General features: G+C 34.0%; 2 protein-coding genes across 2 annotated transcripts in view; both read right to left on the reverse strand.

Moving 5' to 3' along the window:
* Positions 1–4885: 4885 nt before the first annotated feature.
* Positions 4886–47708, reverse strand: LOC124368202 (cathepsin L-like proteinase). Its single transcript, XM_046825481.1, has 11 exons — positions 47475–47708; positions 45872–46021; positions 44452–44609; positions 41787–41882; positions 41273–41399; positions 20001–20205; positions 13767–13993; positions 12416–12516; positions 10696–10827; positions 7671–7857; positions 4886–5193 (listed from the first exon to the last, which is right to left on the reverse strand). The coding sequence occupies exons 1-11, from the start codon at positions 47527–47529 to the stop codon at positions 5015–5017; spliced, it is 1617 nt and encodes a 538-aa protein (XP_046681437.1). The 5' UTR covers positions 47530–47708; the 3' UTR covers positions 4886–5014.
* Positions 47709–70497: 22789 nt separating this feature from the next.
* LOC124368221 (exosome complex component RRP41) overlaps positions 70498–72089 on the reverse strand; it is a 25724-nt gene continuing 24132 nt past the window's right edge. The window contains exon 4 of the mRNA XM_046825500.1: positions 70498–70761. Within this exon, the coding sequence (XP_046681456.1) occupies positions 70546–70761 (216 nt within the window). The 3' untranslated portion in view covers positions 70498–70545. The remainder of the gene's footprint in view (positions 70762–72089) is intronic.

Here is a 72089-nt window from a genome sequence, read left to right on the forward strand (position 1 = left end):
GAATTAATATGGGTGACAATTTAGGCTCAAGTGAAATTGACAAGGAACTGAATGAGTTTCCTTCTGAAATCAGCGAACTACGATAGTGACAATGATACGGAATATATTCCGACAGACAATTCTGATAGTGAGCAGGATGTACCCTTTTCTGATCATGAGTTGGAGGATGCAATCTCTTGAGTTACCAGCAGCATCATCAGTCCTTCCTGCTGCATCAGTAACATGTAATAATGTAACTTCTGTGACATGGAGAAAGATAAGTGATACTTTTCTACCAAGAAAAAAGAAACCTGAAAAAAGGCGTCCAATAATACTAGCAAATGTTGATTGAGGTTCAAGCGAACAGGAAATTTTCTTTCAAGTTTTTCCTAAAAGCCTATTCATGTTTATTTCTCACTGCACTAACCAGAGACTAGACTTGTTACAGAAAAAAATAAAAATAAAAGTAGAAATGGCAAATTTTATATGATATTATGCTTTTAGTGGGATGTATTCTGGTCATGTGCTACAACCATAGGTAGATGGCCTCTCAGATTATTGGTCAACTCATGACTCAATGGGTAATAAAGCAATCAAACTTGCTATTTCAAGGCAACAATTTCAGCTATTAATTTCTAAAATGTATTTCAATTTGCCTGAGCAACCCGATAATGCTTCAAAGACATGTTGACATATCGATGAAATTATATCATGTTTGAAATTTACCTTTCGTAAAGCAAGAAGTGAAGCAAGTTATCAAAGCATAGATGAGTCTATGGCAAAGTTCAAGGGAAGATCTTCCCTCAAACAATATTTACCTTTAAAACCAATAAAAAGAGGCATCAAACTGTGGGAAAGGTGTGACGCTGAGATTGGGTACTGTTATGATTTGAATGTTTATGCTGGGAAGGAGACGGAGAATGTCGATGGTACTCTAGGCGAAAGAGTTATAGAAAAACTTTCGTCTAGCATTCGAGGCGATAAAGAAAACGTTGCACTATCGTTTGATTGGTTTTTTACTTCTGTAAACATACTGAATACCATCAGCCACCCTTGTGTTGCTACCTGTATTAGTAATAGAAAAAACATGCCACACATTGATAAAATGCTGGAAAAGGGAGAGTTCGACTTTTTGGGGAATGATCTAGGTGGAAGGATTCAAAAGAATTTGTGGTCAGCAATTTCCACAAGGATACTGTTACAAATGTTCAGCGAATGCAAAAAAATGGCGAGAAAAAACTAGTCCCATGTCCTGAATCAACTGCTTTCTATAACGAAATCATGGGCGGTGTAGATCTTTCCGATCAGAAAGATAGTATCTATGATTTTGACAGAAAATCTAAGAAGTGGTGGAAGAAGGTATTTTATAAGCTCTTGCTAACTTCTGTTGTAAATGCTTGGATTTTATATGAAGAGATTCAACATAAAAAAACCTCTTTACTGTCATTTGTTGTTCCACTAGCTGAGCAGCTGTTGTGTGAAGGACGGAAAAAAACATCAGTGAAAAGAAGAATGAGCTGTGGGAGACCATCAAAAAGGGCAAAATACATGGTAAATGTTGGCTCACATTTACCAGTTGAAGGGACCACCAGAAGGAGGTGCAAAAGTTGATTTGAAAATAAAGTCGAAAAGAGAACAAATGTAATATACCTCTTTGTAAGGACTGTTTTTCAAAGTATCATTTATAAATTGTAACTAAACAGAAAACAAATCTTAATTTTGTAATATTAACAATGTTTTGCACAAAACAATAATAAACTTATATTTTGCAAAACAGTGATTATTATTTACCTATACCATTGGGACAAATATGTCCCATTATTAAATACCACTGGGACATATGTGTCCCATAAAAAAAAATGGTCATAAAAATAGTAAATATTAAAATAAAAAATTTAAAAAAATTACATGTTATAATTTAATAAAAGGAACAAGATTATAACAAAATTTAAAAAAATAAAAATTGGTAGTGAAAGGGATAAGAGATAGAATCAAAAATTCTTGCATCTATGTTCATTCCAAATTTTTAAATTTTCGTTTATAATAAGCGTGATAGAATTCTTGTTGTTTTTCGGACTGTATTCTAGAAAAGAATGGGTTGTTGAGGCATATATGTGTCCATTCCCCTGTTTTTCCAGAAATCACAGTATAAATATACAATATATCAAAGGACCAACCAGTTTCGTGTACTTTACATGCAAACATTCACAGTTTTGTACATCAACATGGGTTTTATAATAACATTTAAATAGTAGTTCCAATTCATTAGATAGTTTAAATTGATCACTGGTAAAAATTAGATAGTAACTTTGTCTTTGTAACCTTCATAATACTACTCAACAAGCACTGTGTACTTAGTATTTTCTAAAATTTAAATGTAAACAAACGTTCTCTTTGGTAAACTTCAGCTGAAATGTCAACATCTGTTTACTGTCAGTTCAATTTGGATTGTGTTTCATTATTATAATATTACTATTCCAAATTCTAAAATATTCCAGGAAACTTTTAAAATTTTTCTCTCTATAAAAACCTTCATTGGACTCCAACAAATATTGTAAAAAAATTACCCTAATTGGCGCAGCTATTTTCAAAATTAGCGCTTAGCAAAAGATTTACTAATTAATTTTTATTTATAAGATTAGAAAGTTAAAGACAAACCAAAAGTGACTGGAAGGCCTGTTGAATTTGTCTTGTTTTAAAAATTCATTTTCTATTCAAATTTTTAAAAAACAGCAGAAAAAACAGAAATTGTGTCGGCTTACTGAGTGATAGGTGTCAATGACACTCAGCCAAATCCCTTGGTTAGACATGCACTATCATAGAACTTGTCTATATAGAAATGAAGTGTAATGCCAAATTTAAAGTCTAGAAATAAAATCTTTCTCGAGATATCTTGCAACAAGATACATTCACATTTTTGTTTAGTACAACAGATTTTATAGCAGTGTTCAAATAATAAAAGTTCTGGTAGGCTAGTGAGGGTTACTAAAACACAAGAGTGTGTTGAAGTGAAATATTGTCACGGATTTTTGACATTAACTCTAGTCTATTACATTTTCTTTATACGCTATGAATAAAAATGTCACTTATCAAATCTCATATGATTGTACACAGTTTGTTTCCAAATATATTTATTTACTATTTTCTCGTTGCCATCATGGTTACCCATAAGACCAATGTAAAAATATTTGCTTGCCAAATCTCATGGAGTGACTGACAGTCATCATCATTGATCTCATATTATTAAAATGAAACTTCATGCAAAATTTCAAGTGTTTACGTCAGTTTGATTTCAAGATATCGTGCGGACAGATAGACAGACAGACAGATAGAGAGAAATACAAATTTTCCAGTCCCTAGAGTGATAGGCTTCACTAGTGCTCTGCCAACAATATTTTTGTTTCAATAAGAAATATACAACATATCAATGTACATGTTTCTATGAGGGTTCACTTCTGGTTGGTTTATACTTTTGAGTTGAACCCACACTGCGTACAGCAAAACCTATGTGTTACAAAAATAAGAACAATTCTATGGATGTCCAGGAGCGGTGTATCATTAACCGTAAATGTCGATTTATTGGGGAGCAAGAGAAGATCCGACAGGTCTAGTCTACTGTGGATGAGGACTGTTGGAGTTAGTGGGGTAGAAAAAGATCAAAATCATATACAACCACTCTAACAGACGAGCTGATCTTATACACGCTGCAAGCACCACCACCAGTCACATTCTCACAGACTCCCCTGTATCAGGTCACCGACCTGTCCCCCCAACACATGCACAACACTCGATATTTCTCATGTCATCAAGACGTTCCTCAGGCAACAAGCCTGAACAACAAATGACCAATATTAAAAATTTTGATATATGCATTGGAATTAATAGCAAAGTGATTACCCTTTTTATAGCTTGTTTACTAATATCAGAGATAAAATTTAAATGATCGGAAAGATCAATAGGAGTTTTAGTTTTGATAACTGAATATAGGATAGACAGAATATGGAATTGGTGTAGTTCTTGAAGTTTTATAAATGAAACTGCTGAAAAGATCTGTAACGTGCTCATGAAATCTGGGATTAAAAATAAATATGATACAGTAATTCTGAGCACACTGCAGTCTGATTGTTCAACAGTCAATTTATTATAGCATCACTTTAATACTAAATGACAAATATAAAGCAAACCTATTACACCATAGGGGGAATAACAGCAAAGATGTTTTTGCATATTATTGCAAATGGTAAGCCTATTTTATGCTTGTATTCTTAGTAAATCAAAGATTCTCATGTTTGTTCACAACCGATTTAATTTAGGTGCGCTACCTATCAAAATTAATCCTTTTCGAATGACCTATTGTCATTGCTTTTTGCATGTATTTGACTTCAGAGACACTTAGACTACTAAATCAAGTGTATTTTATATTAAGAGATGTCCTCATTGTTTTATCAGATATACAATTGAGTACAATATGATGCATTACCAAATTTACACTAAGCGGAAGGTGAAAAGAAGCTGAACTCAACATTCACATTGAATCAACCCTTCCCATCATGCCTACATTACAAAGTAATTTTGAACTTTAATTCTACTCTTATTCCTTCACATCCCTTCAGAACTATTTACTGTGGACATTATATTGCATCTACAGACACAAATTATAGCAAAGTATATAAACTAAAATCTCCTCATTTTATTGGTACCAATATCATTGTGATATAGTGTGAACTAAGAATGCAGATCACTATTTAGTCTAAAGACAGCTCAGATGCCTCTGCTGTAGTACAGCAATAAAAATATAAACATACATCTGCTACCTTCTCCACAGTACTAGGATTAAGGTTTCATTATTTTATTGCATAGCAGTTAGAAAAGTTAATAGAACAAAGTAATGAAAGAAATGAAGAAATTTCAATATGACCCACATTTATTGCATTCAATACAACTGACTAAATTAATATTCTTTGACACATAATCTATAAAACATAAAATGTTAAGAATAGCAATTAAAATTAAAATGTGCTCATAAATTTAAGAACTAAAACAAGACAACCAAGGGGTCTTGCATGACCCCACAAATGTTTCCGTTAATACCCATGAGGGCGTAGCCACCGATGCCCCATCGATTACTCCAAGAGTTCTTGATCAACCAGTAATCCGTCCCAAAGAGGTTGCCATATCCAACAACCAAAATAGCATGGTTTAATTGATTTTTTGCTGTAACATATAAATTAAATTAATTAGGAAAGCACAATTAGTAAATTTGGCAAAAGCAAATATATGCATGCTTTAAATAGGTTAGAACTCATAGAAACCATTGGTACTGCAACAAAAATGATTGTGAGGTATTAATTTCGTTAATTGACTACTATAGAATCTGACCAATGTAGAATAGTATTTTTCTTTGTAATCATCTATAACAGAAGCATATTTTGCTTAAATCTTATAACATTTTAAGGTAAACTTTTACAGGATTTGAACTAAGGAATGTTTACACTGAGAACTAAATGATAAAATTACAAGACAGACCATTCTTTAGTGGTTAAAGGTTTCTAAATGTGCTTGTATAGATTGTGACATAGTGACATTTTTAATTATTTCAAAAATAAAAAAAAACATGATAAAAACATTTACTGAGGAATTCAGGTTCATACATTATCATACATTATGTTCCTATTACAACATATCTCTAAATTGTATAGCCAATTTTTTCAAATGCTGAATCAAGGCCATTATAATATTAATGTGCATATTAATTGTTTTTAATATTAAGGAGATATAATGAATCTCAATTATATTATTCTTATAACAAGATATTTAGGTGCATAAACTATAATTTTCCCAATTTCAGTAAGCGGAAATTTACGTATAATCTGTAGACGTGAACCGAGGGCAGCTGATAAAGCGAAAAATGGATGTTATACATACATTTAATTTAAACATATCGGTTTGGGTTGGAGGCTGAAGAACTAACGACTTCTGTTGATTTCCTGTGTGTGACCCCCGTTTTATGGGCCTCAACGTTTGTTGGAGAAATTTCAGTCTTGTCCTTCTCCTCCTCTGGTTTGAGCAACGGTAATGTATACATGTGTGTGTGTGGCTTATATTTAAGAAGCACATGTTTTTAAGTAAAATTTGAAGTTTAGTGATAAATAAAAATGTTAACTATTAAGACTCATAAACTTTACTGAATATAAATTGTTTGATTTGATAAATAATAATGATATAATATATTTTCAACTGTTAAAAGACTAACCACGTGTTTCATATGAAATTCATTAAGTTGAACAACAGAACTGTGTAAATAAAGTTGGTGAGCAATGCAAGATAAATGTCTGCACAAGCTGAGTGGACATGTTTGTGCAAATGCAGTCAATTGACATTGATGTTTCAAAATTGATTCTTGTTGAAGTTAGAGCCAGTCTTATAATGTTTTCTTTCAGGGTGTCTATATTTATATCACCTACTATTACTATGTGCTTGTTTGTAGCAGAGACTTTCTCCAATTCATCTGCTAGTATGTCCATGGCATCATCTAGATTTGCACATGGTGGTCTGTAGACTCCTAAACACGCAACCAATTTTGCACTACTCTCATAATTTAAATTTTTATGGAAAAAGCCCGGCTATAAAGGAGCTTTGTTTTGTAAAAATACTAGCACTTACCTGTAGCTTTGCCCACAATTCCTCTGCATTACACTGCATCTAACATTCCATGTATTTGATTAAATAGTTCCAACAATTTCAGTAACATTGGAACTATTTTAGACCTATATGAAGAAACCCCAAAATCAAAGTTCTTAGCTTTTGTAATGAAAGCATTTATGATACAATATGGTGGAGTGAAAAATGAACGCAATATCCTTCGATGATTTTATGTAATTAAAAAAATTAAATTTAGTGTCTGGTGTATTATTTTGTGATTCCAGGTTACCCATGGCTTTGCACGAAATTTCGTAGCCTTTGCACTTGTATGAGCACTTGAATGAATGATATATTCGACACCAATGTTGAGTTTGCCTTGTTGCCATGATCAAGAAAATCTGTTAAAAGTGTATATATCAGTTCTTATCATGAAAAGTGGTGAGACAATTAAAACTATTATTGAGATCAATAAACTAAAGAGATTAGTGGAACTTCTGAATAATGATGTTAAAATCACCAACAATTAAAAGACAACAAAGGTCTTTGGTGGTAATGGATATCACAGCTTACAGCTTTTCTATAAAAAGAGAGTAGTGTTAGACGCAAACAAGAGTAATCTTCAATTCAGAAATATGAAACGTATTAAGAGACACCAGAAATTAATAATGTTTACAAAATAAAAACAACGTACAAATGGAATGTATGCTAGTTTTTAACAAAACTTGTTAGTATATACTGTATTATTTCTAAATAAACAATGTATATATGTGACTATTTGTAGAACAAATGCGTAAAATTTACTGTTATATTACCAAACAAAATGGAAAAAGATGGTACATATTTCTTTTCTTGTTATGTTGCAGGCTATTAAACAATTAAACACACTTAACTCATAACCAGATAAAGTTCGATAACTGAAAAAATTTAGAACAATTAATAATGTAATTTTATAAAAATACAAAAATGAAGACAGCATTACAGGCATGCAGTATCATAACCTGCAGATTTTAAAAGTAAGGACATTAATCTGTAAAAGGAAAACCACTCACGGCAGCTATTGTCATTGAAGACTCCTCGCTTGTAGTACATGAAGGCGTTATTAGAGTGCATGGTGATAGAGACGGGGCCATAGGTGACCAGAGCGTGTTTCAGACAGATAGGGCACAGCTTCCTGACACGACCATAGGTTCTGATCCTCACCCCTTGTATCCCTTTCCTCATGTGACAGTAGTTTTGCTGCATTAGAAAATACTCATAAACTCAACTTTTGAAATATGGAAGTGGTCCTTGCTCATATAACAGCTGTCATGTTATTGTCGTTATATCAAAATCAAAGTCAAAGTCAAATATTCTTCTAAAATTTTCATAAGAAACAAACTTTATTGAGATAACCCTAATAAATTTTACCCCTAAGAACAAATTTAAACTTCAAACACTTTTGTGCCTTTATTTTTAGTAAAAAAGTTATGAAAAAAGCCTAATTTTAAAGATACAACTACTACGCATTCAACGCTCATTAAATTTTTTTTTAAGTGTACACTTTAAAATATTAATATAAGAATGTATAACAATGTTTGACATTTATTTTCTGAATAACCAAAAACATATAGTAAAAACTAAAATGAGTTTAGTTACTTATTACTTATATCTTTAAAATATATAATCTTCTTTTAATTCAATGACTAAGAGTAAAGTCTTAACAGTATTTGAAGTTTAACATTGTTCTTATAGGAATAAAATCAAGATGGCTGCCATTCATGCTGACTTAAGCACCTTAAACAACTTAAAAAAACTCAAATTTAGAATATGTGTAACTTTAAGCTCAAACTATCATAGAATCTTAAATTGTAATTTTAACCTACATGGTAATTTAATACACTAAACAGCACTTCAGTATGAAATATTGGAGAAAATCAACAACAAATTTTTAAATTGTATTGATTATATACAGATAAATGAACAAGTGTATTCTTTTTTACTTCATCTATTACTTTTTAAATTTAATTTCCCCAATGATATTAAATAAGATTCTGCAAAGGTTCAATTCCATTAAAGAGGTCAAAGACCTTTCAATGAAACAATGAAAGATATCTTGGCAAACAAATAAAAATGCTTTAAAATGTAAAAGTTGGATTATCACTCTACTTTCTTAAAAAAAGATAATGTTACAGGTCACTGCGCTAACTTGTACAGGGATGGATTTATACATACTTTGTCCTTAGGCACTAATCTGACTACTCCCTTGAAACATGCCACATTTGTGCCAAAGTAATTTTTTAAATAAAATCTAAATCTACCGATTCTATAAATGGGTGTTCATAGAAACACAGAGTTATTTGTTTAGACTTTAACTACATTTGAAAAGGTCTATACAGTTATAAACTAAAAAATACATTATTATTAAAATACTTGAATAAAAAGAAAAATTTACAAAAATAAAGTAACGTATCAATGGTTTTTATTATATTTCCTTTTATTGTTTTCCTCCTACTTTTAACCACTGCAAACTCCTTTATTAAGTCTTTAGCTTTTATTTGATCACCATTAAAAAGTTCACTCTTGGAGTGTAGAAGAGCCAACGAGTAATTTATCTTCATTCATTCTGGTTCCAGGCAATATTTTATGTTTTTATGACAGAAACTGAATGTTCTGCTGAGCAGTTTGAAATAGCTGTGCACAAATATAAATGAAGAGCTACATCTATGTTGGGAAATGTCAATTGGAGATTTTGTTCTCTTATGAGCTTTATCATCAATAAGGGGTTGTCCTTAACACCACCACTATTTAGAAGATCAGAGAATTGTATGCGCTCATTCAGAGATGATTTTTCTAGATCATTTTCATAAAAAGATTTAAGTTTTTCAGCACAATCAATAATAGTTTCAACTGAAGATGATGATAGATTGTTAAAAACTGAGAACTTATATTTAATAACGTCATTAACGTTTTTTGCGATTCAGTAAAGCTGACTTGAAACAATGTAAATACTTAAAAACAATGTAATATGTTCTACATTAAATCTATCACGGCTTGTAAGGATGACTTCGTTTTCATTGGTTTGGTCTGCCTGAATTTTTTTCTGATGTTTGTAACACGTCTCATACTACTGATCACACCGTTTCTTGGCCCTTCCTTCATGGGAAAGCAAATACAAATAACTATTAACATAGAACTAAATCTAGGAATAAGCATGACTCGTTAAAAACACAATAACGCTAAACAATTAATGAACATCAATCATATAAGATCTATTTGACAGACAGAGTTGCCAACAACACTGCTTGTTGCCAACTGTTAAATTTACAGCGTAAAATATACCTGATACAGTACTGTCTTACGAACCAAAAGGTTAGAAAATGAATTGCATTAAGTATGTTTTGGTTTACGAGCAAGATTGTACAGCAAGCGCCCTTTGACTATTCAGTCTACCCTACTGTTTTCAGTCACCGTCGCTGCCGCATTGCACCTCTCGCCGGACCATTTGCACCAGCTGATGCGGCAACGGCGGCACTGGCTTAGTGAGGAATCAGGCCTTACTAAAAGATAAAATAAAGAATAGAGTTGTAAAATATTTTATTTGGTACTTTTGGAATTGTCATAATAACACACACATAAAGATATCATAAATTTCTTTTTGGTTGATTACAAGAATAAATGCATGGTCTGAAAGGGAGACAAGGCATTCACTGAATAAAAATACGAGTATACATATTTGTGAAGTGGTAATAGTGTAATTCAATTCTAATAAAGATTGATGCACAAAAATTATTTGCTCTGTCATGATTGTACTTAGAGAACATGCTAAACCAAACCTTACTGTCTGCATATTTATTATTTTCTATTTTGCTATTTCTGTTATGCAGGTGACCAAATGAATGATGTCCTGGGTTTAAATAGCAACAGAGTTGCAGATTACACAAAACCTTCCTTAGGCTTTAAACAAATCACAACAGGCAAATTTATAATAATCTGCATGGAAGAAAAATGAACAGGTAACAAAACCTAACATTTAACAGAAAGTAAATATATAAATAAAAATATGTTAAACAAATTATGAACAAAAATTATAGCTACCTTTGCAAGGTATGGTCCATAAGCTTGGGCCAATGGAATGCCTCCATTCCACATGACCCATTTGAAGGTAGACTCCATAAATCCTCCATTACAACCTCTGTTTCCAAAGTTCCATGAACAATCAATTAGAGCCTAAATTTGAACAAAAATCCATCGTAAGTGAAGAAGTTTAGTGTCAAAGCAAAAAACTAAAAAGAAACCTCTTCTGCCACATTCAAAAGAGAGAACGAATTCATACAGTCTTTTATTGTAAATATTAGATTGAAAATAAATGATTAGTTTTTAAGATTAATTAATACCAAGATTTTTTGCTATAACAAAACTTAATTGACTTGCATATTACTTAGCATTTTCAAACTGATCGAAGTCTTGAAATCTTACAAGATATCTAAACAGTTTCTGGCACTAAAGAGTTTATACTTAATATTACTCAATATTTTCAATTATCAAGATTGGTTTTACAGACAGATGCATGCCTAATATCCAAACAATATAGATTCTACTGAAAATGTATCAATCATAAATGAACTGTTTTAAAAAAAGGCGTTAGCAAAATGTCTATGTAAATGTATAAACTAGTACAAGTCATTATGAAAAACTCATGTTACATCTCTTGAATTTGATATATATATATCTTTATATATATCTTTATATATATATATATATATATATATATATATATATATATATATTTCTTGTGTTTGTGTGTATGTGACTGAATTCTTCCTAAACGACTGAACCGATTTTGATGAAATTTTGTGTGTGTTTTCAATGGAATTCTAGAATGGTTTAGACTCAAAATTTGGTCCATTGGAAAATGTATTTTTAATTAAACTTTCATTTGTAAGTAGTTGTTGATTTTGGAGTGTTTCACATTGGATCCGGCAGACTGCGCTACGGCACATAATACAAAGTGAACTGATACTTAACAGCTGTTAATACTGTCAGCTGAAGTTCGTCAAAGAGGCAGAAACATTTAATATTTAGAAAATTATCATTGTAAAGTGCTTGATCAGTAGTGTAATGCAGATTGCATAGAAGAAGTTATTGCCTAATTTTCAGTTTAGATTGCACCAATGGTCGATAAACTATATAATGCAATGAAAATATTATTTAACGCTGTTATAAAACACCTCATTGCACAAAGCCGTAAGTGTTTGCACATAAGGTAATCAAATTTAGTTAGATTGAAGGTAAATGGTAATCAAATTTAGTTAGATCGAAGGTAAATGAAAAGAGCCGAGAGAAGATGCTATATGATCAAAATTGGGTTTCTTTGATACATTTTCTTGTTCCGACCATAAGGCAAACTCCACAATAATACTAGAAATGTCTTAGACAGAAAACTTATTTTAACATACCGAATTTGATTCTTTATAACCTAATTAGTTTATCGAGGTTCATCTCTATAGATGAATTGCACTGAATAACTTATCAAAGCATAAACCACGAAAGATAGAGGCAGGGAATATGGTACATAATACGCCCAAGAGGCTCACGACTATCAATTATCTCAGGAATGTTTAGAATGTGATAGAAAAAGAATATGTGAATATAGTGTACTGTTTTTCAACAGGAAATTGTGTGCGAAGCCGCGGTGAATTTCTAGTATATATATATATATATATATATATATTTACTACATTAATTAACCATTAACTGGTGCATATATTTCAGAAGATTATAAAACTTATTTTGTTATGTAATGGCAATGACAGACCTGCTCAGAAAGTGTAAACAGGCGTCTGGTCTTGACAAAGTAGCCCCCTTCAATAGTTCCAGTACCACTGAAACTCCAACAAGAGCCACAGTTGCCCTGATCTGTAATAAAAATTAGTGTAAATACTTAATTATAGTATGGAAAGCATAGACAAAACAATAACTTAAAACTAGTTTACACTACAGTATATAAAAACAACAAAAGGAAGAATAAATATACTGTGCTAAAATTGTTTAATACAATACATTACTTTACGGAAAATTATCAAAATAAGAAATGAAAGGAGCCAGTAAAATTATCTGAAAGAATAGAATTTCCTACATTTGCCTTTTCTCTTGTGATAGGAAAAACAGAACTCTCAATAGAAAATCTTTTTAGAGTACTAAGTGATGGTTTGTCTAAAACTACCATCAAAAAAATCAAAATATGTTAAATGGTTCATTAACGTTAGTAATGTAATTTATTAACGTTAGTAAAATAATACAGTGGTGGATACAGAGTAATTTTCTTTGCAATGTGATAATATCAAAAGGATTATTTAAATTTCATAATCAGTATTGCAATATGCATGCTCCAAAAAAATTTCATTTCTATCTGTCTCTATAAAAAGAACATACTAACCTATATATTACCTGTAGTAATGAAAAAGAATAAACATGCAATCAAATTTATGAAGAAATTATAGCTTAACCTTGTTATCACACTGTTGCAATTCTATAGCACACAATTCTGTTGATATTAGTAACCAATAAATTAATTCTCAATAATGTATATATTATTTTAAACTCTTTTTGGACAAATGTAACACACACAATATATTTTCCCTACATACAAAAATTATTTTACATTTAGCCATTTTTAAGGTTTTACATAAATACTGATTGTAAATATTCCAATATATCAACCACAGAATAATTCATACCGAATCAAGCAGTATTTCTGTATGCATTTCTAGATACAGCGCCCCATTCAATGGATAAATTGCAGTGAATGGTCAAAAACTATATTTTTAGGGATTGTTGTTGGTTTCATTAATCAAGTTTTTATTGTAATATTTGGAAGCCCCAAGAGGGTTCACTTCTGGATAGCTCATACCTTCCTGTTGAACCTAAACTAGGTACAGCAGAAACTGTTGTGTCACATCTGATGGATGTGCAGAAAGCGGCACATCACTAACGGCAAATGTACAGATATTAGGGAAAAATAGTACATAGAAAATATGAGATCTCGATAGGGGGCAGTCCCTACCATCAACCTTACATCCTGAAAATTCTATTTTAATAGCAACCACAAAGGTCCTTTTAGGTCTAAGTACAGTTTTGATTCAATAACTGGATAATCAGTAACTAACCTTTGACTGGTGTGACAGCTCCTCTGTTTCGCCAGTCCCATGAACCAGGTACTGATACACTATCTAATGTCTCATTGCCAATTTCCTCAAATGGTACATCACTGTCAAAGAAGCGGCTTGTGGATGAGCAAGCAGTGAGTGTCTTGAGCTCTTCAGGCGTGTAGTCCACGAGATGGTTCACGCCCAATGAGTAACTCAGATTGGCTCGGTTTGTGGATGTTATAAATCTGTAGATATAAAAATAATAATAAATAAATGTAATCATGTTCATCAATGTTTATCACCATCTGAATATATTTAATTCAGGCCAGGTGATATAAATCTAATTGTTTGTGGGTCAAAATCAAATTTTTTATTGGCTTTATTGGCAAAGTTTTCTTTCATTTTTTCTTGAGCTCTCTAACTTGGTGTTTTATTTTGCTTACTATTGATGGTTGGCTGAGAAATTGGGCATTTTTTTATAAGTTACATAGGATGTTAATTGTATATGCAAAGTCACATAAGCTGTAATTGCCTTTCAACTTGTGTGCCCAATGTATTGTTGGAGCATCAGGAAATTCCAGACAGTTGCGGTGGCTTTTCTTGGGTTTATATGGCTTAAATTAACTCAATTGTGAAAATGTTAGATTTAGACACTGTCAAAAATGTTATGGAATCAACTGAATGTGTTAGAAGATTTGAATAATAAAACTCCACAACCAATAAGAGCCATACTACATACCATGCCAAGCTACATTTTTTGCCACCATTTCACTTTCTCAGGAGGGCAGACTGTGAGTTTGAAAACCATCTTTAAATATCAGCTCGTTTATTATATTTATATAACATATAACTTTAAAAGTCTTGTTGATGAGGTAATAACAGTTTTTAATAGGTGTTCAAACTTGATTTTTATACAACTGTTCTCATTTTCAAAAAAATTTAAAATCATACACAACTTCAACTACATATATTATTTCTAACAGATCCCTTGAGGAAGTAAGATCAACTTGGATATTGATTGAATCCAATTTTTTCACAATCATATGACAGACAAACTGCCTTCTCACAAGGAACATATACACATTTAGAGAGTAGGTTTGATATTACTCGTATAATCAATGTTACCTAGATGTAAAGAATATGTGAATTTACACTAAACATTATGATTATTAATTTAGAAATTCCACAATTTAGAATTTTGTATACAGGAAGTGACACAGGCAGTAATATTTATTGTTGTTTTTTCCAAAATCGCAAGTCTGAAGCGCAGTTTAAATTTCGAACATAATGGTTTAATCCTAGTTGCACCCCGAGGTACCCTAGCTAATGCTCCAGATCCCTTCTCTTCTTGTTCTGGAGGCCTTTGGCTGGCACACTTTTCTATGTGTCAGCCTATCTTTCTTCTTCACTCTCTTCTATCTGGGGTAAACTTCCTCAACCCTTCGATTTAGTTTTCCTTTTCCTTTCATTTCTCCCACTAGGGGCCAAGCAACGGTGGAACAGCATAGGCCAGGGCTGAATGGCTGGTGGCAAACCAGTCGTACTATGCGGACTCTGGATACCGGCGACCCTCCAGTTTAAAGCAGCTTACCCAGGCATGCGGGGCTCTGTCTGGGTCGACCTTCCATTCCCTAGCTACTCGTGGGAACATCATGATGAAAAACAACAAAAACAAAAACCAAAACCAACCAACCCTTGAAACGGTTCCTAAAGCTGTTTCTAACCTACCTCTTCCTGCTGAGGTAGCTCCTGAAGCTACCTCGCATACACTATCACCTGGTAACACAACTCAAGAGGTTGTTATGCCAACATCCCTACCTTCTCCTCAACAAAGTGCCTCAGGAACACAGGAGGTTCCAATGCACACTGAAGCTCCCATACATGGCAAGGCTTTATCTGAGGAAGGTAGTACAAGCGCTCAGGAAGCAAAAGCTTTTCAAGACATAGAAGATCAGCTCCTCAACAGCCCAAGCACTCCCATGTCTACAGGTACGCTGGATGATGCCACAGAGCAACTTGGCTACCTCAGAATGAAGAGGCCTAATCTCACCACAGCTCAAAGGAGAGAAGCAATAAAGGCTAAACTTCTTGAAAAGGGTGAAGCTTTTGACCCTTCCATGTGGAGGAGGGGGAAAAAGAAGAAAAGGAATAAAGAACGGCAGGAGGTCTCAACTCCGGGCCCAACTGCGGGTACCAAGGCGGGGGAGGGGTCGGCCAAACGCCCCAGAGGCACCTTGGCCACCCAACCCTCCGCTGAGGGGCCCGCAAAGAAGGCTAGGAGGGAAACCCAAAAGCCGGAAGCCCACGATCCCGAGGCCTCTGGTAGCACATCCAAGGCTACCTACAGAGAGGTCGCGGCGATCAAAATGGCCATAGCCCTCGATGGCTACCCTGATGCGAAGCTTAGTGAAGAGCAAGGAGAAGCCATCGAGGACGCAATTATGGAGGAAATTCAACCCCTGGAGGATGGTTCCGTTCCATCGTTTGCGGGCACTTACCTAGAGAAAGGTGTTTTAATTGCTTCCTGCATCAACGAGCACACCAAACATTGGCTGGAAGAAGTAATTCAAAGAACAAAACCTTTGGGAGACGACATCTCTCTGAGAGTGGGTCTGCGTAAGGACATCTTGAGGTCCACTAGGGTGTTTTTCAGAGCTCACCCGAGGCTTCTGAAGAAGACACCTGAAAAGGTACTTGAAATGTTTAAAAAGCAGAATCCCAACCTAAATGTAAACGAGTGGAAAATCCTTCCATCCAAGCCAGATCCGAAAGGTTACGGATTCGTCTGTTTCCTGGACGAGGTCTGCTACAAGGCTGTGAAGGCTTCCAACTGTAGAGCCAACCTAGGACTCTGGCAGGTCTCAGTTGTCTCCTCGACAGTCAAGGACAATGTCACGAGTCCTACAAATCAACCTACAGCACAGTAGGGCTGCTTTGGCAGCCTTCTACCAGTTCTTCCTCCAGGAGGGATTTGATCTGGTATTAATTCAAGAACCATGGCTTCACCAAGGGAGAGTGGCGGGCCTAAATGAAACCAAAGGTAAGTTACTTTACTGTACCTCTCTAAGGAATGTCAGGACCTGCATCCTGTTGAAGAGAGGCTTGGATTTTCTAACGCTCAACGAATTCTGCTCCAGAGATCTCACTGTGGGCACACTGACCTGGAAGAATGGAGGCATAGTACAGAGCACAATTGTAGGCTCCGTATACTTGCCATATGATGCCAGGGAACTCCCTCCATCAAGAGACCTAGAGCTCCTGGTGGAAGAAGCACAAGCCAGACATCAACAACTACTTTTAGGTTGTGACGCCAATGCCCATCCCTGCTTCAATCCCTGCGCCAATTGCCCTGCTTCAGCAAGGGCCGGAGAATCTCCTCACTCTTCTATGTGAACTATTCAGGGCGAGCCTAGCTTATGGGTACATACCACAAGTCTGGCGTCTCAACAGGGTGGTCTTTATCCCTAAAAAAGGGAGAGCGGACTATTCTGTCCCTAAATCTTTTCGTCCCATCAGTTTATCTTCGTTTCTACTGAAAACATTAGAAAGACTGGTGGAGAGGCACCTTAGAAAGGGAGTTCTCTCAGACACTCCCCTTCATCGCAACCAACATGCAAGGCAAATCCTGTGAATCAGCACTGCACCAACTAGTCAGTAGCCTGGATAGCCTGTCCGCCAAGGAATTGGCATTGTGCATCTTCATAGACATTGAAAGAGCTTTTGACAATGCTAAATTCACTGCGATGGTAAGTGGAGCACAGCAACGTGGCCTCGAGCCAGCTCTGTGCCGGTGGCTTAGGGCCATGCTGTGCTCCAGACGGATCAGGGCCGATCTCAATGAAGAATCGCTTGTGATCGCACCCACAAGGGGATGCCCTCAAGGAGGCATCCTGTCACCTCTACTGTGGAATCTAGTAGTAGATGGTCTACTTGAGGACCTTACTAACAATGGAATCTATGTCCAAGGATATGCAGACGACATAGTCCTTATGGTACAGGGAAAACATACAAATGTTGTTGCTGATATCATGAATACCAACCTTCAACATGTACACAACTGGTGTCATGGAGAGGGACTGAAAGTAAATCCCTCTAAGACAGTAGTTGTACCATTCACTAGGAAAAAGAACCTAGAGTCTCTTTCCAGGCTGAAACTCGCATCCACACAGCTTGAGTGGTCAAAGACAGTCAAATATTTAGGACTGACTCTAGACCATAAGCTTACGTGGAATGATCATCTTAACAATATCCTGCACAAAGCAAAGTGGGCGCTCATGACGTCCAGGAGACTTGCAGGAATCTCATGGGGCATAAAACCCCATATAGCACTATGGCTTTACAAAGCTTGAAAGCTTACAAAGGCTTGGCACAATCTTTGCAACCGGAGCATTTAGGAGCAGTCCCTCGGCGACCCTCGAGGTGGCTTTAGGACTTCCGCCTCTTGATGTCTACATAAAAGCTGAAGCGCGCAAGTCAGCTTATCGGCTGATGGTTGCTGACTTGTGGAGGAATGGCACGTCTACAACGGGCCACGGCACCATCACCGAAGCTGTAAACCCGAACACTATTCTCGAAATGGTCTCAGACATAATGAGAACGGAGTTCGTATCCAATAAGCCATTCTCTGTTGACTTCTACTCCAGAGATGAGTGGAAATCGCAAGATAACATCCCAACAATAAGAACGAGCTTTGTCTGGTACACGGATGGCTCGCTTATTAAGGGCAGAACCGGATATGGAGTGTTTAGTCAATCCCCTAGAACTGCTCTTTGCGGCAGTTTGGGACGGAACTGCTCCATATTTCAAGCCGAAATCTATGGTATCCTGGCCTGTGCCAACCTAGGCCTCACCAGAAGGTACCAAGGAAAGAACATCTGCATAATGTCAGACAGTCAGACAGCTCTTAAAACTCTTGACTCCAACAGCATTTCATCCAAGCTTGTGTGGGAGTGCTTCAACACTCTCTGCAAGCTTGGATCACGCAACTTTGTATGTCTTGGTTGGGTATCGGGCCATACAGGCATAGGTGGCAACAAATGCGCCGACAGGCTTGCCAAAAGCGGAGCAAGCATGCCATACACTGGTCCAGAACCGAGTTGTGGTATAAGCAAGTCAGCTGCTTACCAAAGTATAAACAAATGGTCCAGGAAGACACACCGCTTGCAGTGGCAGAGTCACCAAGGACAAGCACTCGGCAAAAGACTGCTTACTGACTCTAGCTCCGGCTTCACCAGATGGCTGATGGGGCTGGGCAGGGATCAGGTTAAGCAAGTGACTGCCTTGATCACTGGACACGGCCACTTCAGGAAGCACCTAAACACTCTAGGTTTACGAAATGAGGACTCGGAGTGTAGACTCTGCAACAAGTCTGAAGAGACTGCAAAACACATAATACTGGACTGTGAGAGACTGGGAGCAAGGAGAAGGGCTCTTTTCGGTGATAAACAACCAGGCGACGAACCAGATGCTACTATCGGGGAAAAGCTTCTTAGCCTAATTAAGGGCACAAAGATAGGCTTACCCCTCTAACATCAAAGGGGCACACAATAAGCTCAGGTTGACGTGTGAGGATCATGTGAATCCACCCCAATACCCCAACGCAAATAAAAAAAAAAAAAATCCTAGTTGCTACACGAAGTTATTAAACAGTATTAAAGTGTTTCTTGTGTATATTTGAATTATCAATTCTTTGTGCTCCTTCAATCGTATTTCATCTTTATCATGAAGTGAATATAAGTCACCTTAATTTTAAAATAATTAATTACTTGTATTGCTACTGGGTTTTGAGGCTCACTAACAATTTTTTATAACAAGTTGGTGTAAATTTGTCTTGAACCAAGAGCATTCAAGTAACTAACTTCTGTTTCAGTGCAAGAAGTTCTGAGATTATAATATAAATTTTCTAAATATAAAAGATGCTTTGGGGTAGATTACATGGGGTAGATGGGGTAGATACATACATGTGAAATATGAGCAAATACTAACTAATAGTTGAGCCTGTATGTGTATTTATATAAAACACATGCACAAACATATATCAACAATTTTGTAATTTTTTTACAATGTACAAAATACATTAAAACAAATTTTGAACATCTTGCACCATTCTTTCCACAAATTATCTCTCATACACTTTGCACACGAAAAAATGTAATTAATCTCATGAAAACATTTCATTAATTCCATGATAGTTTGTAATGACCTAAATTCAATAACATTTTTAATTTTTAATGTAGAGTACCACAAGCTTACCTCATTTTTTGTTGAAATATATTCTTCCGCTGAATGTCCTCTTCTGGGCTGTACTTTTTGTTGAACTGCTGTTTATAGTTGAGCCAAGCATTGTTCACATGGTCCATATTCTCATCCACAAACTCTTGTATGGGGTTAAAGTTATACACAAGCTGTTCCTCTACCCCATCAAGTTCTGTCTCATTCATCGATTTACATGATGTTTCTAAACATTACAGTTTTATTAAACAACTATTTGAATACAGAATGATATTTAAAACATAAATGAAACTGTATTGAAAAATCCTTTCTTTTAGAAAAACATTAATCACTCTTTTAGTAACACCCCAGTACAGAAAGGTGAATGTAGATGATCCTAATCTGTAGTATAAGTTTTTTTGTTATATTTGTTTGTGTAATATGTCAGCATTCTGCAAACCACATAAAAAATTACTTTTTCAAAATTTGTGTGAAACCTTCCTTTTCCAATAAATTATGCGGGGATGAATTTGTCATTTAGCAAAATCCATCAAAGCAAATTAATATTAATGATCACATTATGTACCAAAATTCTAAATTAAAATTAAATTTCAATAGATAGTGCTAATTGGTGTTGTTATCATGCATTTCCAAGATCAATTCGACCCCCATTAACTTTGCCATTGTTAAAGTGAACCTTCTCTTTACAAACCTTCACTTTGTGCAGGTCTGTGTTAGAATTGATAAATTGGGTTTGGTTCAAATCACAATTTTTTCTTTAAAATCAGTGTTTTGATTAGTGAAATACTCCAAAGCTTTAAATTGTTTACTGTCACAGAAAATACATTTAATTTCTCTTGCCTGGCCTTGATAAGAAATGTACACAGGACTAATACTAATGTCCATTAGTATGAGGAGATTAAGTTTTATTGAGACTTAATCTGCCACTTTGGATTTTATTAAGATTTGAAATTTTATAAACTATCTATAATCCATAATCGACTAATTCAAAGTGATTTAAATTCCATTAACTTTCAAAATATTGCATGACATTCAATATACCTAATGCACCTTTAAACAAATTAAAATATCAACAATTAAATCTAGTGTTATTAAATCTGAATTTTGATCTGGAATCTGATATAGATGCAAAATTTAAATGCCCAATTCTTCATCAATTTCGCCCTTTCAATTCACTACACCAACCCCTGTCATTTTTATTCAGAAACTCTAAAAGCCAACTTATTGAAGAAATCTTTAACTGCAACAAAATTATTTAATTATAACATTTCATAACTGTTTGGCCAATATAAGATCCAATATTGCCAATAAATTGCCAAATTGCCTCTTAATAATTTCAATGCAATTCCTGTAACCTTTAAAATAATGATGTTAATATAAAGAACATCATTGTGTAAAACTTACTTTTCTATCTCTATTACAAGTTGAGTTAACATTCCTCTGAGCTGGAAAGTTAAGACCCTGGAGTTCAAATTCTTAATTGGATACAACATTTTCACACACTAACCGGAACTAACTAGACAAACTAACTACTAACTACTGTTGTTAGTAGTTAGTTTGTTATATGTATATATATTTCTTGTGTTCGTGTCTTTTTTTTCTTTTTTTTATTATCTGAGCCTAGCCTGAAGTAATGTTGTCAGCCTAGTGTAATATCCTACTACTATTATTACTTTAAATAAATAGTTAAACTTAATTTGTATTCTGATGATTATAGCTAGAAATAACAAATAACTCAGTATGATATAAATGTGAACTTTAATGATAATAAATTAATTGACATACAAGTTTGAATTTTGCAACAAGATGGAGGATACAATAATAATGGTAAATTTTTAAATACAGTTCTTAAATTTTAGGGAAGGGTGGTCGTGCTGGCTTAATGAAATAGAAATATTGGGTATTTTATTTTATAAAAGATATTGTAATTTTGAAAAATAATTGTTGTTAAATTTTAATTATATTAAAATTGAATTATTAGCCAAATCGAATGTTCCTGGGTTTTATGTTCTTCCAATGAATCACTAGTAAACTTAAAAGGAATTTCTCACCCAATGTCTGTCTTCTGCTTCTTTGTACTTCAGTGATAATAAGAATTTAATAAAGTAACCTTTCAAATACTGCTGAATAAATGTAACCAGTTTCTTTATAATAATAATCTTGCTTCACTTCTTTCAGATCCCTCTCTCCTCCTCACCTTTCAAATCTGCTCTCTTCACTCTTCAACAATCATCCCTGCACACTGTATCACTGACTTTAGTTCACTTTTATAACTTTTGAATTTTATATGTAATAAGGTGAATTTTGATTAATTTTGATATATTTAATTGTGTATTTATTATTGTTTGTATTTAAATTTGAGACAATTTATAAATAATTATTCCTTAATTATTATTACTAATAAATTTCTAAATTAAATTAGGCCTAAGTATTGAAATGAATGTGAGATGGGCGTATGAAATGAGTCATTACAATATCCCCTCAGAAATCATGTGAAATAAATGAACATGGTTTCGATACAATGACGAATGAATAGCAAATGATACATATAGATGTGTGATACTTAAAGAGAAGGATGAACCACATTAAATGAGTGAATTAATTGATGATCATACATACTATTTAATAAATTTAATTAACAAACAAACAATAGGGAAAAAGGAGAACAAAATTAACATTAGGGTTAGGTAGTATTTAAGCTAAGCCAACGAACAAAGTTACAAGTTTCTTAGTATACAATAAACAAACAATAGAGAAACATTAGATCAATGGCAAATATTAACTCAATGTCAAAGGACATAGTTTTTTTTTTTGAAATACACATTTAATGAATTGTGTACCGAATAGCGGTATACTTTCCACTAACAAATTATTATCCCCTCCTGATAGGAAAATGTTTATATAGTATTGATTAAAAGTGTCTATGTCACTGGGTGTATAGTTGCACTGTTTATTTGGGGAAATAGTATTAATTTCACACAGGTCCCAACGCGTCAACTTCAGTATCTTCTGTAGCGTTGTTGACCGAGTTTTTATATGGCTTCAAAGAGGATATATGATAAGGTCCATATACATGCTCTTGGGATAAATCAGAAATTTGGTAGGTCGATTTCCCGAGGATTTCTTGAATTATGAATGGTCCTTCGTACACTTCAAATAATTTTGATGTTTCACCAGCTATAGCTTTAGAAAGGTGATGGGACTTTACCAATACTTGGTCATTAATTTGGAGAGAAACTGGTTTTCTCTTTTCATTTATCTTATCAGATCTCTTCTTTCTACTTTCTTCAAGTTTACGTCTTGCAATCAGTAGTTTGTGTTCGATTGGTACTTCTTCAGCTAGAGGGTTTGATACATATTTTTCCCAAAATCTGATATTTCTTGTTCCAAACTGTAGTTCGTTTGGTGTGAATCCAGTTGATTCATGGTAAATTTCATTAAGACATTCATTTATAACAGGTACATATTTCACCCATCTCTTATGATTCTGTGAACAATATGTTCTGAGACAGCGCTTTATTTCTCTAATTGGCCGTTCTGCCAAATTAAAACTGGGGTGATACACTGGACTGTATATTAATTGTATGCCGTGGGATTCAAATTTCCTGATCCATTCGTTACTTTTAAATTGGGTTCCGTTATCTGATTGAATTCGTTTAGGAAAACCGTAATTAGGAAAGTGATCTTGAAATAATTTATGTAATATACTTCTGGTTGTTGCTCTTTGCAGTGGATAAAGTTTAACGAATTTGGTAAATATGTCAATAACAATTAACATGTATTTTGTATTTCCTACACTAGTCGGTAAGGGACCTATGATGTCAACTGCTAACTGGTCATTCTTCTCTCTGCATTTAACTCCTTTGGCTTGACTGTTGAGTGGATGGTTGTTGATTTTGCAGCGCTGACATTTATCACATGATGATAACAGTTGCCTGATTGTTCGATGCATATTCTTGAAAATAAAATTTTCACGCAGTAACAGGAAACATTTTTTTGCACCGCAGTGTAGATAATAGAGATGGCATTCTAGTATTAGTTAGTGGTTTAATTACTGATTCTGGGATGACTATAAGCCATTTGCCCTTAAATTTTTGTAGTAAAGTGTTGTCATATAAACGATAATTAGTATATAATTGTTGAAATTTATTTGTTTCCATAGGTGACTGTAAGATTTCTATAAGTGGTTGTAGTTTAGGGTCTTGATGTTGAAGCTGAGGTAAGTTTCGGAGTTGATCTTGTAGATGTTGGTCGGGAATTCTCTCGATGTAATGAATAGATAACTCAGTGAGGTTGTTTGCATCGCTTGACATGTGTTGTGGGGATATACGACTGAGAGTGTCAGCAGTAATGTTGTCCGTCCCTTTGCAATGGATTATTTTAAAGTCGTACTCTTGTATAGCCAATATCCATCTTGCTAATCTATTGTTTAGCAAACGGCAGGTTTTCAAAAAGGTTAAGGTGTGGTTATCTGTAATTACTGTTAATTTAACGCCCATAACAATGTATCGACACTTCTGTAGGCAGTGGATTATAGCCAATAATTCCTTTTCGGTTGTGGTGAAACGCTGTTCTGCTGGTTGTAATGTGCGTGATATGAACATAATTGCGGCTTTTTCGTTATTTTCTTTTATTTGATATAGATGTCCGCCAATTGCAAATTCGGACGCATCGGTCTGTAAGTAGAATTCTTTGGATGGATCGGGGTGTGTTAGAGTGTTAGTTTTTATGAACAGCTGTTTAATTTTGTTGAATGTTGTATCATCATCTCTAGTCCAATGAAATTTAACCTTCTTTGACGTTAGCCGTAATAGTGGCTGGACTGTTTCAGAGAATTTATGAATAAATTTATTGTAATAATTGATACATCCGAGGAATGCTTTTAATTGTGTACGACTTCTGGGAGTTGGGAAGTTTAGAATTGGTTCAATCTTACTGTTATCCATACGAAGACCTTCATTTGTTAGAGTAAAACCTAGGAATGGTACAGAATCTTTACAGAATTGAGATTTTTCAAAGTTTATTGTCATATTGGCTTCAGCTAGCTTTTTGAATATGTATTCTAGGTGTTGTAGATGTGTATTGAAATCGGGGGAAATGATACATATGTCATCAACGTAAATTGCTGTGAAAGCTTCTATCTCATCATCAAACACGTTATCAAGAGCTCTTACTAGTGCAGCTTGGGAGGTAGAAATTCCAAATGGTGTGACTTTGTACTGGTAGGTCTTGCCTCTAAATTGGAATGCGGTGTATTGACGCGAAGTTTTAGTAAGTGGGATTTGCCAATATGAAGCCGTTAAGTCTACACTGCTTATGAATTTCGCGTTTCTACATTTACTCAGAATTTCGCTAACACTGCGGTTACATTCGAAATCTGGTTTAATTATTGCGTTTATTTTGCGGGCATCTAAACACAATCGAATTTCTCCAGACTTTTTAATTACTGGGATGATAGCATTTACGTAGGTACTTTTGCTTCTCTCGATTATGTTAAGGTTCTCCATGCGTTGAATCTCAGCTTGTACAGCGTCTTGGTATGCTTGAGGTACTGGATAGGTTAATGATTTAAAATTTTTAGGATTTTCTATATTTAATTCATGTTCATATTTAGTGCAACATCCGGGTTTGTCTGAGAAAACGTCCCTATATCGGTATAGTAGATTGATCAAACATTGTTTTTGTTCTTCATTTATGTAGTTATTAGGGCTTAGAGTTTTCATTATATCTTCCACCGACATATTATCTTTGGATGATATATTGTGTTGTGTATCAATGTAATCATTATTCTCATTATTAATCTTGTTATCTTCCCATTGTTTCATAGTGCCATACTCATTAAATGTTGACATTGAGTCATTAAAATCTTCCATAAGCATAACGCCTTGTTTGAGTGGTGGTGATTTCACATAAGTGCCCTTCATTTATTGCCATTACAAACTTCATTATAACCATTTGTATTGTTTATTTTCATATTTATTGTATTATTATTAAAGTTTAGCTCTGCTTTCCATAATTACTTAGCATATCCATTCCTAAAATCACTGGTTTGACAAGATGCGGTACTATAAGAATTGTATGTGAGTAGTCTCGTCAGCTACTGTGACAGGTACATATATGACTCTGTTGATTCGTTTTGAAATGTTATTCCAATAGCAGTTTTAATGGTAGTATTGGCTAGGGGCAGTTCTTCAAAATGGCTTTAATGATTGTTGGTTTGTCCATAAACCAAGACGCTGACAAACAAGTAATAGATGATCCGGTACTTATACATATAGATGTGTGATACTTAAAGAGAAGGAATGAACCACACTAAATGAGTGATGAATTAATTGATGATCATACATACTATTTTAAATAAATTTAATTAACAAACAAAACAATTGGGAAAAAAGAGAGGGACGAACAAAATTAACATTAGGCGTTAGGTAGTATTTAAGCTAAGCCAACGAACAAAGTTACAAGTTTCTCTAGTATAACAATACAAACAAACAATAGAGAAACCATTAGATCAATGGCAAATATTAACTCAATGTCAAAGGACATAGTGTTTTTTTTTTTGAAATACACATTTAATTGAATTGTGTTACCGATAGCGGTAATTATACTTTCCACTAACAAAATTATTATCCCTCCTGATAGGAAAATGTTTTATATAGATATTTGATTAAAAGTGTCTATGTCACTGGGTGTATAGTTGCACTGTTTATTTGGGGGAAAAAGTATTAATTTTCACACAGGTCCCAACGCGTCAACTTCAGTATCTTCTTCTGTAGCGTTGTTGACCGGTCAGTTTTTATATGGCTTTCAAAGAGGAGTTATATGATAAGGTCCATATACATGCTCTTGGGATATAAATCAGAAATTTGGTAGGTCGATTTCCCCCCGAGGATTTCTTGAATTATGAATGGATCCCTTCGTACACTTTCAAATAATTTTGATGTTTCACCAGCTATTTTAGAGCTTTAGAAAGGTGATGGGACTTACCAATACTTGGTCCATTAATTTGGAGAGAAACTGGTTTTCTCTTTCATATATCTTATCAGGATCTCTTCTCACTCTACTTTTCTTCAAGTTTACGTCTTGCAATCAGTAGTTTGTGTTCGATTGGTACTTCTTCAGCTAGAGGGGTTTGATACATATGTTTTCCCAAAATCTGATATTTCTTGTTCCAAACTGTAGTTCGTTTTTGTGTGAATCCCGTCCTAGTTGATTCATGGTAAATTTCATTAAGACATTCATTTATGAACAGGTACATATTTCACCCATCTCTTAGATTCTTGTGAACAATATGTTCTGAGACAGCGCTTTATTTCTCTAATTGGCCGTTCCTGCCAAATTAAAAACTGGGGGTGATACACTGGACTGTATATTAATTCGTATGCCGTGGGATTCAAATTTCCTGATCCATTCGTTACTTTTAAATTGGGTTTCCGTTATCTGATTGAATTCGATTGTTAGGAAAAACCGTAATTAGGAAAGTGATCTTGAAATAATTTATGTAATATACTTCTGGTTGTTGCTCTTTTGCAGTGGATAAAGTTTAACGAATTTGGTAAAATATGTCAATAACAATTAACATGTATTTTGTATTTCCTACACTAGTCGGTAAGGGACCTATGATGTCAACTGCTAACTGGTCATTCTTCTCTCTGCCATTTAACTCCTTTGGCTTGACTGTTGAGTGGATGGTTGTTGATTTTGACAGCGCTGACATTTATCACATGATGAACATAACAGTTGCCTGATTGTTCGATAGCATATTCTTGAAAATAAAATTTTCCACGCAGTAACAGGAAACATTTTTTTTGCACCGCAGTGTAGATAATAGAGATGCATTCTATGAGTATTAGTTTAGTGGTTTATAATTACTGATTCTGGGGGATGACTATAAGCCATTTGCCCTTAAATTTTTGTAGTAAAGTGTTGTCATATAAACGATAATTAGTATATAATTGTTGAAATTTATTTGTTTCCATAGGTGACTGTAAGATTTCTATAAGTGGTTTGTAGTTTAGGGTCTTGATATGTTGAAGCTGAGGTATAAGTTTCGGAGAATTGATCTTGTAAGATGTTGGTCGGTGGAATTCTCTCGGATGTAATGAATAGATAACTCAGTGAGGTTGTTTGCATCGCTTGAACATGTGTTGTGGAGGATATACGGGGGGGGGTGGGGGGGACTGAGAGTGTCAGCAGTAATGTTTGTCCGTCCCTTTGCAATGGATTATTTTAAAGTCGTACTCTTGTATAGCCAATATCCATCTTGCTAATCTATTGTTTAGCAAACGGGCAGGTTTTTTTCAAAAAGGTTAAGGCGTGGTTATTCTGTAATTACTGTTAATTTAACGCCCATAACAATGTATCGACACTTCTGTAGGCAGTGGATTATAGCCAATAATTCCTTTTCGGTTGTGGTGAAACGCTGTTCTGCTGGTTGTAATGTGCGTGATATGAACATAATTGCGGCTTTTTTCGTTATTTTCTTTTATCTTGATATAGATGTCCGCCAATTGCAAATTCGGTGAACGCATCGGTCTGTAAGTAGAATTCTTTTGGATGGATCGGGGTGTGTTAGAGTGTTAGTTTTTATGAACAAGTGTTTAATTTTGTTGAATGTTGTATCATCATCTCTAGTCCAATGAAATTTAACCTTCTTTTTTTGACGTTAGCCGTAATAGTGGCTGGACTGTTTCAGAGAATTTATGAATAAAATTTATTGTAATTCAATTGATACATCCGAGGAATGCTTTTAATTGTGTACGACTTCTGGGAGTTGGGAAGTTTTAGAATTGGTTCAATCTTACTTGTTAATCCATACGAAGACCTTCATTTGTTAGAGTAAAACCTAGGAATGGTACAGAATCTTTACAGAATTGAGATATTTTCAAAGTTTATTGTCATATCTATGGCTTCAGCTAGCTTTTTGAATATGTATTCTAGGTGTTGTAGATGTGTATTGAAATCGGGGGAAATAGACATATGTCATCAACGTAAATTGCTGTGAAAGCTTCTATCTCATCATCAAAAACACGTTATATCAAGAGCTCTTACTAGTGCAGCTTGGGAGGTAGAAAATTCCAATGGTGTGACTTTGTAACTGGTAGGTCTTGCCTCTAAATTGGAATGCGGTTGTATTGACGCGAAGTTTTAGTAAGTGGGATATTGCCAATATCGAAGCCGTTAAGTCTACACTGCTTATGAATTTCGCGTTTCTTACATTTACTCAGAATATCGCTAACACTGCGGTTACATTCGAGAAATCTGGTTTAATTATTGCGTTTATTTTTGCGGGCATCTAAACACAATCGAATTTCTCCAGACTTTTTAAATTACTGGGATGATAGCATTTACGTTAAGGTACTTTTGCTTCTCTCGATTATGTTAAGTTCTCCATGCGTTGGAATCTCAGCTTTGTACAGCGTCTTGGTATGCTTTGAGGTACTGGATATAGGTTAATGATTTAAAATTTTTAGGATTTTCTATATTTAATTCATGTTCATATATTTAGTGCAACATCCGGGTTTTGTCTGAGAAAAACGTCCCTATATCGGTATAGTAGATTGATCCAAACATTGTTTTTGGTTTCAATTCATTTTATGTAGTTATTAGGGCTTAGAGTTTTCAATTATATCTTCCACGGACATATTATCTTTGGATGATATATTTGTGTTGTGTATCAATGTAATCATTATTCTCATTATTAATCTTGTTATCTTCCCCATTGTTTTCATAGTGCCATACTCATTAAATGTTGACATTGAGTCATTAAAATCTTCCATAAGCATAACGCCTTGTTGAGTGGTGATTTCACATAAGTGCCCTTCATTTATTGCCATTACAAAACTTCATTATAACATTTGTATTGTTTATTTTCATATCTTATTGTATTATTATTAAAGTTTAGCTCTGCTTTCCATAATACTAGCATATCCATTCCTAAAAATCACTGGTTTGACAAGATGCGGTACTATAAGGAATTGTATGTGAGTAGTCTCGTCAGCTACTGTGACAGGTACATATAATGACTCTGTTGATTCGTGTTTTGAAATGTTTCCAATAGCAGTTTTAATGGTAGTATTGTGGGCTAGGGGCAGTTCTTCAAATGGCTTTAATGATTGTTGGAGATTGTCCATAAAACCAAGACTCTGACAAACAAGTAATAGATGATCCGGAATACATATAATGTGTGATACTTAAAGAGAAGGATGAACCACATCTAAATGAGTGAATTAATTGATGAGATATCATACATTACTATTATAATAAATTTAATTAACAAACAAACAATAGGGAAAAAGGAGAACAAAATTAACATTAGGGTTAGGTAGTATTTACAAGCTAAGCCAACAGAACAAAGTTACAAGTTTCTTAGTATAACAATAAACAAACAATAGAGAAACATTAGATCAATGGGCCAAATATTAACTCAATGTCATAAGGACATAGTTTTTTTTTCATTGAAATACACATTTAATGAATTGTGTACCGAATAGCGGTTATATACTTTCCACTAACAAAATTAATTATCCCCTCGCTGATAGGAAAATATTTTTTTTGTTTATATCAGTATTGATTAAAAGTGTCTATGTCACTGGGTGTATAGTTGCACTGTTTATTTGGGGAAATAGTATTAATTTCACACAGGTCCCAACGCGTCAAACTTCAGTATCTTCTGTAGCAGTTGTTGACCGAGTTAAGTTTTTATATGGCTTCAAAGAGGATCTATATGATAATGAGTCCATATACATGCTCTTGGGATAAATCAGAAATTTGGTAGGTCGATTTCCCGAGGATTTCTTGAATTATGAATGGTCCCCCCCCCCCCCCCCCCCCCCTCCCCACCCCCCTCTCAATCCCCCGCCATCCCCCCCCCCCCCCCCCCCCCCCCCCCCCCCCTTCTACCGTAACACTTCAAATAATTTTGATGTTTCACCAGCTATAGCTTTAGAAAGGTGATGGGACTTTACCCAATACTTGGTCATTAATTTGGAGAGAAACTGGTTTTCTCTTTTCATTTATCTTATCAGATCTCTTCTTTCTACTTTCTTCAAGTTTACGTCTATTGCAATCAGTAGTTTTGTGTATCGATTGGTACTTCTTCAGCTAGAGGGTTTGATACATATTTTTCCCAAAATCGATATTTTCTTGTTCCAAACTGTAGTTCGTTTGGTGTGAATCCAGTTGATTCATGGTAAATTTCATTAAGACATTCATTTATAACAGGTACAATATTTCACCCATCTCTTATGATTCTGTGAACAATATGTTCTCGAGGGACAGCGCTTTATTTCTCTAATTGGCCGTTCTGCCAAATTAAAACTGGGGTGATACACTGGACTGTATATTAATTGTATGCCGTGGGATTCAAAATTTCCTGATCCTATTCGTTACTTTTAACAATTTGGGTTCCGTTTAAATCTGATTGAATTCGTTTAGGAAAACCGTAATTAGGAAAGTGATCTTGAAATTAATTTATGTAATATACTTCTGGTTGTTGCTCTTTGCAGTGGATAATCAGTTTAACGAATTTGGTAAATATGTCAATAACAATTAACATGTATTTTGTATTTCCTAACACTAGTCGGTAAGGGACCTATGATGTCAAACTGCTAACTGGTCATATCTTTCTCTCTGCATTTAACTCCTTTGGCTTGACTGTTGAGTGGATGGTTTGTTGATTTTGGCCGGTCAGCGCTGACATTTATATCACATGATGATTAACAGTTGCCTGATTGTTCGATGCATATTCTTGAAACAATAAAATTTTTCAACTGCAAGTAGTAGTAACAGGAAACATTTTTTGCACCGCATGTAGATAATAGAGATGGCATTCTAGTATCTAGTTAGTGGTTTAATATTACTGATTCTGGGATGACTATAAGCCATTTGGCCCTTAATTTTTGTAGTCTAAAGTGTTGTCATATAAACGATAAATTAGTATATAATTGTTGAAATTTATTTGTTTCCATAGGTGACTGTAAGATTTCTATAAGTGGTTGTAGTTTAAGGGTCTTGATGTTGAAAGCTGAGGTAAGTTTCGGAGTTGATCTTGTAGATGTTGGTCGGGAATTCTCTCGATGTAATGAATAGATAACTCAGTGAGGTTGTTTGCATCGCTTGACATGTGTTGTGGGGATATTACGACTGAGACAGTGTCAGCAGTAATGTTGTCCGTCCCTTTGCAATGGATTATTTTAAAGTCGTACTCTTGTATAGCCAATATCCATCTTGCTAATCTATTGTTTAGCAAACGGCAGGTTTTCAAAAAGGTTAAGGCGTGAGGTTATCTGTAATTTACTGTTAATTTTAAACGCCCATAACAATGTATCGACACTTCTGTTAGGGCAGTGGATTATAGCCAATAATTCCTTTTCGGTTGTGGTGAAACGCTGTTCTGCTGGTTGTAATGTGCGTGATATGAACATAATTGCGGCTTTTTCGTTATTTCTTTTATTTGATATAGATGTCCGCCAATTGCAAATTCGGACGCATCGGTCTGTAAGTAGAATTCTTTGGATGGATCGGGGTGTGTTAGAGTGTTTAGTTTTTATGAACAGCTGTTTCATTAATTTTGTTGAAATGTTGTATCATCATCTCTAGTCCAATGAAATTTAACCTTCTTTGACGTTAGCCGTAATAGTGGCTGGACTGTTTCAGAGAAGATTCTCTCTTATGAATAAATATTATTGGTAATAATTGATACATCCGAGAGCGAATGCTTTTAATTGTGTACGACTTCTGGGGAGTTTGGGAAGTCTTTAGAATTTGGTTCAATCTTACTGTTATCCATACGAAGACCTTCATTTTGTTAGAGTAAAACCTAGGAATGGTACAGAATCTTTACAGAATTGAGATTTTTTCAAAGTTTATTGTCATATTGGCTTCAGCTAGCTTTTTGAATATGTATTCTAGGTGTTGTAGATGTTGTATTGAAATCGCGGGGAAATGATACATATGTCATCAACGTAAATTGCTGTGAAAGCTTCTATCTCATCATCAAACACGTTATCAAGAGCTCTTACTAGTGCAGGCTTGGGAGGTAGAAAATTCCAAATGGTGTGACCTTTGTACTGGTAGGTCTTGCCCTCTAAATTGGAATGCTGTGTATTGACGCGAAGTTTTAGTAAGTGGGATTTGCCATATATGAAGCCGTTTAAGTCTACACTGCTTATGAAATTTCGCGTTAAAAACCCTACATTTACTCAGAGAATTTCGCTAACACTGCGGTTTTACATTCGCAAAATCTGGTTTAATTATTGCGTTTATTTTGCGGGCATCTAAACACAATCGAATTTCTCCAGACTTTTTAATTACTGGGATGATAGCATTTACGTAGGTACTTTTGCTATCTCTCGATTATGTTAAGGTTCTCACCATGCGTTGAATCTCAGCTTGTCTACAGCGTCTTGGTATGCTTGAGGCTACTGGATAGGTTAAATGATTTAAAATTTTTAGGATTTTCTATATTTTAATTCATGTTCATATTTAGTGCAACATCCGGGTTTGTCTGAGAAAACGTCCCTATATCGGTATAGTAGGATTGAATCATTCAAACATTGTTTTTGTTCTTCATTTATGTAGTTATTAGGGCTTAGAGTTTTCATTATATCTTCCACCGACATATTATCTTTGGATGATATATTGTGTTGTGTACTCAATGTAATCATTTATTACTCATTACTCTTAATCTTGTTATCTTCCCATTGTTTCATAGTGCCATACTCACATTAAATGTTGACATTGAGTCATTAAAATCTTCCATAAGCATAACGCCTTGTTGAGTGGTGATTCACCATAAGTGTGCCCTTCATTTATTGCCATTACAAACTTCATTATAACCATTTGTATTGTTTATTTTCATATTTATTGTATTATTATTAAAGTTTAGCTCTGCTTTCCATAATACTAGCATATCCATTCTAAAATCACTGGTTTGACAAGATGCGGTTACTATAAGGAATTGTATGTGAGTAGTCTCGTCAGCTACTGTGACAGGTACATATATGACTCTGTTGATTCGTTTTGAAATGTTTTCCAATAGCAGTTTTAATGGTAGTATTGGCTAGGGGCAGTTCTTCAAATGGCTTTAATGATTGTTGGTTGTCCATAAACCAAGACTCTGACAAACAAGTAATAGATGATTCCGGAATATCCCATATAGATGTGTGATACTTAAAGAGAAGGATGAACCACATTAAATGAGTGAAATTTAATTGATGATCATACATACTATTTAATAAAATTAATTAACAAACAACAATAGGGAAAAAGGAGAACAAAATTAACATTAGGGTTAGGTAGTATTTAAGCTAAGCCAACGAACAAAGTTACAAGTTTCTTAGTATACAATAAACAAACAATAGAGAAAACATTAGATCAATGGCAAATATTAACTCAATGTCAAAGGACATACATAGTTTTTTTTTTTTTGAAATACACATTTTAATGAATTGTGTTACCGAATAGCGGTATACTTTCCACTAACAAATTATTATCCCCTCCTGATAGGAAAATGTTTATATAGTATTGATTAAAAGTGTCTATGTCACTGGGTGTATAGTTGCACTGTTTATTTGGGGAAATAGTATTAATTTCACACAGGTCCCAACGCGTCAACTTCAGTATCTTCTGTAGCGTTGTTGACCGAGTTTTTTATATGGCTTCAAAGAGGATATATGATAAGGTCCATATACATGCTCTTGGGATAAATCAGAAATTTGGTAGGTCGATTTCCCGAGGATTTCTTGAATTATGAATGGTCCTTCGTACACTTCAAATAATTTTGATGTTTCACCAGCTATAGCTTTAGAAAGGTGATGGGACTTTACCAATACTTGGTCATTAATTTGGAGAGAAACTGGTTTTCTCTTTTCATTTATCTTATCAGATCTCTTCTTTCTACTTTCTTCAAGTTTACGTCTTGCAATCAGTAGTTTGTGTTCGATTGGTACTTCTTCAGCTAGAGGGTTTGATACATATTTTTCCCAAAATCTGATATTTCTTGTTCCAAACTGTAGTTCGTTTGGTGTGAATCCAGTTGATTCATGGTAAATTTCATTAAGACATTCATTTATAACAGGTACATATTTCACCCATCTCTTATGATTCTGTGAACAATATGTTCTGAGACAGCGCTTTATTTCTCTAATTGGCCGTTCTGCCAAATTAAAACTGGGGTGATACACTGGACTGTATATTAATTGTATGCCGTGGGATTCAAATTTCCTGATCCATTCGTTACTTTTAAATTGGGTTCCGTTATCTGATTGAATTCGTTTAGGAAAACCGTAATTAGGAAAGTGATCTTGAAATAATTTATGTAATATACTTCTGGTTGTTGCTCTTTGCAGTGGATAAAGTTTAACGAATTTGGTAAATATGTCAATAACAATTAACATGTATTTTGTATTTCCTACACTAGTCGGTAAGGGACCTATGATGTCAACTGCTAACTGGTCATTCTTCTCTCTGCATTTAACTCCTTTGGCTTGACTGTTGAGTGGATGGTTGTTGATTTTGCAGCGCTGACATTTATCACATGATGATAACAGTTGCCTGATTGTTCGATGCATATTCTTGAAAATAAAATTTTCACGCAGTAACAGGAAACATTTTTTTGCACCGCAGTGTAGATAATAGAGATGGCATTCTAGTATTAGTTAGTGGTTTAATTACTGATTCTGGGATGACTATAAGCCATTTGCCCTTAAATTTTTGTAGTAAAGTGTTGTCATATAAACGATAATTAGTATATAATTGTTGAAATTTATTTGTTTCCATAGGTGACTGTAAGATTTCTATAAGTGGTTGTAGTTTAGGGTCTTGATGTTGAAGCTGAGGTAAGTTTCGGAGTTGATCTTGTAGATGTTGGTCGGGAATTCTCTCGATGTAATGAATAGATAACTCAGTGAGGTTGTTTGCATCGCTTGACATGTGTTGTGGGGATATACGACTGAGAGTGTCAGCAGTAATGTTGTCCGTCCCTTTGCAATGGATTATTTTAAAGTCGTACTCTTGTATAGCCAATATCCATCTTGCTAATCTATTGTTTAGCAAACGGCAGGTTTTCAAAAAGGTTAAGGCGTGGTTATCTGTAATTACTGTTAATTTAACGCCCATAACAATGTATCGACACTTCTGTAGGCAGTGGATTATAGCCAATAATTCCTTTTCGGTTGTGGTGAAACGCTGTTCTGCTGGTTGTAATGTGCGTGATATGAACATAATTGCGGCTTTTTCGTTATTTTCTTTTATTTGATATAGATGTCCGCCAATTGCAAATTCGGACGCATCGGTCTGTAAGTAGAATTCTTTGGATGGATCGGGGTGTGTTAGAGTGTTAGTTTTTATGAACAGCTGTTTAATTTTGTTGAATGTTGTATCATCATCTCTAGTCCAATGAAATTTAACCTTCTTTGACGTTAGCCGTAATAGTGGCTGGACTGTTTCAGAGAATTTATGAATAAATTTATTGTAATAATTGATACATCCGAGGAATGCTTTTAATTGTGTACGACTTCTGGGAGTTGGGAAGTTTAGAATTGGTTCAATCTTACTGTTATCCATACGAAGACCTTCATTTGTTAGAGTAAAACCTAGGAATGGTACAGAATCTTTACAGAATTGAGATTTTTCAAAGTTTATTGTCATATTGGCTTCAGCTAGCTTTTTGAATATGTATTCTAGGTGTTGTAGATGTGTATTGAAATCGGGGGAAATGATACATATGTCATCAACGTAAATTGCTGTGAAAGCTTCTATCTCATCATCAAACACGTTATCAAGAGCTCTTACTAGTGCAGCTTGGGAGGTAGAAATTCCAAATGGTGTGACTTTGTACTGGTAGGTCTTGCCTCTAAATTGGAATGCGGTGTATTGACGCGAAGTTTTAGTAAGTGGGATTTGCCAATATGAAGCCGTTAAGTCTACACTGCTTATGAATTTCGCGTTTCTACATTTACTCAGAATTTCGCTAACACTGCGGTTACATTCGAAATCTGGTTTAATTATTGCGTTTATTTTGCGGGCATCTAAACACAATCGAATTTCTCCAGACTTTTTAATTACTGGGATGATAGCATTTACGTAGGTACTTTTGCTTCTCTCGATTATGTTAAGGTTCTCCATGCGTTGAATCTCAGCTTGTACAGCGTCTTGGTATGCTTGAGGTACTGGATAGGTTAATGATTTAAAATTTTTAGGATTTTCTATATTTAATTCATGTTCATATTTAGTGCAACATCCGGGTTTGTCTGAGAAAACGTCCCTATATCGGTATAGTAGATTGATCAAACATTGTTTTTGTTCTTCATTTATGTAGTTATTAGGGCTTAGAGTTTTCATTATATCTTCCACCGACATATTATCTTTGGATGATATATTGTGTTGTGTATCAATGTAATCATTATTCTCATTATTAATCTTGTTATCTTCCCATTGTTTCATAGTGCCATACTCATTAAATGTTGACATTGAGTCATTAAAATCTTCCATAAGCATAACGCCTTGTTGAGTGGTGATTTCACATAAGTGCCCTTCATTTATTGCCATTACAAACTTCATTATAACATTTGTATTGTTTATTTTCATATTTATTGTATTATTATTAAAGTTTAGCTCTGCTTTCCATAATACTAGCATATCCATTCCTAAAATCACTGGTTTGACAAGATGCGGTACTATAAGGAATTGTATGTGAGTAGTCTCGTCAGCTACTGTGACAGGTACATATATGACTCTGTTGATTCGTTTTGAAATGTTTCCAATAGCAGTTTTAATGGTAGTATTGGCTAGGGGCAGTTCTTCAAATGGCTTTAATGATTGTTGGTTGTCCATAAACCAAGACTCTGACAAACAAGTAATAGATGATCCGGAATCAATTAAGGCATTAGTTTCTACATTATTAATTTTGATGTTAATTTCTGGACATCTTATTTGTATAGGATTAGTTATTAGTGGATGTTCTATTTTTTCCTCAAAAAGGAAATCTTTATCACATATTATGTTGTTAACTTGAAATTCACTACTAGGGTTATAGTTTGAAGAATAATTCTGATTTAAATATCCGAGGTCGTTATTTTCTAGCGCTGTAGTTTCGTATTTTATTTCTGGTGCGATGTTTCCTCGGTTCCGTTCTACAGCGCGCAGCCGTTTCCCGCCGCTGGAACGTCTTCGCTGCGGTCGTTGCCGGTACTAGAAGGTAGATTTCGAGCATTTTCTCCCTGCCGCACGATAGTGCATACTTGTGCCTGTTCTGTGGTGGGGTAATGTCTATCGTTTCCTGGGTAGTAGTGAGTATTCTGTCGATTTTGGTAGTGGTCTTTGTATGGTTGTGTCTTACTCTTGAATTCATTATCATTACGACTGTTGTATGGGTGGTAATAGTTTTTGTTATGTTGGTTTCGATCATTATAATGTTGATTTTGTCCGTGATATTGATTCCTTGGCTGATATGCTCTTTGTTCAATGTTATTATGTGGTGTGACTGGGGATTGGTGAGGTTTCTGGTGTATTGGCTTATAACCAGATGAATTGTGATTTTGGGATGAAATTATTTTGTTCCGTTTTGGGCCGTCTCGGATGTCTTCTCGTTGTAGTAATCATTCAAACTCTTTAATGGTGTTAATGTTTTGGACAGCTCCGGCTGTCCTGAATAATTTGTTCAAACCGTTCCGATAAAATGGTGACGATTTCTTCTTCGGTTATCGGTGGGGTAATCGATTGTAGTGTGATAACACGCTCGGTGAAGTATTCAGCACGAGTCAATGTTCCATTATTCTTGTAATGTTCTGATTCTATTTTTGCACGTATGCCGCGTTGCACATCACGACTCCAATATTTCGTAGTAAATTCTTGTGCAAAATCCTCCCAGCTTTTAATATCGTGTTTTATTAATTGGAACCATCGTGACGCGTGACCTTCGAGACTACTTTCTAATATGTCAATGAGATGTTCAGTGTTAGATGTGTGTGTGAGTTGCACACGACCTATATTTTTTTCGTAATACCTTCTAATTTTTTGTAAAAATTCCATTGGACTGATAGAACGTCCGTTGAATTTTGGCACTTGTCTGTCTACAGAATCTCCTCCGGTACAAATGACTTGCAATGGTTCACATGGTTTCGTCTCAATTTGAGATTTAGATTTTATATTTTCTAATTCACATTCATATTTATTAATACACTCGGCTAGATTGTTTATTCTATCATGATTGTTTTGGATTTGTGGTTGAATTTCATTTATAATGGTTTTGATTTGTATTTTATTTGTTTCCGCGTTTTCATGTCGTACTTGGTCTATAGCATTTTTTATTTCAAAAGCAATTTTATTTTCTAGAGTTTGATTTTTGTTTTGTACCGATTCTAATATCTTGGATTGTTGGTTATTCATCTGTTGGTTTACAAATGCCTTATGTTCTTCAAAACTATGATTTAATTCTCCTCTAATGCTGTCAGTGGATTCTTTAATTTTCAGGTCTATTTTTTCACGGAATTGATCTTGATTGTCCCTTATAGCGTTCAATTCATTTCGGAATTCAGTTTGATTATCCCGCAGTTCATTAATTTGTGCCTCGAGTGTCTCCCTACAAGATTTGATTTCATGGCTAAGTTCGATTTTAGTTTTAGAAATACAATCACTTATTTCGTTTATTTTTGCGTTTAGGTTTTCGTTTAACTCAGATTTAGTGTTAATCAAATTTTCATTAAGTTGTTTTAAACCGTTCATGATAGCATGAAGAGCTGTCGATTGGGATTCGTCAGCGGTTTGTTTATTTGGCCTGTCACTGCCAATGGCATCAACTGATTGAGTATAATGAGAATGTTCAACTACGTTTAGTGTGGGAGGCGCAGTAGCTCCATCTTCACGTCTCTGCAGGGAATCAGGGAAATTTGCCGCGTAGGTGTTGGTAGCACTGTTTTCATTCATCCGTGATTGGTTGTCGACCGCTGTGAGAATGTTGACTTGGTTAGCGCGAGGAATTGTGGGAGTTTGTTCTGCTTCTTCTCTCTGTTCGCTTTCGTCTTCGATACCGTGATTAATGGCGTCTTTGTTTACGTTTAGCACTTGGTTATTTTCCATATTATCTGTTGGGAATGGGTACCGTTTAGGGTATCTTAAATTAAAATCACGGGACATTAATTGCGATAAAAGATAGAATAATATTACAGGACTAATGTATTGTTAATTAAATGTTTATATAGTGAGTTATTAAATAACCTATAGCCTATTGACAGACAATATGAATAAATGACAACTAACTACGTACAGTACTTATGTCTAGGCTATTGTTACGATCTAGAAAATTGTCTCAAATCAAAGATTATAAATATTTCATTAAGCCACTACGTTGGACGCCAATTTTGTAATGTCCTACTACTATTATTACTTTAAATAAATAGTTAAACTTAATTTGTATTCTGATGATTATAGCTAGAAATAACAAATAACTCAGTATGATATAAATGTGAACTTAATGATAATAAATTAATTGACATACAAGTTTGAATTTTGCAACAAGATGGAGGATACAATAATAATGGTAAATTTTTAAATACAGTTCTTAAATTTTAGGGAAGGGTGGTCGTGCTGGCTTAATGAAATAGAAATATTGGGTATTTTATTTTATAAAAGATATTGTAATTTTGAAAAATAATTGTTGTTAAATTTTAATTATATTAAAATTGAATTATTAGCCAAATCGAATGTTCCTGGGTTTTATGTTCTTCCAATGAATCACTAGTAAACTTAAAAGGAATTTCTCACCCAATGTCTGTCTTCTGCTTCTTTGTACTTCAGTGATAATAAGAATTTAATAAAGTAACCTTTCAAATACTGCTGAATAAATGTAACCAGTTTCTTTATAATAATAATCTTGCTTCACTTCTTTCAGATCCCTCTCTCCTCTTCACCTTTCAAATCTGCTCTCTTCACTCTTCAACAATCATCCCTGCACACTGTATCACTGACTTTAGTTCACTTTTATAACTTTTGAATTTTATATGTAATAAGGTGAATTTTGATTAATTTTGATATATTTAATTGTGTATTTATTATTGTTTGTATTTAAATTTGAGACAATTTATAAATAATTATTCCTTAATTATTATTACTAATAAATTTCTAAATTAAATTAGGCCTAAGTATTGAAATGAATGTGAGATGGGCGTATGAAATGAGTCATTACACTAGCCTGACAAAAAATTACAGCTTAGGATAAGTTTGGTTGTGATTCTGTTTTGTCGTTGGTCATAAAGCAACAACTTATTCATGTTTTCAAAGAAAAAGTCACTTACTGTCTTCAACTTGAAATATTGTAGGAGTCGGAGCAGTAGCTGAAAAATATTCAAAGTCCATGTAATGATGGTCTGTCCCTTTCTGTTCATAACGTAATGGTATGATAACTTTGGTGCTTGCTTCCTTCTGTAAATAAAAAAAATGAAATATATTAATGTAATGTATATCTATATAATAAGTAAAAGTTATAAGTTACAGTATAAAAATAAAATCTCAATAGGATAGAGTATAGAAATGTAATATAATTTTGTTATTATTAAAGTGTCTGTTAATATTATAAACAATAAATACATTTTCTGATGTAAAACGCTTTTTTAAGGATGCGATACCTTAAAAAGCCAAAGGATTATAAATTACACTTATGAACATATTTATGTTTAAGTTAATATGAAATTTTTATATCAAGTTTATTGTAAAACACATGAACTCTTACAATAATATAGCAGAAGTGGTAAGTAAACGACATTTGTGTGATTAGTGAATGATGAGAAATCGTATTTAATGAAAGTTTACCTTCCAAAAGAGATAGACAGTGAATACAGTATCGGACACCGACACTCGCTCCCACTTCTCTGCCTTTACACCTCTCATTTCTGCTTCCCCCTTGAACTGTCAAAATCAACATTTCTTTACATTAAAATTGAATAATTTACTCACCTATTTTAATTTATTGTTGGAGCAAATGTATTATTGTAATAAAAATTAACAAAAATATATATAAAACTAAAATATTCTTAAATAGTTTTATTTTAAGTAATGTAATTCAAATTTATTTGAATACATGATGTTAGTATTGAAAGGTTAGCTTCCGTAAGCCTCAACAGGGCAATGAGCTCCTGTCCAACTCTGGCACTTGAAGAGGTGTTGGGATACACTCCTCTGAGACAGGAGGTGAAGAAGACTGGATTAATGAAGCTTCTGAGTAAAATGATGATTAAGTTTACATCCTCAGAAGGACACATGATAATAACACAGGAATTCCTTGAGGATGACATGATAACTTACATTTCAAAGAGTATGGTTAAGAAATACTCGTTTGAAAAACCCTATTTCGTCTCTGTTGAAAATAGAGATAAATGGAGTAAAAAGGAGCTCTGCCCTTCTAAAGAGGTTCTCCAGTATTATGCAGATGGATCACTCTAGACTCAACAGCAGGGTTTGGTATATATGGGCCAGGAGCAAAATTAGCAGTGCTCCTGGGAAAACATGCCAAGCATAAGGCATGGCAATAAAATCATGTGCCAGTAGGAAAGAGTATTGAAAGAGAGCAAGGAAATATATATTTGCGTTTAAACGTTTAAGTGAAATTTTAAATGAAAAAAAAATCAAACTTGCTTACTTCGCCTATACCCAATCATTCTCGTTTGGAATAATAGCCCGGGGTGGAGCGTATAAAACTCTTTTACAGCCACTGCAAGTGGTTCAGAAGGCAATCTTAAAAGCCAGTTTCAAAAAATCTAGGAGATATCCTACTGACACTTTATATCAAGAAACTGCCATTCTATCAATTCGAAAAATCTTAATTAAAACACTCCTTGTTCACATTTTTAAACATTTTTCTCTACAACTTCATATTCTCATAACACACGATATTCACGGAATATTGGAGTCGCATCAATGCAAATCAGTAAATCCTTCTCATCTACAAATTATCTTTATATATGCCATCTTGTGTATAGAAATATCTGTAAATACTTTCCAGACAACCAAATATTCACCTCACCTTCAATATATACATATAAGAAACGCTCGAATGAATGACTGTATCTTATCAGTGCAGAGGAGGCCGAGGCAATTATCATGGCTGACTACAGAAGGACCTGACTTTTGACCTTGCCTCCCCCCTCTTATTGCCCCTTCAACAGCACTGATGCTTCTAGATGGACTTTTCCTATTTTATACATTTATTATTTTTATTTCATAAAGAAATCTGCTAGTAATGTGTTAGGTTGTTCTGCAGGTTGACTTTTTAAAATACATCATTCCTTAATTCTTTTTTTCTTCTCTTTAAATCTTTCCTTTAAACTATTTGTAGTATTTACGCTAATAAATTTCAATACCGTATTATGTAAATACGCACGCACGTGCGTGTGTGTGTGTGTGTGTGTGTGTGTGTTGATGTTATATGATAATTAATCACCAGATTCAATTTGTCCAAAATCTCCAGGGAAGCAACTTGAGCCTACGCACAGGCTCTTCTGCCCATGTAGGCTCATTTCCTAGGCCACTTTAAATTGATGTGTATAATATTTTTATGTACAATGTTGTTATGTAAACATTAAACTAGTATAGTAAATAGATAATATAAATGTAATAGTAAATTTGCAAGCATGTAAATATTTTTTGGAAATAATTTATGATTCAATTCAATTCATACAAATGAATCCAAAAGGAGCAGAATACTTAATATTTTCAGATAATGAGGCACTCAATACCTATTCCTTTGACTCAAAAGCAGTAAGAGAATCTAAGAATGTACTAGTGGAACTGGCAAAGAAGAATAAAGCTACGTTCATTTGGGTGCCGGGCTATAAAGGCATTCTGGGGAATGAAAAGGCAAATACCCCTGCCAAGATAGGCACAGAAATCCTTCTGGTAGGGCAAGAGTCAGGCTGTAGAGTAGCTTTGTCCTCAGCAAAGCTCTAGTAAAATATTGGGAAAAGAGGATTAGACCCTTAACCTGGAGAAAGGTCTTTATACTAAGACAATCTAAAATATTTGTCTCTCTTTATGCAAAAGGATGGTCAGTTCTCCTTGAACAAGTAAGGAGAATGTACACAAAGGTCTTTTCAGGACTATGGGTGGACTCTTGTCCCTTTCTCTCTACACAAAAAAGTATGACTTTTGTTGTGTTGATTACCATAATGTCTTCATGTATTAGATTACATACAGTCTTAGTGTTATTTCATAGGTTTGGCACTTAAGGAAATTAATTATAGATATCAGTTCTTGTAATATAGTGTTCATTTGTTACAACATATAATGGTATCAAATGTCCGAATTCCTGTTAACGTTTTAAAAATATTCTACTGTCAACAATGAGGTTTAAACAAAGAATCCTGGAGCAACACGATACTCCTCTTCTCAATTATCATTACTAAGTTCAGGGTGAGATACTATGCTATTAAAATAGATGAATTAAACAAAATTTAATATAATAATGAAACTTAAAACTTACTTTATAACCTGTCATGTCAGGTAGAATACTCTGAGGCAGGACTTTCTTGTGTAAGGTGCCTTCGGTTTTAAAACATCTGATGGTAGTGAGCACTGGTTCCAACTTGTAGTAGGTACCAAACTTGCCATCTTTGCTGAGTTGATAAGTCTTAACCGTGCCTACAAATATATAAGTATGTTTTATATGGCTTTTTCAGTGCACAAAAAACCCTTAAGAGTTTTTACCTTAGTGTTGTTACTTACTTTTAAAGGCTTATACAGTCATTGTAATGACTATCATATAAGTTTTTCGATTCCCACCACATTGAAAAATAAAATTGTTCCTAATTTAAGCTAAGGCTATAATGGATGCCATCTTGATTTTGCCCTATAAAACAATTTTGAACCAGAAATAATTTTACAGCCTTATTTTTGTCATGTTGGAGATGTTCATTAAAAAAATATAAATATTATGCGTCTTCTTAATATTGTCTTCTTTTAACAAGACCTTACTAATGAGGTACCGCGTGATGGGGTGTGCCATATGAAATTTTGGGGTTACCCCCATATCCCCCATTTTGGAAAAAAGAGACCAAGTTCCATAGGTCATTAAAAGACACATTTTTTTTTAGTTGTTATAGTGTGCTGAATTTGGTATTTATAGAGAATGCCGAACCAGGGATATACAGCCGTTTCCACACTTTTGCCAAACCCTGTATATTATAAGATCAAAGCTCCAACTTTATATAATTTTAATTTACAATTAAGTTATTTCATTTATGGCAGTTACTTTGAGTTTTGAGACCATTACTCCTATCTCTCAAGTAATTATTGCATAAAATGTTACATTCCTAATTTAAAGTTATCCTGGAAAAGAGGATAGAAATCCATGCTTTATACTCCATAAATAACTACAAGCTATTAGTACTTAACTATAATAAGATAAGGTTTTAACCCTATTCAAATTTAATTATTAGGTTTGTTAATTATTGTATACACGTCAATGCTTGTTAAATTGTACTGCTAATATTTATTAGGCTATTATTGTTTTTCTCCTTCAATGAAAGAAGAGGCTTAAGTTAAAAAATAATACTTCATTTAATTTGTTGACTTTATCTACTGCAATACCTGTATTTTTATGCTCAACTACCAAAACATTTCTTCTTTTCTTTGTAATAACTATTTTTCTCTCTTAAGTGATATCTTCTTATTGATTGAAACACGTTATTATAATAAGAATTTGTATAATAAAAAAACACTTTCTTTCAAGATAAAAACAGAGGAAAATAAAAATACACACTGTACTCTCTAGTACTAAAAGATATAATTCGCTGAATAAATTTAAAAAAATACTAAGTAGTAAAAAATAATGCTTTACATTTTCTATAAAACAGCTTCACACAATTACTATTTAATACATAATCAGTATCAAACTGACTTACCATTATAATAGTCTATCCTACTTGAGCCTTGGCTATTGTCATACCAAGCTTCAAACGGTTCAGATATCTCAGCATACGGGATCTGGAGCATTCCTCTCACAATGTATGCTGACGGCCACTTGGGTACATCCTCAACATCGACATCATCAGCTGAAACATCATCTGATATCCTTAATTTGATCTACACTTACCTATGCTATCTCTTGGGAGTAATAAATTAATGATTCAAAAACTTACAATAATTTAGTGAATTGAAGTAATTTAATCTTGTGAATAATTTTAATCTGTATTTGAAAATTAATAAGAACCTACAAAAAATTCAAAAAGCTTCATTACTTAGAATAAGATTCTTTTTAATAATATTTCTATCATTTAGAATAATTTGGTGCATTCCACTATAAAATCAATAAACTGGTTTGATGGACTTTGGTTCTGTCGTCCGATGTGTAGTTAGTTCTCATATTGGTGAGCTTATGAAGCGAGATCTATGTCTGTCTATCTGTTTCTGCTAAAGAAGCGTTGGTGGAGGCCCGGCCAGTAGTTCCACCCTGGAACTCATCTCGCCATGATTGAGAGCGTGAGTGGTCTCATTTTCTCGTTAACTAAAGAGTGTGGGTATCAAAATCCCTCTTGTACCACCGGTATACCGGTAAACTCCCATGATAGACAGTTTGACTAAATTTGTTTTCAATTGATGCCTGCAGCTTCAAAAATTTTGTCTGGTATGTTTTTAATTTCAAATGAACTGAATGAGATGTGGCATTTTGCAAAAATTGCAACGCCACCTCCTTTAAAAGATTTGCAACAAAACATGTTTGCTAAATTATAATTTGGAATTTAGAGAATTCGACCTTTTTGTTTGTTTTGTCACAACCATTTTCAGTTATGATAGGAGAAAGCTCCTTGCAAACTATGGCAAGTTCATCACCTTTATTCGTTGCTATCTATGCATTTTTTTCAAGCAAATGGAAGATAATTTTGTGATTTGGAAATTTTGTGGTTTACCTGGCTATCTGAAGAGAATTCCCTAAAAATGGTTTTTCATTTTCTCTCCATCAAAGTATGAGTCCCATCCCTTTTGTCCAACTGTGTGTTGGAGTCGCTTTGAAGATCCTCTCGATTGTAACCTATTACTTTGCAATAGACAGATGGAATCCTGTGAAACATGTGTCCCACTACAACACCAGTGACTGTTTTGTGGAGTGATAACAGTGACTCCAATGAAACAACTATACCTATGGACATCGGTCAACCCCCTGGAAGCCCTGACCGAGCTAGCTGTTCTGCCCCGTTGTATTTGGTATGAAGAGAAAACAATATTGGTGAGTTGGCATCATTCCAATAAAAATCCCTTATTATTTTTCTTACTGAACCCTCGTTTTCATCTAGATGTTTTGTTCTGTAACTTATTTTATTTTACATTTTAATCTCTAAACAATTCATTGACAACCGAATAAAATTTGTATGTTTTAATTTTCAATAATTCACACTCTCTAACTTATACATGGTCCTTCGAGTCGAGATCTGTTTGTGTTGAATTTTAATAATCTGTAACTTATTCAAACAGGTATTGAAAAATCTTGGTAAGTTTTATGTTAATTACCTGATGTGAGATGAGCCCTAAGGCAGGCAAACATTAAAAATAAGTAGAGCCACATATTGGAATATTTTATAAACACTTAAAGCACAACCAGTCAAAATCAGGCTAAAGTTAACAGCAAATTGCTCAGTAGGATATACATTTATAAATTTAAAAAAATAAGTAATATAAAAATTAGAAACTATAACCACTTATCTAGTAGGTTGGACTGAAACAAAAGCAGATCACTAGATAAGCAGTTATATTTATATGATCAGTGGTTGGTTAGTCCTTTTCCTCATTTGATCTGTGGTTGGTATGGATTGATCAACTGATATATGCACTATTGTGTAGTACCATGGAATCGGTCCTGTAGTTTATAAGAGTAGTAAGAATACAGTAAACTAGATGTGTTGTATGGGTAGACAGAAAAAAACCAACTCGGAAGATGCTACTTATGACACTGTAACTACATCCCTGGCTACAGCCTTGAACTAATACAAAACAAATTATATTGTCAAGACTAATGAGCTAATTATTCACCAAGTTATGCTATTCACAGTAGCGTATACAGTGGAAATCGCTCTCCCAAATCATATTAAAAAACATAATAATAAAATTCTCTGACGGATATAATTTTTGACAATCAAAATGTACCTGCAAGTTTCTGTTTTTTTGAAACATAAACAAAATTAACTTAAGAATTATAAATTTGTATAGGCTATTTCCACCCAGCCCTTAAACCCAAACAAATTGGTGATACTTGAAAACAATATTTAAGTAATAATCATTTCCATTGAGAGTTTTGTTGCTATTCAAGTTTTTTCGTGCACTCATGCATGCGTTTAGTTTTAGACATACTCGTATTTACTACAATAGAACTCGATTAGAGGTATTCTAGAATGGTCTGACACTTGTGTAAGACAAAGGGAGAGAAATTACTATGTGCTACTTGGTTAGTTTTATTGATAATAACATAGTGTGTGTGTATATATATATACATTAAATTGTATAAGTGGCAAATAGCCTTATTTAATTTCAATAAACATTGAATCACAAAAAGTACTTGCTCCGCCGGGAGTCGAACCCGGATCTCTCACTTGCCGGGTGAATGTTTATTGTAATTTATTATAATCACATTCACCCGGCAAGTGAGAGATCCGGGTTCGACTCCCGGTGGAGCAAGTACTTTTTGTGATTCAATGTTTATTGAAATTAAATAAGGCTATTTGCCACTTATACAATTTAATGTAAATAAAAGTCGTTTGACAGGTATTTGGTCTTCCGATCATATGTTAGTTTGCTTATTTAAACCCATATGTGACAGATACGGCCAAATACAAAATAATTGAATCGGAAAAAGTAAGCGCTCTGTGGTGTAATGGTAGCACATTCACCCGGCAAGTGAGAGATCCGGGTTCGACTCCCGGCGAAGCAAGTACTTTTTGTGATTCAATGTTTATTGAAATTGTATATATATATATATATATATATATATATATATATATAAATAATTTCCTTCATTTGCATTACTTAGGAATTGACAAAGGCATTATAATATTATAAAGATATTACAGATCTTTTTATCCAATCTGTATAACAAATTATCACAGTTATTTGATACACAGTCACCAAATTCTCTGGAGCTTCAATGCACAATGTTAAAAAATAAGGAGTCAATATATCCCCCTACACCCACTTACATAAAATATGAGATGATGGGTCTAGGCTTCTCAATTCAAATTATGCCACTGGACAGGGCCGGCCCTAGCTAATTTTATAGTGTAAGCAAACAGTAGTTTTGGCGCCCCCCCCCCCCCCCCGATAAACCTTCATACACTACACCGTAGAACGGTAAATGTCACATACCTTGTACCTAAATAGTAAACAAAGGGGAACAAATTAGGAGAAAAAAAAATAGCTGACAAACCAGAGTTTATGTTTATTTACCAGTGTTCATTTACAAATACAGTGACACATTGTAGACTACAATTACGATACATTACATTATTAAGTTTAAGTTATGTGATGTATGATGGAAAACACAAAATCGTCTACAATCAATATTGTGTGTACAAGTCATTGTTAAACGTCAGGTTGTATTACAGACAATTCAAATTAAAAAATAATAGCCTAATAATTACAATTAAGATACTCCATGTTGCAATTAAAAAGGAATTCGTCTGGCTTTTAATTTTGAAAACTCTTGCAGTAGAATGTCCGTTTCCATTTCATTTAGGGCATCATTTTCAATCGCCAAGGTTGCTAGACCACTTAAGTGTTCTTGCCTCAAATTTGATCGTAGGTAAGTTTTTATCAGTTTTAATTTGGAAAAACTTCTTTCGCCACTGGCCACGGATACTGGCAGCGTTAACAAGATTCTCAATGCTACAAAAATATTTGGAAAAGTATCCACATAACCACGTTTGGTTATAAAAGACAACGCTCCAGCTGGGTGACTTGTAGGGGGCAGCATTGGTCCAAAGATTTGAAGCTCATCAAACAGCTCATCTCCGTTAATGTCATATTCTTTTGGTTTGTCATCTCCATCACCACCGCTCAAAACTGTTTCAAGGTGTTTGCAGGCTTTCTTTAACTCTGATTCACTCCATGCTTTTTCTAAGCTAGCAATATCATAGAGAAATTTAAAACCTTCACTATGGTTTTCCATCAGTTCAAATCTCTCCTTTAATGAGGATATTGCTCTATCAAGCACAACAAAGAAGAAATTTACTTTAAACAAATCTTTACCAGAACTTGCAGCTTCATCTTCACTCTCGTAAGAAAATTGTTTTTTAACTCTTCTTGGTCTAACTGTTTCTTCTTGTTCAAAGTCACCTGCAACATCAATTTTTTCTACAAGTTCCTTTGCATCAGTAATGACGCTGTTTAGTCCTTCTTCAGATCTCATAGTTTCCAAAAATAATTTTACACTCTTAAGAAGATCTATTGAACTTTGAAGATCATTTGTGACCTTTTGCAACAGTTTACTAACCATGTTTTGTTTTATACAGGATCTCATGCCAAGTTACAATACAACACAGAAACTTGAAGCTTTGCAGTTTTTTTACTAGTCCTGCGGCAGTATGTCTACCAAATGCATCAAGGTTCTTGTCTTGAGAAGCTTCATATAATGCATCATATACTTCTTCAATATGGTACCTCAAGGGTAATAATATTGGGCCTCAATTCTACTTTCCCACCTAGTGTTGCAGAGTGGTTTGACTGTTAGACTCAAAACGTTTTTCAGCAAAATACTCCATCTTTGAGTAGAACTATAAAAAAAGTTATATATTTCTTGTATGGTGCTGAAACAGTCTACTGCACTATTGCAAGACAGAGCTGCATCGTTAATTAACAATGGTGTTTTCGGGGTGCGCAAAAGGCCCTTGAGGCTTAAGTGCATGGCAGTAGGCCGCCCCAAGGAAAAAAAAAAAAAAAAAAAAAAAAAAAAAATTACCAAGTTCAGGGAGTGGTTTCCACATGGAACACAAAATGCTCTAGGATTTAGATCAAGGATCCTATTCTGAACTCCAACATGCTTTCCCTTCATTGCCAAACCATTATCATAGCCCTGACCCCTCATGTTTTTTAAAGGAATTCCTCGTTCCTTTAGTTCTTTCAATAATGCTTCTGTGAGACCTTCACCTGATGAATCTTTAATAGGAATGAAACCTAAAAAATGTTCTTTAATTACCACATCTTCATTTTCAGTAATCTTCACAAATCTTATCACAAACGTCATTTGCTCAGTATGGCTAACGTCAGGAGTGCAGTCTAATATTATCGAATAATATGTGGCTTGCTGTAGGTCTTGCAAGATTTTATCTTGGATCTTGGCTGATAAGAACAGAATGAACTCGCTCTGGATATTTTTGCTCAAATAATGAACGTGTGTTTCTTTTGATTTGATCCTTCTCACATGTTCAGCCATAAAAACATCAAACTTTGCTATGTGTTCTACCAATTTTAAAAAGTTTCCGTTGTTACGTTCAAAAAGAACATCCTTTTTCCCTCGAAAGGCCAACCCCTGTGTCCCCAAAAACTGTACTATACACAGTAATCGTTTCAGGACTTGGTGCCAATGTTCAGTTTCAGCATGGATAAGTCTTTCATGTTCTTCATCAATAGTTTTGTTTAATCCTAAACGTACAGAGAGCTCACGCCAAAACGTACAGTTTTTAACATGAGCAGAGGATTTCTCGTGACTGGTCAAAGTCTTGTGTAGGTTTTGCCAGTCAGAATACCCTTGGTCACTAGCAAGAAGAGAATTCGTGTTTCCAAACAGTTTGCAAGGAAAACAAAATGCTGCATTTTTCGATATTGAGTATAGTACCCAATTTCTGTGAACTTGTTCTCCGTTGCACAGCTTCCTTGTGTAATGATTTGAAGAAAATCTCCTACCTTTACTGTCCGCAGGAAACTCTTTGTCAGTGACTTGCTGAGGCCCTCGTTCAACAAGCACTTTCCGTACCTCGTCATTTATTTTGGGTGGCCACTTCCCACAATCATTTGAAATCACAGGTAATGTGTTTGTGTCCTTGTTCGGTTCCTGGAAGACAAAACAAAACATTATAGTTGGCATCGTGGTGTAATCGCAAGAGATGTATGATGTGTGATAACTCTGTTAAATTACCCTTTTCAGGATTTCAAATATTTAATGCAATATTTATATCTATATTTTATTATAGTCTATAATAAATAGGCCTTCCTATTTAGGTTTAACTAAAATATAGTAAACATTTTTGAAACATCTTTTACACCTATCTATGTTATGGTGGTATAAAATAAAAATTGGTTTAAATAAAAGTCAAATAAGGGCTTAAACATTTGTGTGTTTTTTGTTTGCGGCCACCATATTGAAACGGTAGGCCTAATCATATCATATTCATGATTAATAATCCAACTAAGTTGGCCGAGGTTATTGCTGGACCTATTTTTCCTAAAAATGCTAAGTAAGTTAAATAAGTCAACTTACAATTTCAATGACTTGTTGACTATGCGTAACAACAGACGTAGATGAAGATGACGATGACATCACTGTATCAACTAATAAATCATCATCCACAACTTTGGTGGCGGCTACATAATCGTCACAATCAATATTTGATGGTGGAAATGGTGTTTCTGTAGCTAGATAACTATGGAATTGACTGGTTGACGGTCCAGGCAGAACCTCAGATTCAGTTATTGGTAAATTATTGTCAACATCATGATCTAATTCGGTTGTCTCTACGCTTATTGATGCACTCCCACATAATGGTGGATTTGTTAAAAACCTTTGCAGTGCTTTACACTGCTTTTCATCTTCTTTAGATTGCTGCAACTTTCTTTTGCGGTTAAATGCTCCAGATGTTTTTTTCTTGCTCGACATTTCGTGTTAATTAAAAACGGCATTAATTTTACAACTTACTACAGTACAACGCACATCAATGTAATTATATAAAATAGTAAGACAGACAGCCGTCACGGCGAGGGTGCTTGCGAAGCGGCGCTAACAGTGACCGTAACGTAACTGGGAGACTCAGACTGCGAACAGAAATACACATATGAGTCATGCGGACGGTTCCATGTCACTCGCGTAAGGGGTGGGGCGTGTGTATCGGGTAGCGGTGCATTAGTCAGTGCAGGGCGCACGTGCACAGTGCCCCCACGGCGCCCCTCTCCTCGCGGCGCCACCCGCGGCCGCGTAGTTCGCGTATATCACGGGCCGCCCCTGCCACTGGATCATGTGACCTTCTTCAGTGTTCAGCAACTGCTCTTGTCCCACAATCCATCCTGCATCAGGTAAAACTGCAACCATCAAGACAGCATAACGTTTGATGTGACCACCGTAAGTTCAGTGGCAATGCTGCACCATGAGAGTGGCAGTCCTTGACACATGACAATCTGCTTGGTACTGAACATCAAAATGTCACAACCATTTTTTTCTGTGTATTCTTCATAGAAAGCAGTTGATTTGAACATAAACTCAACTAGGGACTCTAAGATTTAACAGAGACAACCCATGCAGTTGTGGCAGATTAATATTCAATTAAATGTCTCCATGTAACTCCCTTAGGTCCTAACTCAACCTTGAAATAACCACAGAGTAATATATTTCTTTGAAGCAGAAATTTGGGTGATTATTTAAATGAGGGATTTTTTAACTACTTTGATCTGCTTAATTGTGCAAACTTTTACAACAGAAAAAAACATTGCACTTGGCCAGACTGAAGATTTGTTCTAGTACTACCACCACCCAAGGACGTAGCCAGCAAATGGGTCCGGACCTCCCCCAAATTTTCAATTACTTTTTTAGTTAACAATTATTATTATTTATAATTCAATATTACTGACATATACTGCTGAAAGATTGTCCTCAACATAGAAACAGAACAAGGAGAACAGAACTTTTTAAGGAATAAAATGGAGCCTTACTTTCTGTCTACTACAGGAAAATATCAGTTGTTTTGAACCACTCCCTCCCAAAATATTTTCCTGGTTACGTTCTAGCCACCACCAAGGGCCAGTATTGTATGAAAACCTTGTTTGTTTGATTTAGTTAAAAAGATCATAAATGACAGCCAAAGAATTTGCCCAATATTATATTGGCACACAAGTTTCAAAATAATTATCATAACTAGAAAAAAAAAAATTATGACAATAGAGCACTTTGATTTATGCCATGATTTCATATAGTTCACTTGTAACCTCTTGTCTTCACTTAAAACATTCTATCAAACTCTTCTCATAGACACTCATCACATACTTTCAAAATATCAGTAATGTTACCCAAAGCAATTATTTTGAATAAGAATGTAGACTATTTCATTAAAATTAAGTAATAGCTATATAACCTTCTGTCTATAAAAAATGAAACTAATTGCAAAAACTGATTCCAACTCAAACTGTAGATATTGTGGAGTTAATAAATTGATATATTTTTTATCTTCCCTCGAAAACAGTAACAGTGATATTCAGATCTATGTCTTCCTCAATTTGCCTAATCATGAAGGTATAAACCTAAAACAAATGATGACAAATAATTATTCTAAGAAATGATTTACTTACTTTAATTGGAAATGCAACGACTTTTGTGCTGAGACCAAGATTAGCACAAATATTAACACGTTCATGTTTTGGGATATAGCATCCGAAATCCCACAATTAGTTTTCATTTAGACTATTGTATTCATTTAGCATTATAAAAATGGAATATAATTATTTCTACGAAAAAATCCAAGTCAGCTAATAATATTATAGTAACATGTGAGAGACTGGTGGGAATCAAATCAACTATTTCGAACACCTGACAACATATCAGCTGACACTCAAGTTGTAAACATTCAAAAATAATCAATACTTTTAAGACTGATTTCAGGAAACCTAGGTCAACATGCGATGTCAAAATAAACATTTAATATAGTGATAATTATGATTGATTATTAAAAAGTAAAGAAATTCAGTGGCTTGAAAATACCCCTGTACTTGCTACTACTTGATGTGAACACCAGGTTTGAAGGTATTAACTAAACAAAAGTATGCCTGAACCGTATTCAGAACGGATATCCTCTGTCTGTAATAAAAAGTAACAAGAATACACATCCATCACAAAATTAAAAAGAGAAATACGTATTTATGTCGACTGATTATATGTCAGGATGAGTATGAAGAAAATGTACTATTAAAATCACAGTTAAAATACAAAACCCTCGTAAGCAATACCTTGTGTAAACTAAATCTAAAAGTGCCTATAGAATTCTTAAACATATAATTACGGTATAATATGATGTTATTGTCATTTGGAATACAAAGAGGAGACTAAAAGAACTCAACATTTAAAAAAAACCATATGTGTAAAGACACAATACAAGAAAAGACTGTAAAAAGGTGGAAAACTCACCAATCAAACAATACAACATGAAAATAATTTGATAAATAATTGAGACTTCATGTACTTAAAGGAGCACTAATCCCTTGATTAATTAATTTTCTGTTAAAATTAGATCGATTTGGCTCGACATTAATTTGTATTGTTTAAATTATGTACCTATAAGCATAATAAAGTAATAACAAGTTAGGGAACTTCCAGCAATAGGCCTGTAATTCTTAAAACAAATTATAAAACAGAATGTAGGCGTAATATGTGTGACTTGTTCTATACCTCTCATAAAACCTCCTCTTTGGTTTCATGTGTATCCTGGTCTGCCCAGTTGTTCTCTTCTCAATGACAGGTAGAGCATCGCTACATGTGGCTTTGTGTTTTATCTTACTTAGTATTGTGACTGATATACAACCTAGTTCTACTGTTTGATTTATTTTTACTTCTATCTCACCATGTTTTTATTTTTTGACCTTTTTGAATGTCAACGTGGTGTTTTCTTTTCATTACCCAATGTAAAGAAATAGAGCTCAATAAGAATAGAAAATTATCTATAAGACATTCCATTTTTAATTCTTCAATACTCATGATATCTTAGATAATGTACTATGGCTTTCTTACTAAAGAAGATGAGTGTTATTAATACATGATGAAGAAGATAAATTCCAATCCTTTGAGCTAGTGTTTTTTTGTGACATTACTAATTGCAAATATCCAAAAACCAGTTTATAGATATTCCATTTTTAGAAAGTCTCATAACTTCAAAGCTGAAGATATGTTTAGCTGTTTCCATTAAAACATTTGAAATTAATATTCTTGGAGTAAGGTTTTGTTTCAAACAACAATTTTACAAGTCTCACAAACTTGTATGGAGACTTTTTTTACTGTTGCCAAAAGAGTGCATCATTGTTCAAATGGATTTAGCATATAAAAACCAAAGGTATAAGATCATTTTACAATAACACGATTACATTACATTATTATTTAATTAATATTTAAAATTATAGTTATAAGAAACAAGTGTTATTTATCAATTATTTTTATAAAGTTTTAGAAGATATGGCCTGACACATTAACAATTGAAATATAATTTGACTCCATGATTAAAATGTTATGGATTAATTTAGAATTAATATTAGAATTATATTATAGGAGCTTTAATGTTGAGATTCAGAGCCATAGATGATTGAAAAACCCCAATATTACATTTCCTCCTTACAAACCAAATTCCCGTACCAGGGGAAGTGGTTACAACCACAGGATGCCTTATCTGTTTATTATTATACTTTTACTGAATTATTATTACTCACAAATATCAATAAAAATACTAGGCTTTTGGGAATAGAATGTTTACTATATGGCTCAATTAAATAATCAGCGTAGAAGGAGATAATGAGTAAAGATAAGTAATAATAGTTTTTTAAAAAGCTTGTTTCAAGTAACGACGTATATTTCAAAAACAAAATAATAAATAATTTGCCTAGCAGCTATGAAGTGTTGACCTCATTTGAATGAATACCCAAACAACATAATTACCTATATATTGGCTATTGGCTGCTCACAGTTGGTGAGGTATGACTGTGCTCTTTTTACGTTAAGAGCTTTAATGCTTTGGTAATTTGGCTACCAATCAGTAAAACATATAGTACCAAAAGAGTAAAATATGTTTGCAATTGTATTCTGTGGTAGTAAGTGTCATATAGTTAATACTTCTCTATAATACACAATGTTGCCACTTTGGCTACCAATCGGTATAATGTGTAGTACTAAAAGTGTAAACAATTCCTGCAACTGTAATCTACGGTACTAAATGTCTTACAATTAACACTTCTCCAACTAGTAGCTTTAATATACACTGTTACCACTTTGGCTACCAACCATCAGAATGTTTTATCCTGATACTTTCCAGAACAGGTTGAACAATCTGGAACTTTCTTTTCTTGGTAAAGGTTATCATACTTGTTTTTGATGGATTAATCCATAGACTTTCTCCATGACACCAATTGCTTAAAAAGTTTAGGGCTTCTTGAGTGAGGCATACCATCATGCCTTTATTTTTCACCTTGACCATTAGCAACAGGTCATCAGCATAGCATTGTAGACTTACTCCCTTCTTTTTTGCTTTTGTTAGGAGGTCGCAACCACCACTGCCCACAAATTGGGAGAAAGAACCCCTCCCTTGGAGCATCCTTTTCGGGCCGTGATTAAAGCAGATTCATCCCCGAACTTTGCTGTTACTTATCTACTTTTTAGGAGGGCTATTATCCACTTGACATCTGAAGGAACTCCAAACCGTTCCAGCCCTGATCCATGGATTGATATGCTACTCGGTCGAAAGCTCCTTCGATGTCCATAAAGACACTGACTAGGGCTTTCTTTTCTTTGAAGGTGTCCACCACCACTTCCACTAAGCTGTGGAGAGCAGTGGTAGTTCACTTACCTTCCATGTATGCGTGTTGATATATATCCACCCAGAAGGTGCATCTCCAGCAACAGCTAAAATCTCCTTCTTGTTAACCGTAAGACTGCCAACAGCCTTTACTAAAGACCCTAGAGGGTTAGAGTGATCAGTTAGGAGATTCTTATGAAGCCTGGCAGCCTGTGGTAGTCTGTTTATGTTTTTGCAAAAGTTATTCAAGGTTCTTCTTATATTTTTCCTAATTTATTTCTTGTACTCGTTTAGTGCATTTTGGTATGGGAACGAGTCATCTGTTCTTGGAAGGTTGTGAATGCAGCAAGGGGCACTTCATCACCATCTGCTCAGCATGATATATCACCAGATGAGTTCAACAACTATTTCATCGATGCTGTAGCTGCAATACAAGATGAGATTCAGTCCTCAGTTGATGCGTCCTTGGATCTTCTCTCAAACCACCCTCTGCCTGATGTCATCTATAAATGGAAGCTTGTGTCAAGTGAAAATGTCTTATCTCTCATTAATAGCATAAAAAAAGAGCAGTGTAAAGATATCTATGATATCAGTAGTGTCCTGTTAAAGAAAGTGTTACCGTGTGTTGTGGAGCCCCTAACAACTTGTGTCAACGATTGTCTGGTTAAAGGTGTTTTTCCTCAAGCTCTAAAAGTTTCTAAGGTGGTCCCTATATTTAAGAAGGGTGAAAGGTCATCTCCTAGTAGCTACAGACCGATTTCTGTTGTGCCAATTTTTTCAAAAATGTTAGAAACAGTGATGAAGCACCAGGTGAGTGATTTTTTTGAGTTGCACTCTCTTTTTTCAAATTCTCAATTTGGTTTTCGAGAAGGTAGGTCAACTGTGGATGCAGTGGAGGGTCTTGTGGTATCTGTATTGGAGGATTTTGAAACTCACTGTAGTACTTTAGCAACCTTGTGCGATCTCACAAAGGCGTTTGACTGTGTTCCACACGAGACTCTTCTCAAAAAATTACATTATTACGGCATAAGTGGTGTGGAGCTAAATCTTTTTCAGCCTTTTTTAAGCAGTCGCACTCAGAGAGTTTGTATTGGCAGCAAACTGTCTGAAATAGTAGATATAAATTGCGGAGTACCACAGGGATCGGTCTTGGGCCCTTTTTTGTTTCTTGTACATATAAATGATTTGCCTGTAAATGTTAATTGTAATTCTGTTGTATTTGCCGATGACTCAACTTTTTTCTGTAGAAACAAGCTAGAGATGCTATCTGGTATAATGGATAATTATATTACTGAAAGTTCCATTTGGTTTCAGTCTAACGGTCTTATGCTAAACCAGTCTAAGACTCAATCTATAATTTTTAGTTTATGTAATCGTGAAACTGACTTAGGCTTTAAGATTAATGATAGTGTCAAATTATTAGGTATAACCTTAGATTCTAAATTAGCTTGGAATGCCCATGTAAATAATGTTTCTGTCAAGCTCTCCAGAGTAATTTATTTACTTAGACAAATTAGAAAGCTTGTCCCAAAATAATATGTAATTAATGCATACTATGCTTTTTTTAATAGTACAATTTCTTATGGTATTATTCTTTGGGGAAACTGCAGTGATGTACAGAGAATCTTAATTCTACAAAAGAAAGCTTTAAGAATTTTAACAAACTCTCCTTATAGGGCACATTGCAAACCTCTTTTTGTTCAAGAAGGTATTCTTACTGTGATAAATCTGTATATATTATGTAATGTTTATGTAATGTTAAGAATAACTTGCAGGACTATTACACGAGGAATGAATTTCATCATTACCATACTAGATTTAATGCACTGTTAGATTTACCATATGTTAGGTTAGCAAAAACTCAAGCATCACATAAAGTTATAAGCATCAAATTTTTTAATAGATTACCTTCTAGTGCCCGATCTGTGCCTATAAGTAGATTTAAAAGAGTGTTATATGCCTGGTTAAAAGAAAACCCATTTTATCATGTACAAGAATTTTTTAATATGCCTGACATTGATGTTATTTTTTAAGTCTATATGTTATGTGTCTTTTAAAGTTTTATTGCTACATGTTGTGTTTTTAAAGTAGTCTAGTCATTGTAGTTTATACGAAAAGGTTTTAATCATAACTTAGGCTGTGACGATGTCTATTGCACTGTTTCTTGTGTTAAATGACAAATAAATTTTCTGATTTCTTTCTGCCCATTTAGGAATTTTCTTATTTTGTTTTTGAATGCTTCTAGCCTCCTAGTCCAACAAGGCACATCTTTCATTAGCCTATTGTATCTGAGGGGGTAGTTTTCTCATAATCCCTTATGATGGGATTCTACTAATTAAGCCAACTTTTCTAATTCAAATTTATGCTTCTGATGTAGTTCTATTTCCTCCAACTCTTCTTCTAGGACACTCTGCGTATCCTTTCAGTTGCTGGATTTTGGAACCCTTTGAGTCACGTTCGTCTCTACTACCACCTCTATTTCGAACCTAATAAGACAATTGTCCGAGAATGAAAGCCTCCTGTGACACATGCCACCTTGTAATGTTAACGCCTTTAGATAAGGTAATGTCTATAACCTTTTTTCTTACTCCAATTAAAAGTGGGATTAGACCCCCTATCTTCTAGAATAAGGTTATTACTAAAAATAAAATTGCAGGAGATCCCTCACCTCTTGGATTAATTAATGTTGGTGCTACTCCAGTAGGTGTGGGTCCCTTCTTCAGGAAAAGGGATCCCATTTCTAATCCCTCTATTTTTGGACTTTCATCCACTTTTTGAGAGCTGCTAGAGTTCTCAGATTTGGGTTTGGGTTTATGATGATTCATTTATACTAATCATGTTCCAACAAGTAGCAGAGATCACAAGTCCCCACAAGCAGTAGCCCGATCTCCTTGGGGATCGACTGGGTCTAAGGGTTTAGACTGGAGGTCACCAGGTATCCAGTGTTTGCATATTAGAGATCAAGCTCTCCCTTGACCATGCAGCCCTCAGCATATGCTGTCCCTACCATGGCTTGGTAAAACAGAGAAAATGAGTCAGTTAGGTTAAGGTGAGAAGTTTCGTTTTTTTGGGAGAAGATTTTGGGGTAAAGCTGAGGGTAAACTGAACGAAATGAGAGTGAGATAAATGATAGAAAAGAAGCCAGTCAGTTCATCTCAGCCTGATCAGAGTTTGTTAGGAGACAAGAAGTGGATCAGACAGTTCCCAGGTGCATGCGGTTGTGCTTCGGGGACGCACTGACTTGGAGTATGAAGACCTCACCACTTCACGCCCTTTGCTTCAATTAGTTCACATTAATAGTTGACTGCAGTGAACCTGGCTGTGCAGTGATCTTCTTATAATGAGGCGTGTTCAGAAAGTAAGTACTGCTGCCATAGCGCTGCAATCAGTGTTCCACGCATGCGCACTAGTCATCCTTGTTCACTAGCTAGATTACAAAGTTATCTCATAAAGTGACAAATATAAAGTATCAAGATCGTCTGTACCTATCATCAGCCAACCTACGAATCAGATTATTAATCCATATTGGATGTGGTGATACAGGATATAAAACTGGCTGCTCTGCCATAGAGATGATAAAAACACCAAATGCCTCAGTGTAAATAGATGACTATCATCTGCGATAGGATGCCCAGTTAACAAAGATAATAAAACAGTAATTTATGTGAAGGACAAGATCTTCGTATTTCTTCAAGTATTCCAGCATTTTATGATATAGAATCTGATGATTACAAAGAATTTACTAACAATAAAGATTTACACTGAAAATTCTTTTTATGAATGGTCTGTGGGTTTCCAAAACTTGTCGAATCAGAATGATGTAGACAAATGCTTGAATTTCTTGTTTTGAAATGCGGATGTTTTGTTTTTTCCATCAAATTCTGCATGGTCACAATGTATCAACATAAATTTTAAGAGTTCCAGAGTATACGGTTTGTATGAGACTCATTTGAAGGCCATATCTTACAATATCTGACTCAGCACTGTTAGTTAAAAACACTACAATAGCAAGCACTTTTACACAATTTACATTTTTTTATAATGGGTTTGAAAAGTTTTACAGAAGATAAAATGACACATGGACGACTGGGTGCAACTTAACAGTATTCTGACTTTTCAGCTTGTTTTTGGGTAAAAATCTCATAATCTTAGTTGTATGCTAGGACCTCATGGCGATTTTTGGAAATTTGAAGTATCACTTTCACAATAAATTTACATGCTCTGAATCAGTGTTTGGATAATAGATCACAATCATTGTTAGCCAATTAACCTTCTGAATCCTTTGTGCCAAGAACTAGTCTTTCCGAGAAGTCTCAGGCTCCAGTTCAGGATAGCAGCTCCTGATGTTTTGAATGAAAAATCAAATTCTTCCATTTCATCTTCTCCTCAGCTCAATGCCACAAGTTTATTTCCAAGTTTTCTTTAAGCTATGTTAGCATGTACAGCTTGATGCTGTACTTGTAACATTTTCCTTTTATATATTGTTTTAAAATAAGTCAACCTCTCCACAACACAATAGCCTCATTATGAGATAACTCACAACTTGGAATTTGTGTAGAATTTATTTGTGGTTGAAGTGGCCAACAAGTAATATAGATTTTATTTATAATAAAATATATTATGTTTATACCAAACATAGAATGGCCCCTCCTAGATTCGTTACAACAGTTAGGTCAGAATTGCTTAATTCTAGCTGAGAAAATATTCATCTAGCGAATAAAGAGATAAATTTATTAAATAATCTTTTGCTTTAGATTTGAATTTACATAAATTATTTTCCATTAAAATATGCCTTGGTAGCATATACAAAAACTTTGTTCCCATATATTTAGTTTTTTTTCTTAAAAAAATCTAAATGATGTGTTTTAACCTGTCTATTTAATCGAGTGTTGTAAATATGATTATTTACAGATAAATTCGGGTCAAAGTTCTGTTTTACGTAAGTCATAGTTTCTAAAATATAGAGCCCATATACAGTTAATATTTTTAGATTAGCAAAAAGATGTTTGACTGAGTCTTCTCTTTTTAATTTGCACATAATTCTTAATGATTTCTTTTGTTGTATTAAAATTCTATCTAAATTTCCCTTTTTTTGTTGCTCCATATATGCTTATCCCATAAGCAAGATGTGAGTGAACTAAAGAAAAATATATTATTTTTAATGTTTCCAAGCTACAGTACTTTGCCAATTGTCCTCAGAGCAAATAAGCCTGTTGACATTTTGCCTACCACATGATCAGTGTGCTTGTCCCAACTTAGGTTTTCGTCAATTAAAAGCCCTAAAAATTTTGTTTTCCATTCATTCCAATTGTTTTCCAGTAATCCCTAGTTTTTCTAATGACTTTAAAAGTTTTTTATGAGACACACTGTCAAAGGCTCTAGTCATATCTAAAAATACACCTAAAACTTTTTCCCCTTTATCAACTGATTCAATAATTGTTTGGGTGAACTCAATTCCTGCAGTAATTGTTGATCGACCTGACTGAAAACCATGTTGTTTCTTTATCTAGGAGTTGGTGTTCTACTAAATAATCTACTAACTGAAAGTGAACAACTCTTTCAAGTATTTTTGAAAAGATGGGTAGCAATGACACAGGACGATAGCATGACACATCAATAGGATTTCCTTTTTAAAAATGGGAATTACTCTAGCAATTTTTAATGATTCAGGGAATATTCCAGAGATAATAGAAGAGTTTATCACATGCAATAAGGGTTTCAATATAACAGGGAGGACTTTTTTTACAATATCAATGGAAATATCATCATTGCCAGCAGAAAATTTATTTTCAATGGAGTTAACTATTTTTTTTAAGATTTTCTTCTGTTATGGTTTTAAACTTAAACCTAGATTTCGTTGAAAAATTGTCTTCTAACAGTAAGTTACTATTACCCTGAGGAATCTTTGGTAAAACAGATTTTTCAACTACTGATACAAAGAAATCATTGAATAAATTTGCTATCTGAATAGGGTTCTTTACTAAAATTCCCATCTTGTTCAATGTTAATATTATGCTTTGCAGTTGATTCTTTATTTATCTCAGTTTTAATCAGATTCCCAAGTAATTTTAGATTTGTTTTTAGAATTACTTAATTTATTATAAAAAAAAGTTTCTTATTCCTATTTATACAGTTTTTTAATTCTTGTTTGGAATGTTTGATTAAAACTTTTAGAATGTTCATCCTTATTTTTCTAAATTCTTTTTTCAAGTTGATGGATTTCGTTTTTCTTACATTTTATTTCGTCAGTGATCCATTGATCAATTTTTTTATCTTTGATATCTACCATAAGTTTTGGGAAACTATTACTAAAATGGTACATAAAAATATTTAAAAAGGTTTCATACTTTGTGTTAACTGTTGACTGATATACCTCCATAAAGGATTCCTGAGATAAACATTTACTAAAGGTAACAATATTATTTTGGATTAAAATTCCTGCAGTATTTTTTTGAAATTTTCTTTTTTATATTTAAGTTAAAAATCTCAAGTAATTGAGCATCATGGTCTGAGATGTGTGTTATGAGTCCTGTTACTTGCTGTTCATAATCTTTAAACCCTACAACTGGCAAATCGCCTGATTATCAGTCGATATTATTAATGTTTTCTGTAGTGGCAGTCAGTCGCCTGAAAATCAGTCGATTTGGCACGTGCCCTTTTGACATTTGTTATAATCAATACACGAACTAAACTGCAATGATTCATATACCACTGGAAATCAGAAATAGTTGCTGATTTGATCGATGTATTTTGTTTTGTTTTGTATGCCATGATTTAAGCATGACATATTGAAAAACGAGAGTTGTTTTGTAAACAGTCGGCCATTGTTGTTGTATTGTTACCCGGTCGCGTTACTCTTGTCCATCTAAAAACGTAAGTTTATTAAATGAAATAAGTGTTTTTATGTAATAAGTGTGTTTATTTATGCGTATAAATTCTCGTAGATTGTGTTTTATCAGTTTTATTTTGTGATGTTATGAAGAAATATATGTAAAAAAATATATTAGTGAGCTTTTGTATTCTAGGCTATGTGCAATGTTGTGATAGTTTTAGTTTAGCTTTAGGATCATTTTCATATGCGATGATCATGATATAAAGCTTCTTTATTTTATTTTTTTATAGGCTTAATTTTAATGTATTTTATGAATTTTTTCGAGTAATAATTAAGGTTTTGATGAATTTTATAACACAGTCGTATCCATAGCAACGAATTTAGCCGTATTGTACTTTCTTCAGTTTAGAGTATTTCCATAATTGTTTAATAAAAAAAATGTAGTAGTAAACTATACATTTTCTAAAACTATAAAAAAGTTTTCAACATTTTGGGTATTTTTAGAAATATTTTTTTTCACACAATATGTCTTTTATAGGTGCACCCCCCACCACTTTTACATAACTTTTTTTATTTTTTGAAAACAAATTAGTAAAAAAGTGATAAATTTCTTATATATTGGGGGTTTTATTTTTATAAATAAAAAGTAAATTTTCTTGTGAAAACAATGATATATAACACATATAGGTTTATAATCCAATTATATTTAAAAAAAATTAAAAACCGATACTACTGCCGATACCGAAACACCTCAAAATGGCCTGCCACTTGAGGACATTTCAACTGCCAGCTCGAGGGTTAATATTACTAATTATATTATCTATAGCTGTCTCTGATTGTAATGTTACTCTTGTCGGAAAAGTCAACTTTATATTCGAAATTGTGTGATTTAAGTACACTCACGAAGTCTTTGTAATAATTATCTCTTTTTAAAACGTTTAATGTTCAGGTCCCCAGTTAATATTACATTTTTGTATTTGTTAGTTAAAATAGAACATAAAAACTTCAAAATTTGACATAAAATTGTGGAAAAACATTGGTATTGGGGATCTGTAGATACAGCATAATACACAGTTAAAATTTTCTAGTAATACCTCAACCAGACAGCATTCAAATATATTTTGTCAGTCAACAAATTTTGAACTGAAAGAAATTATTAATTTTTTAGTATTGAGATGTGTTTTGGATAATATCATTACTCCCTCCGCCCACTGAAGATCTAGAATAATAAGAACATATATTATAACCGGGAACTTGTAATATATTTAGTTCGTTTTCACTCATTTTGTGCTCAGAAATTGCCATGATGTCTGGCTTTAAATTCGTCCAAATTAATTCTTTAAAATTTCCAACCGTGAGGGTAAATGTTGCACATTTTGATGCATAATTGTAAAATTAATCTGAATGTTGTCTTGGTTGTTACGATTTAAAGAGGGGCCATTTCCAGAGCTACATTGGCTAAAAAAGTTTTTGTGATGGTCGGTTCAGGAGTGCAGCACGAGTGAGAAGAGTCATTTTTGAGTAGAGAACTGTTAGACTCGTTTGAGTGAAGTTCTGATACCTCATCTTGAAGTGTTCTTCTTACTTTAATTAAAAATTCTTTATGTGTTAGTCCATTTTTTACATTTCTTGCTGATTCTTCATTGTATGTAACTATGGTAATTTTTGCCTCTGTACTTTTTTGAAATTTAATAATATTTTTTATAAAATGTTCAACTTGTATTTCATCCTGCTGCAACCACATATTGTAGGTACCTATATCATGTATAATTGTTAACACCTCAAAGTGATCCATATCCTGTCCTGTGACTCATGTCCTAAAGCTTTTGGAATTGAACAAGGTTCTAGTTTTAGTTGTACAAGTGGTTTAGTCTTTCTTTACCGATACAAAAATATTCCTGTATGTTTTAACTCAAGTACAGCTGTTATACTTCTTGTTTACAAATTGAACGTAAATAAAGAAATATCCCACTTTACAATTAGGTTCAAACTGAGAAGTGGAGACATAGTATATTATTAGTTTCAAGAAAGTAAAACTGTACGGTAATGAACTTAACCCTCCGGCTAGCACGCATTTGAGCCTTGACTGGCACCCTGTTTTGAAGCTTTTTGTGCAGAGTTTTTAATTTTTTATCCTGTACAATTAATTATTGGAGAAAACACAAAAGTGTTATACATCAAATTACTCTGCAGAATATGTTTTACAATATAAACATAATTATAATTTGCCTTACCTGAATAATGGTGGATGTTTGATGGTCAGAACTCAAAACTTTGTTTTTCAAAAAACATTTTTTATATTATACCATTAAAAAAAACTCAAAATTAATTTTTATTTAAAAATTAAAATATGCAAAATGTTCACCTACTTATGCACAAAAAGAAAATACATAGTTATAAACACTTTTTATTTATACTAGAATCGTAAACAAACAAAGCAACCGAACAGCTGTTTGGAACACTAACAGTTGCCGAGTTGCGTCACGTGGAAGTAGTTGGGAGCTTTTAGCAGCCAGTAAAAGAACAAATATTCATAAATATATATAAGTGAATACATTATTAGAAGACTTGGAATCTTGTGATTAAAGTGATATAACTTTTATGCGATTCAAGCGGTAATTATCGGAACTATGACGTAATTAGTAGACGATGTTTAATGAGTCGTATATTACGACTCTGCCAGTTCACAGCGGGAAAACATGAGTCGTAATTTACGACGTTGCCAGCCGGAGGGTTAAGTAATGTACTGTAGTACAGCAATGTACATTAGATTTTACTTTATGCAGATATGTACTATTTTCTTAATTATTTTTACAAAATTTGGGTAGTTGATATTGACCTTAATCTATTACGGTTAAAATTTAAATTCTTTAGGATTAGGATAGCTTTACTAATATTAAAACTAGTCGGTAAAACATCCTGTTTGAAGATTTTAACAAAACAGCTAAGTAAAGGGATAGCTCAAAAACATACTGCTTGACTAGTGAGGAAGAAAAAAGTCTGTAATACTCTCTTTATGAGAGCTGAACACATCCAGGGATTCAAATAACTGGATTATGTGGAAGTAAAATTTAATTAAATACATTAATATTGAGAAAGTTTAAAGATTTATATTGAATACTGATAAGACTGACCTGTTTACTGGAATAGAAGATTTTATATTTTAATGTAACGGATTTGTTGATAAAATTTAATAACAATTTAATTTAAATTTAATAATGATAATTTCTTGGAGGTTGTGTGTAATAATGTCATTGGGTTCACCCATTTCACGTTTTTACGTTTTATGACAAATATTATAAATTTGAATTGGTGATCATTTTCCAGGTTGCCCTCAAATGGTTGCCATTGGCAACAATCAAGCCCCTGGCATGGTCAAATTTTACTCTAGCAATAAGTTTTATGTTCAAACTTCTTTAATTTATAATTAACTATTAATTCTGTTGGGCCGTTGATCTGTACAATACAAGTATCTTGTCTGTTAGTTTCAAATTTTTGTATTAAACAACTTTAACTTCTTATAAACTGAGATTGTTTGGTGAATTAAAGGGAAAGCTTTGTTTCAATACTCTCTAATAATGTACATAAAATTACTGATTTGTCTTTAAAATCTCTTTCATTCCAATTAACATGTAGCATAGTTACATGTTTCAACAGTTTTCTTACTCAAAATTATCAGTTTATTTTTTCAGGTTTGGCATACTTGCTTCTAAGAAACTGCTAAATAAAAGGGTAATTTGTTATGTAAAACATTAACGAAAATGTTGTCTATATCAAGCCTCCCCTATCGGATCTCAAGTGGATCCCTGCAATAGTTTGTCTAAAACTGTAAACAAACATAATATCTAAAATGGCATTAGTTTTTGTAATAGGATGACATTAAAATTGATAACAAACAAGATAGATTAAATTTATTCTTTGATTTATATTCTTGTATGTTCATTATTTATTGTGATAGTTATTTACTGATCGCTATAATGTGTTTCTGTCACACTTGTATGAAAGTCTAAAATTAGACAACCAAAGAAATGAAATATTGTGCTTTAGTAAATAATATTTAGCTATGAAGTTCATATTTTTTATGTCTATATTTGTTTATCACCAACCATTTGTTGCGTCTATGTGTAATGCACGCAGTGGATGTCAACCACTCAGTTGCGGTATAAAAACACAATTACTAATTTTTTGTCTTAAAATTTGAATAGTTGTATACACAGTAAATATATCACCCATAAAATACATTGTCAATTTGTATCCCAATATTTTTTATCAGAGATGGCATAGTTTGAAATTAAAAAAACAGTTAAATCTAAAATACAAATTTGTTAAGTAATACAAATACACACCCATATTTCAGCCCATTTTAGAATACATAAATTCTAGGTAAAAGGTGGAGGATGTGTCTTGTAGTTCTTAAGATAGAGCCATTTTTCCAAGCGTTTGTTATTCTCTTTAATACGAAAGTATGTTACAGCCGTTCTTGTAGGGCATAAAATAATAATAATGCTCTCAGACGGTCGTCAAACTTACAATTTTTAATATTATTAGCGTTTAATAATTTTCCCATACCCCAGCTTGTCTGGGAGGTATGGAAAATTTGTAACGGTAACCCGTACCTCCATTAAGTCATCCGAGTTACGCCTATGACTACAACTGGTCTCTCACGATGAGTAGAGGGGAATACTACCATACGTGGTAAACAAACTAGCATCCATCACTATAACCGAGCTCACATGAGGAGTAGGGGGAATACTACCATACGTGGTAAAGAAACTAGCATCCATCACTACAACTGGTCTCTCACAAGGAGTAGAGGGGAATATTACCATACGTGGTAAAGAAACTAGCATCCATCACTATAACTAGTCTCTCACGAGGAATAGAGGGAAATACTACCATACGTGGTAAACAAACTAGCATCCATCACTACAACCGGGCTCACACGAGGAGTAGAGGGGAATACTACCATACGTGGTAAACAAACTAGCATCCATCACTACAACTGGTCTCTCACGAGGAGTAGGGGGGAATACTACCATACCTGGTAAACAAACTAGCATCCATCACTACAACCGGGCTCACACGAGGAGTAGAGGGGAATACTACCATATGTGGCAAACAAACTAGCATCCATCACTACAACTGGTCTCTCACAAGGTGTAGAGGGGAATACTACCATACGTGGTAAACAAACTAGCATCCATCACTACAACTGGTCTCTCACAGAGTAGAGGGGAATACTACCATACATGGTAAACAAACTAGCATCCATCACTACAAACGGGCTCACACGAGGAGTAGAGGGGAATACTACCATATGTGGCAAACAAACTAGCACCCATCACTACAACTGGTCTCTCACAAGGTGTAGAGGGGAATACTACCATACGTGGTAAACAAACTAGCATCCATCACTACAAACGGGCTCACACGAGGAGTAGAGGGGAATAATACCATATGTGGAAAACAAACTAGCAACCATCACTATAACCGGGCTCACACGAGGAGTAGGGGGGAATACTACCATACATGGTAAACAAACTAGCATCCATCACTACAACCGGGCTCACACGAGGAGTAGAGGGGAATACTACCATACGTGGTAAACAAACTAGCATCCATCACTACAACCGGGCTCACACTGAGATATAGCATGGAATCTTACAGTAAGCAATAGTGGTGGTACATTTTCTGTCCCTTAGATCCACCATATCATGCAAGACTATCACAATCAAATGTGGTAATTAATGAGAAAATTCAAGGTATCTAAGGAAATATATTTCTTTAAAAAAAATTTGTCTACTTGATATATTGTTACCTGGATTCAAAGTACCGATAAAAATAATACTTCACATGGAATTCCATTACTCCTTTTGAAGAGTAATGTAAATAAGGTTAAAGTACTTATTGAAGTATATCAAGTGAAAAACCTTTTGAATGAACCTCAAAAATTAAAAACAAATTCTGTACAAAAATACTTTATTACAAAAATGATAGTTAAACAAGTTCCCTACGTGTCCTCGGTGTTGGGTTCCACAACCTGTAGGATACGCTGAGTGCTGATGTCAACAGAACCCCAGGCTGATGAACTGCCCACCTCTGTCAGATACTCGCGTAATGCACGGTCTAGGATTTCATAGACGTCCCGGCAGCCCTGCATTGCACAATCCATCACCTTCTTGAGGTGATCCAGATGAAATCGCTGGGACATGTCCATCAGCACTACCTATACAACATTTTCAACTTAAATTAAAGTAATCAATTGATGAGGTTTACGAGGTATATAATATCTTTCTGGAAAGCAAGGTCTGACTACCCTCCCCATCAATTGGTAAATAAGAAGCTAATTGTCTGAAAAACTCATTTTACATTATTATAGTAACGGAAATCTCCCTTAAATTAACTTCTTCATTAGAGAGTAGAATAATGACTTGCATATTCTCTCAAAGCCTATTCATTCACCCATCTTTTTAATTATTAAAAGTCCTGACCTACTTCTAACTTCACTACTTCAGTCACAAATCTCATCTTTTTTTAAACAAAACCACATTATAGTAGTTTGTAAACATATCACATTAACAGTTTTTGAAACAATAAATAATATCATAAATTAGATATAATTTGTTCTATATTGTCACAAATATGTAAAATTAAGATAAATTAAAAAATGAAGGTTTTTAAGCAAAACATCGCAACAGTCTCCCATTTTTAATCATTTAGTAATGAATTATACATTTAAAATCAATCTCAAAATTGTTTATACATGTATAAAAGCATTACTTGAAACTGTTTTAATTTTAACACTACAAGGTTACATGTTTCTTAGCAGTAATTACCTCTTCTGCTGCTTTGTCATTATGTACAAAATAGTAAAAATATTTCAGGATGTTAAATTATACCAAACCCAAAATAAATAATTATGTTATCAATATCCAGCAGGTTTTAACTTAAATAGTACATGTGAGAACTAACACATAGACAATTGGGAATTACTTGGCTAAATTCGGTTATTATAACTGGTGCATGTTAAATGAGTCGGAAAAATCTTGGTAGGTAGAACTAAATTTATGTCGCTGTTTTGGTTAAAATGGCTTTTTTTAATTAAGAGAATTCATAATTTATAACCATACACCTTCAAATTGTATCCCCTCAAACTCAGTTTCATTTTAACAGTTAAATTATCTAAAATAAAGTATTAAATAGTAAAGTAAAGTATTCAATAGTACAATGGGATATTATAAAGTGATAAAAAAATTCATCACATTTTTTGGGGAGGGAAGGGTTTTGGACCCCAAGAGCCTCCCCTTGGATTCATTTCTGCGGGACATGTTTGTTTTGTTATGACATCTTACAAATTGAATATTTTTATAGATGCTGTGCAATAAGTTTTTCATGTAGTCAGATGAGATCATTCTACGAGACTGGTAAAACCATAGTAATCTTAGTTACAAAATAATTGGATAATGACAACCAAAATATTTAAAAAAATTTAATCTAAATACTCAAATCATAATTTTTCCTGCAGTATGAGTACAGTTTGTAACATTAAATTTT

Source organism: Homalodisca vitripennis, chromosome 1 (assembly GCF_021130785.1).
Source record: "Homalodisca vitripennis isolate AUS2020 chromosome 1, UT_GWSS_2.1, whole genome shotgun sequence".
In the NCBI taxonomy this organism is placed as follows: domain Eukaryota; kingdom Metazoa; phylum Arthropoda; class Insecta; order Hemiptera; family Cicadellidae; genus Homalodisca; species Homalodisca vitripennis.

Coding starts and splice junctions, on each gene's coding strand:
- LOC124368202 (XM_046825481.1), bottom strand. CDS start 47,529: ATGTGGCTCTACTTATTTTTAATGTTTGCCTGCCTTAGGGCTCATCTC. Junction 41,400..41,786: donor CTGTCTATCTCTTTTGGAAG/GTAAACTTTCAT, acceptor TTTTATTTACAG/AAGGAAGCAAGCACCAAAGT. Junction 7,858..10,695: donor ATGGACCATACCTTGCAAAG/GTAGCTATAATT, acceptor TTTCTAATGCAG/CAAAACTACTGTCACATGAG.